This window comes from Nerophis ophidion, linkage group LG05 (assembly GCF_033978795.1).
Source record: "Nerophis ophidion isolate RoL-2023_Sa linkage group LG05, RoL_Noph_v1.0, whole genome shotgun sequence".
NCBI classification, from domain to species: Eukaryota; Metazoa; Chordata; class Actinopteri; order Syngnathiformes; family Syngnathidae; genus Nerophis; species Nerophis ophidion.
The window spans coordinates 49,813,214-49,885,302 of NC_084615.1; the positions used below are offsets into that span (position 1 = coordinate 49,813,214).

The 72,089-nt window shown below is 38.7% G+C and overlaps 3 protein-coding genes across 8 annotated transcripts in view; 1 reads left to right on the forward strand and 2 right to left on the reverse strand.

Moving 5' to 3' along the window:
- Positions 1-4,042: 4,042 nt before the first annotated feature.
- vrtn (vertebrae development associated) lies at positions 4,043-43,740 on the reverse strand. 4 transcript variants are annotated; one of them, XM_061901289.1, is made up of 10 exons: positions 43,601-43,740; positions 43,284-43,529; positions 33,352-33,645; positions 30,878-30,928; positions 30,704-30,805; positions 24,245-24,282; positions 24,096-24,178; positions 12,585-12,657; positions 10,444-10,767; positions 4,043-7,314 (listed from the first exon to the last, which is right to left on the reverse strand). In XM_061901289.1, exons 1-10 carry the CDS (start codon positions 43,650-43,652, stop codon positions 5,572-5,574), a joined length of 3,006 nt encoding a protein of 1,001 aa, XP_061757273.1. In that variant the 5' UTR covers positions 43,653-43,740; the 3' UTR covers positions 4,043-5,571. The 4 variants fall into 4 exon arrangements, with proteins under 4 accessions (XP_061757273.1, XP_061757272.1, XP_061757274.1 ...); XM_061901288.1 differs by having other exon boundaries at positions 30,662-30,805; XM_061901290.1 differs by lacking the exons at positions 30,704-30,805; positions 30,878-30,928.
- Positions 43,741-49,857: 6,117 nt separating this feature from the next.
- On the reverse strand, positions 49,858-67,383 carry LOC133553277 (mitochondrial basic amino acids transporter-like). 3 transcript variants are annotated; one of them, XM_061901301.1, is made up of 5 exons: positions 67,014-67,383; positions 66,016-66,081; positions 56,785-56,828; positions 56,468-56,551; positions 49,858-55,142 (listed from the first exon to the last, which is right to left on the reverse strand). In XM_061901301.1, exons 1-5 carry the CDS (start codon positions 67,039-67,041, stop codon positions 54,402-54,404), a joined length of 963 nt encoding a protein of 320 aa, XP_061757285.1. In that variant the 5' UTR covers positions 67,042-67,383; the 3' UTR covers positions 49,858-54,401. The 3 variants fall into 3 exon arrangements, with proteins under 3 accessions (XP_061757285.1, XP_061757286.1, XP_061757287.1); XM_061901302.1 differs by lacking the exon at positions 66,016-66,081 and having other exon boundaries at positions 67,014-67,380; XM_061901303.1 differs by lacking the exons at positions 66,016-66,081; positions 67,014-67,383 and adding an exon at positions 56,898-57,016.
- A 537-nt stretch (positions 67,384-67,920) lies between these two features.
- The window catches only part of slc25a47a (solute carrier family 25 member 47a), a 15,432-nt gene continuing 11,263 nt past the window's right edge, over positions 67,921-72,089 (forward strand). The window contains exon 1 of the mRNA XM_061901304.1: positions 67,921-68,120. Coding sequence (XP_061757288.1) covers positions 68,084-68,120 — 37 coding nt within the window. The 5' untranslated portion in view covers positions 67,921-68,083. The remainder of the gene's footprint in view (positions 68,121-72,089) is intronic.

Sequence of the window (72,089 nt, forward strand, 5' to 3'; positions counted from 1 at the left end):
TGTGTGTGTGTGTGTGTGTGTGTGTGTGTGTGTGTGTGTGTGTGTGTGTGTGTGTGTGTGTGTGTGAGTGTGTGTGTGCTTGTCATTGTATCCCATTGGGTTGAGTTATTTCTTGCCCTGATGTGGGATCTGAGCCAAGGAATTCTTTGTGGCTTATGTAGCCATTTGAGTCACATGTGATTAGGGCTATATAAATAAACTTTGATTGATTGATTGATTGATTGATTGATTGGAATCTAAAGAATCGGCAACAGCGTTGTAACATAAGCAAAAGTAACTAATTACATTACTTGTTAGTACTAAAAGTAAAGGTGTTTGTAACGCTTCCCTTTTAACAGATACTATTACCAAATCCATCCATCCATCCATTTTCTACCGCTTTTCCCGTTTAGGGTCGCGGGGGGTGCTGGAGCCCATCTCAGCTGCATTCAGGCGGAAGGCGGGCTATTACCAAATCATTACCTTAAAAACGGTCCGGTGCTTAAACGGTGACAGAACCCATACCTAAAAAATGGAAAAAGGCGCAAATTTTTGTAAACAAAAAAGTATGCAGTTATATTTTGATGGAATTTGGACAGACATTTAAATACATAAGTTGTATAAATTTCATGAGAAATAAACCATCAATCAATCAATCAATGTTTATTTATATAGCCCCAAATCACAAATGTCTCAAAGGACTGCACAAATCATTACGACTACAACATCCTCGGAAGAACCCACAAAAGGGCAAGGAAAACTCACACCCAGTGGGCAGGGAGAATTCACATTCAGTGGGACGCCAGCGACAATGCTGACTATGAGAAACCTTGGAGAGGACCTCAGATGTGGGCAACCCCCCCCCTCTAGGGGACCGAAAGCAATGGATGTCGAGCGGGTCCAACATGATACTGCGAAAGTTCAATCCACAGTGGCTCCAAGACAGCAGCGAGAGTCCCGTCCACAGGAAACCATCTCGAGCGGATCAGCAGCGTAGAGATGTCCCCAACCGATACAGGCGAGCGGTCCATCCTGGGTCCCGACGAGCGGTCCATCCTGGGTCTCGACTCTGGACAGCCAGTACTTCATCCATGGTCATCGGACCGGACCCCCTCCACAAGGGAGGGGGGGACATAGGAGAAAGAAAAGAAGCGGCAGATCAACTGGTCTAAAAAGGAGGTCTATTTAAAGGCTAGAGTATACAGATGAGTTTTAAGATGAGACTTAAATGCTTCTACTGAGGTAGCATCTCGAACTGTTACCGGGAGGGCATTCCAGAGTACTGGAGCCCGAACGGAAAACGCTCTATAGCCCGCAGACTTTTTTTGAGCTCTAGGAATCACTAATAAGCCGGAGTCTTTTGAACGCAGATTTCTTGCCGGGACATACGGTACAATACAATCGGCAAGATAGGCTGGAGCTAGACCGTGTAGTATTTTATACGTAAGTAGTAAAACCTTAAAGTCACATCTTAAGTGCACAGGAAGCCAGTGCAGGTGAGCCAGTACAGGCGTAATATGATCAAACTTTCTTGTTCTTGTCAAAAGTCTAGCAGCCGCATTTTGTACCAACTGTAATCTTTTAATGCTAGACATTGGGAGACCCGAAAATAATACGTTACAGTAATCGAGACGAGACGTAACAAACGCATGGATAATGATCTCGGCGTCTTTAGTGGACAAAATGGAGCGAATTTTAGCGATATTACGGAGATGAAAGAAGGCCGTTTTAGTAACGCTTTTAATGTGTGCCTCAAAGGAGAGAGTTGGGTCGAAGATAATACCCAGATTTTTTACAGAGTCACCTTGTTTTATTATTTGGTTGTCAAATGTTAAAGTTGTATTATTAAATAGAGGTCGGTGTCTAGCAGGACCGATAATCAGCATTTCCGTTTTTTTGGCATTAAGTTGCAAAAAGTTAGCGGACATCCATTGTTTAATTTCATTAAGACACGCTTCCAACTGACTACAGTCCGGCGTGTTGGTCAGCTTTAGGGGCATGTAAAGTTGGGTGTCATCAGCATAACAGTGAAAGCTAATACCGTATTTGCGTATGACGTCACCTAGCGGCAGCATGTAGATGCTGAAGAGTACAGGGCCAAGGACCGAACCCTGGGGAACTCCACATGTTACCTTAACATAGTCCGAGGTCACACTGTTATAGGAGACGCACTGCATCCTATCAGTAAGATAAGAGTTAAACCATGACAGGGCTGAGTCTGAAATACCAATTCGTATTTTGATACGCTCTAATAAAATATTATGATCGACGGTATCGAAAGCAGCGCTAAGATCGAGGAGCAGCAACATAGATGACGCATCAGAGTCCATCGTTAGCAATAGATCATTAGTCAGTTTTGCGAGGGCTGTCTCAGTCGAGTGATTTGCCCTGAAACCGGATTGAAAGGTTTCACATAGATTGTTAAACGCTAAGTGCTCATTTAGCTGCTCTGCAACAATTTTTTCGAGGATTTTCGAAATAAAGGGAAGGTGAGACACCGGTCGGTAGTTTACCATGAGGTCTGGATCGAGGTTAGGTCTTTTAAGGAGAGGATGAATAACCGCTTTTTTGAATGCAACGGGAACAGTGCCCGAGGAAAGTGATAAGTTTATAATATTTAGCACTGATGGACCTAATAATACAAAAAGCTCCTTGATAAGTTTCCCAGGAAGTGGGTCAAGTAAACATGTTGTTTGTTTTATTCCATTTACACGTTGTAACAATCCTTCTAATGTTATTTCATCAAAACGAGAGAAACTATTTTGGATATTTGCAGTATCCGCTGTATATACAATCGTATCTGTGTTACTATAACCCCGTTGTAGCTGGGACGCATTGTCTTTAATCTCCTTTCTAATAAAACCACATAAAACAATACATAAAAAACACAACCGTTGATAATTATTGCAGCAATATTGAACATGCAAAACAATTAACTGCTTGTGTTGTAATATTGATACTCATAATTACAAGTGTTCACGAATGCACCTCACTCACGTAACTGTCATTGGCGGATAATGAGGAAGTGTTGTGTTGTTGTGGCTACTGGCTAGGCTAGCGCTGTGTCTGAGGAGAGACGTATCTAGTTTGTGGCCATGACAATCCAGCACTGCCTAATTATGCACCAAAGACATTTTGGCAATTGATGTTTGATGTGAGTGTCTTATAGGTGTCAATATTACAACTCACACGTTCTCTGTGTTCCGTATTTCTGCAAAGATTATGACGATTTGTTGTAGATTGTCTTTTACTTATAATATTTAAATTACCAGTCCATTTTACTTTCATGATAAAACTCATCTATTAAATTTATAAAGCGCTTATCTAGAAACTTAAAGCTCTTTGCAGTGAGAACTTAAAAGCCATTATGTATTCACTCCAGTTACTCATTGTTATAAAATTCCATGAAAATAAAAAGGCATTGTTTTATTTTGGTTTTTTTACCAAAAAAAAGTCAAATTGTCTATCATTTAAGCACTAGCACTGTTTTAAAAGTATACCAATGTGGTATATGTATTGATTAGAAAGAAAATGATACCCATCCCCTCCGACTTTGGGACATTTGTTTTTTTATAGAACAATTGTTTTGATTGATTGATTAACAACTGATTTATTTTTATGATTTTTTTTGTTAGATAAAAAAACCTAAATAGAGAGGAACACAACATGCATACGAAAAAGTGTAGGTATTTAACATTTGCATAGTCAGCAGCAAGCAGTATCACTTGATCAAAGTCGTAGTTTCAAGTCTCGACCCCCACCCTGTCCCTGCTCTTCCAGCATCCCCCTGAATGAAAACTTGAGTGTCTTATCTCCAACACCTTGATCCCCTTGCATACAATTACCTCCAACCCCCTTCTCTCCTCTCCTGACCATTCTTAGCTTCATTAGCATGAGCACAATAAAGCTGCACAGAGAAAAAACCCAAAACCTAGCCTGCTATTGTTAAAAGTCACTCGTTTGCACGCCGAGCATTTTGCTTTCAAGCCTCTCATGTACCTTACTGTCGAAACTTGCATCAAAAAGATGTGGTGTAATTCAGCATAAAATAATGCGAGAAATGTGACGGTGGCAGTGCACGGTTTATTATTTTACCAACACAGCACAGTTTGCCTCACCCATACCCCTATACAAAGCAAGAAAATAAATACATCAGCTCTGAGGTAATTCGAAACACTGGAGTGTGAAAAATACTAGATTATCGTAATAGTAGGTAGTTTTGGTGTAAGTGGTCATAGAAAGAATTAAATATCTTCATTAAATCCGTCAAAAACAGACCAGAAGGTGCACTGAGGTCAAGACATTCAACAAGTGTGTTGTGGGAATCAAAAATGTACCTTAAAGGGGAACTGCACTTTTTGGGGATAATTTTGCCCATCGTTCACAATTTTAAGAATCATAAGACAAGAACACTCGTTTTTTTCTTTTTTTTTTGCTTTCTAAATATTAAATACATGCGATCACAAAAGTCTGCTTATAAGGGAGCCTAAGGCAGTCGCTCTATTCTGCTGATAAAGCCCTTGAAAAAACATCAAAACCTACATTAGGGTTTTATATACATGATGTAAGTATATATGTAATGTACTGTCAGGCTAATTTATAAAATATATTTACTTATAATTTACGTATTCTGCCTATTTTAAACATACAACACAATAATTTCAAAACCGCATCACAACATTCGCTTTTTTTCTTCAACAACATCACTGATTACTGCTCATTGCCGACTTTATGAGAGCCAACAATCATAATAAAATGTCATTAAGATGTCACTAAGATGCCGACTGCTAGAATTTTGTTATATTCCTGTTTGGATTAAGAATCATACTCGCAAAGAAAAGGGGGGGCAGAACCGAGTGTCTTTTTGTGTCTTTCTCGCCATTTCCGTGTCTAAATTGGATTCCTAAATGTACAAATTTGTCGGATTACATCCTCATCCTTCTACTATCAAGGTGAGAGACAATATTTATAATATAGAGTAAACTTCCAAGAGCTCCAACATGAGAAAGCAGCTCACCAGCCAATGATTGGCACACATGGTAGGGATCACTGCGCCGCTATAAATAGTGTGTCTGTGTTAGCGCTTATAATAACAATATCACTAATACTTGGTTAATATTCAAGTCATGAAATGTAAACGTATTTTGTTGGCGGTTTTTGGATGGTTATTTAATGGCTTTTCTGGGCGGAAAAATGGTGGACCTCCCATTGGCTTTGTTGTAAGCGCACTTTTATGTACGTTTATTTACCAGATAGAATGCAGTAAAAATTAAATATATCCTTCGTCATGTCTTTCATAATGATTGTGAAAGATAGGCAAAATTCCCCGAAAAAGTGCGGTACCCGTTTAATCATGCAGCTGTCGCATCAAAAGCCTCAAATGTCAGAATTATCTTCAAAAAACATGGAGTCATAACAACATGCGCATAGTTTACAATGAAAAGTAAAGGGCGCATGGTACGGTGCTTAGCAGGGAATCCACACTTTGAACTGCCTTTTGCCTACAGGCCTCCAACACGCCCGCAACATTTCCACACATGTGCAAATTACCAGGAGGTGGAGGAAGGGGTGTGAATAGGCATCACCAATGCTCTAGCCGTGAACCAGCGACACCCCATGATGCAGTGCCCGTTTCCACATGTAGTAGGTGGAGCGTGGGGTGAAGGGAAAATAGGAGCGGAACTCCTTGAAGCTGGGAAAGGATTTCTCCTCGAAGCGCTGCTGCAGGAACAGCTTGGCTTTGGCCTTGAAGTTGGCCAGCGTTACCACATCTAGCATGCGCTCGTCCGGCGGCGCCCCCACGTGGCTGCGCTGGGGTTGCGGGGCGTTGAAGGCAGCTATGTTGGGACGAGCTACGTACGTGGGAGGTACCATAAATGGGAACACCCTGTGGTTATCTGCCATCATTATTTCTGTGGCGACGGTCAAGGGCCTTTGCTCCACCTTAGGGGCTTCTGGCCTCTGATTGACTGCCTTCGACTTCCTCCTGCTGTTCTTCCAGAGCCAGAAGAAGCAAAGAGACAAGGTCGGAAACCTGAGCTTGAACTTGCTTAAGGATAATTTTGACTTCTGGACGAGTAGTTTAGCGCCGTCTCTCAGTTGTTTCTTACCCACGTAGGCCAGGTGGAAACTTCTATGCTTCGGCCTGAAGATTGTTGTTCTGGGCACAAAATCCCGAGCGATATTATGGGGGGTGGGTGAGAGACTTTTAGGACTGTGGCACTTATCGACATCTGAGCTGTCCTCGCTGCTGCAAGCGCTGGCTTTGTAACCTCTGCTGAACAACATGGCTTCCCTCCTCCAGTTGTAGTAGGTGGATCTGGAGATTCCCGGGAAGTTACGCTTGAAGATCCTGAAGGGTAAGGAGGTGTTCATGGCGATGCAGTTCTGCAAGCAGCGTTTGGCTTCCTGCATGTGGACCACATTTTGGACCCTGTCCAGATCCAGGACGGCCATGTTGAGGCCAAACATGCTGGCCACATTGTCGTGGTGGTCTGACTCGTCCTGCCTGGTTTCCGGCGAGGACCAGACTTCCTGCTCTGTGCTCTCCCCAGGACTGACCTCTCCTGTGGACGAGGATGTAGAGAAGTTTCCCCCAGACTTCAGCAGCTCGTGCTTCCAGTTGTAGTAAGACGAGCGGGAGATTTCAGGAAAGAATGCTTTGAACTGGTGCAGTGGGAGGAGTTTTCCTTCCATGTAGCATGCCTGCAGAAAGTACTTTGCCTCGTAACGGGCTGCCGATTTCTTGCAGTGCTCTTGAGACTGCCTCTTCCAGCGGTAAAAGGTCCTTTTAGTGATGTTGTACTTGTCCTTCAGACTGGGATAAGAAAACTGTGGCTGGTTGTTCGGAGGTTCATCACTTTTCATTGGCGAGAGCCTTGGTTCGCTGTCGGGACATTTCACTGTGAAGTCACTTGCTCTTACCAATGCCACAAAATGATTTGGTCTGAACAAGGACTCGGAATTCAGCTCCCCAGACCACATGATGTGCAGAGTTTGTGTCTTGGAGTCCTGTGGCCACTTCCTTGGCCGTATGAGTCTGTTGAAGTAGGGCCGTATCTTGAGGTTGAACATGGGGTAAATAGAGTAGATGCTGAACTGCAGCACAGACGACAGCGCGTACACATGCCACATGTTGGCATAGGAGCCCTGGAAGCACGAGGCCTTGATGTCGGCATCAAAGATGGCCTCCAGTACGGTCGCGGGCAGGTTTAGCATCTCCTCTGATTCCTCAGCACAGAGGCTGAAGCGCACTGCCTGCAGCATCATCTTTGAGTCGATCATGCCTGACAGGTAGTACCTCTTCCACAGGACCATTTCCACTACGGTCCTCACCTGTGGAGGATAAAAGGCACAACTTTAAAACGGAATTTAGCGTCAACAAGAAGAAATCCAACAAAGCTAACATATGGACGGCGTGGCGCAGTGGGAGAGTGGCCGTGCGCAACCCGAGGGTCCCTGGTTCAAATCCCACCTAGTACCAACCTCGTCACGTCCGTTGTGTCCTGAGCAAGACACTTCACCCTTGCTCCTGATGGGTGCTGGTTAGGGCCTGGCATGTCAGCTCCCTCCATCAGTGTGTGAATGTGTGTGTGAATGGGTAGATGTGGAAGTAGTGTCAAAGCGCTTTGAGTACCTTGAAGGTAGAAAAGCGCTATACAAGTACAACCCATTTAAAATATGTGACACACAAAATGGAGGATACCCGGCTTTACGTTGACTGTCAGCAACATACAAAATGGTTACTGTGAGTTATCATTAGTGAAATTTATGAAAATGACAATTTTCTGTTGACCAAATACTACAGTGCTGAGAAATTCGCTCCACTCCTTAGGTACTATACCACTGGAACCAGAACTCTGTGAGTGGGATACTAAAAACTGCATCATTTTTACAACAAGGGTTCCCAGCCAAGGTGGTGATTGTGCAATCGTAGAGGTGACATTTAGGGGGAGGTTTTGTACACGGTGTCAGAACTGATGGGAAACACCAAGACAAGACATTGACCTTCAAAGCCATAATAAGGAGAAATTACAAATGATAAAAGCCATTGTGTCACAACTGTAGGTGTGGTATAACGCCGCTTGACAGCACACTCCATACACGACTGGTTTGCCAGAGAATAAGACGTGTCAGAAATGATCAGTTATGCACTTTAACCAATTTGTCGCTATATGTAGCAAGAAGAGGTACATATTAAAAGTGAAAGAGAGGTGTATTTTTTGCTTTTGCATATTATATAAGCTCCACCACTACAAGCCCAGGGAGTGTGCATCATCACAGTGTGCAGAAAACCTCCAGAGGCGTGCAACCAAAACCTTTACCACCTCTGTATATCTTAGAGACACTCTTCTCTCATCTGGCAACACTTTGAACACCAATGCTGTACTTTTTTCAGGCAAAGTTTGGCATGACGGTCATTTGCTGAATGCAGCTCTTTGTAATGGCTCATTGTAGAAACAAAACAAACAAAAATGTAAAAAATAGAACACAAATGTGTAACTTAATGAGAAAAGGTTGAAATGTTGACTCTAATAAAGAATAAAGACTCAAAGATATGTCTTTAAATATGTTTTAGCCTTTTTATCGGCCTATACCATTACAAATAACATGACGATGTCAAACTACTACCATATCAAAAGAATATTAACAACAAATATTGTTTGTTTGACATACCGTATTTTCCGGACTATAAATGGCAGTTTTTTTTATAGTTTGACATATACTCCGGAGCGACTTATGAGTGAAATTATTAACACATTACCGTGCAATATAAATGATAAATGGGTTGTACTTGTATAGCGCTTTTCTACCTTCAAGGTACTCAAAGCGCTTTGACACTACTTCCACATTTACCCATTCACACACACATTCACACACTGATGGAGGGAGCTGCCATGCAAGGCGCCAACCAGCACCCATCAGGAGCAAGGGTGAAGTGTCTTGCTCAGGACACAACGGACGTGACGAGGTTGGTTCTAGGTGGGATTTGAACCAGTGACCCTCGGGTTGCGCACGGCCACTCTCCCACTGCGCCACGCCGTCCCTATATCAAATATTATTTATCTCATTGGTGGAAGAGACGAAGAAAATGTCAGTAATCGTCACATACACGTCAAGCAATAAGAATTCGGCGGGGGAGGGTCATGGCAGAAGTGCATTGTGGGTCATGGAATACTAACTGCTCTATGCTATATGCTACTGCCCTAGCTATTAAATTGGATCATTTCAGTATAAAAACTGAGAAGGGCTGAACAAAAATGGCACCGAAAAGGAAATCATGTACTGCAGATTATAAGATGGACGTAGTGAAATATGCAGCAGAAAACAACAAGAGGAAGCGGCGCATACCTTTGGAGTTGGCAGAGTTGTTTAGAAGCGACATCGAGGAAGAAGATTTCATCGGATTTATCGATTAGGAGTGACAGATTGTTTGGTAAACGTATAGCATGTTCTATATGTTATCGTTATTTGAATGACTCTTACCATAATATGTTACGTTAACATACCAGGCACCTTCTCAGTTGGTTATTTATGCGTCATATAACGTACACTTATTCAGCCTGTTGTTCACTATTCTTTATTTATTTTAAATTGCCTTTCAAATATCTATTCTTGGTGTTGGATTTTATCAAATAAATTTCCCCCAAAATGTGACTTATACTCCAGTGCGACGTATATAGATTTTTTTCTTTCTTTATTATGCATTTTCAGCCAGTGCGACAAATACTCCGGAGCGATTTATAATCCGAAAAATACGGTACTCGAAAGTTCTTTTTGAAATGTAAAATAGTTGACTATTGTTATTTATGATCATCTTTATAAGTTAAGTATTGTTTGTTTTGATATGCTGGGATGTTATAAAACACTGCTGTACTTTTTTGAATGTATAGTTACATTACCTCGGCAGTTGATACTGCAAAAAGATGTTAAAGCACTGTGATCTTAAACATACTTTAATGTAATCAATTAAATGTTTTTTTTTAATTTTATTTTAACACTGCATGGTATCGAATAAGTATCAAAATTGTGGAAATGAATAGGTATCTTCATCGACTGCTGAAATTCTGCCATTGAGACGATGAAAGGGACGCTTCCCTTTTATAACCTACTCAGTGGCCTAGTGGTTAGAGTGTCCGCCCTGAGATTGGTAGGTCGTGAGTTCAAATCCCAGCCGAGTCATACCAAAGACTATAAAAATGTGACCCATTGCCTTTCTGCTTGGCACTCAGCATTAAGGGTTGGAATTGGGGGTTAAATCACCACAAATAATTCCCTGGTGCGGCACCGCTGCTGCTCACTGCTCCCCTCACCTCCCAGGGTGTGATTAGGGGGATGGGTCGAATGCAGAGAATAATTGTGCCACATCTAGTGTGTGTGTGACAATCATTGGTACTTTAACTTTAATTAATTACCACTAATTCCAGCCAAATGAAAAAAATCCAAAGGGAACCAAAATGCTACCTGAAGCTCCAAGCCGAGTGCACTATTGCCCATGAGCAACATGCTGGCGGCGTCAAACAACAGGTTGCCTCTTCCTTTGCAGTGGAGAGGCAGAAGGTCCACAGGTGCGTCCCCTGGGTACAACCCTTGAGCGATGTTGTCCACTCTGACCCACTCTGGGAAGTCCTGGCAGGGCATGCGAGGCAGCTGGAAGGGAGCCAGGACCTGATCCACTTCCAAAGCTTTCCTGGTCAGAACCTCCAGGCCTGCGTTCTCTGTGGCCTCCTGGAGATCCTTCAAGACTGACAGGACCACCTCCTTTCTCTGGATCATGACTGCAAAGTTCTGATGGGATCACAGAAGCACGTCAGAAGAGATCTGGAGAGTCAGACTTTTTTTTAGGAAGCATGTATACTGATTCAATAAGGACACACCAATATTATTATTCTCTAGGGGGCAGAATTTCATAAAAATGATTTAAACAACTAGTTAGCTCGTTAACGCTAAGCTCGTTAACGCTATTTAAAGCATCAACAGGGGCTTTAATATCAATAGGTTAACTATAATACTTCAAAAGTTAAAATATATACTGTATATTGACAATAATACATTACTTTTGTTATATTTTACATAAAGTAAAGGACATTTTGAATTTTAAAAAAGCATTGTATATGTTGTATAATATTTGTTTCACATCTGACATATAACATTGAAATGTGGAGTAATGGGGCCCCTCAGTACATCACTGACTTGCTATGCCCCTACTCTTCAGGGCGCAGCTTCCGGTCTTCAGGCCAGAGTCTTCTAAAAATCCCAAAAACTCATTTTAAAACCTGTGGAGACCTGGCATTCCAGGCTATAGCTCCCAGACTCTGGAACAATTTGCACCAGTCCCTCCGTGATCTTGACTGTATTGAAACTTTTAAGAAACATTTGAAAACTTCTCATTTTAGTATAGCTTTTAGTTAATGCACTTTCTTAACCACCCTAAAAACTCAAATCTTCACACTAGCCTTTCCAAACTGAACCTGCCCTAAGTGTTTCTTTATTCTTTTTTTCTTTTCTTGCTTGCTTATCTTAGTTTTCTTTTCTAATAAAGTTGTTTTTATCCCCCATCCCCCTACCCCCCACCACCACACACACACATTTAAAGCGACTTTGGGTACTTAAAAAAGCGCTATATAAATCCCAGGTATTAAAAATCATTTTTAATCCACTTTGTATCTTTTTTATGATGTTGCTCCTGTTGTTTTAGTTGAATTGTTTTTATTTGACCTATGTTTTGCACAGCGCTTTGTGATTTTATCTGTGAAAAGCGCTTGATAAATAAAATGTACTTACTTTACTTACTTACTAATGCAAAGTAAATATTATTTTTACAGAATTGAGATGTATAGTAGAATTAAAGCACATATTTAACTAACTTGACATTTAATGAACTTGTACAGAATGATATTCTACAAATAATTGTATAAAGCACATGTGAAAATTTTACCAAACCATATTAAAAAGAGAAAATAATTACGACCCCGAGAAGGAAACGCTGTATAAAATGGATGGATGGAATTGTAACCAAATAGGAACAAAAGGTGATTATTTATTGAACAAAACAATATAAATCTTTCTGTATTTAAAAAAAAAAGTCACGATGATTAAAAGATATGACTTTAAATTAGCTCATGTTTTTGTTGTAATTTTAGAAATAGAAATATGATTTTAATAGTTTTCTATATTTGATTAGTTGCAAATGTATTTGTTTGAATTGATATACGTTTATACTTATTTTTGCTCCTTTTTATTAATAATTTATTGTAATGTTGCATCGATTATTTGTACTTATTGAGTAAAGAAAACATAAACTAAATTGTGGGAATCAAGTTCATTAATCCAACAAACTACAGTGGGGGAAAAAACACGTTTAAGTCAACAAGGAAGGAGCTAAAGTTTTTTTTATTTTATTTTTTTTTAACAAAAACAAGATTTAAACATTCAAACATATTAACGCATAACTATAGTAAGTGTAATAAAAGCAAAAATTTCACTTGGTTTGTTTGCATGATCAGTGAAGAATTTTACTTGCGAGATGTTACATCTTAATGCAGTTTAGTTGATCAAGAAGCGTCATTGTTAATGCTAAGAATCCAAAAAAAATGCAAAAATACCTGAGAGAATTCTCTGTCGAAAGAAAGAAGAACAAATGTTGTTTCTTCTCTTCTGGCTGCGTCCTTACTCCATCTTGCACAAACTCACAATGAATGAAACATGCAAAAAAACTCCCCAGGAAATTGACCATCTCTTCTTTTTTTTTGTGTGTCTGCAAGATAAGACCCCCCCCCCCCTTCTCCTCCTCCCCTTCTCCTCCTATTCTCCTCCTCCTCTCCTCAGGGTCAACTTCAATGTGAAGTGCGAACAAAAGGACAAGTTGATTTTCATCAACAGTTCAAGGTTGCTTTTTTTATTATTAAAAAAATAAACGTTAACACTGTATTCAACATTTCGACAGTGAAACAATATTCAACGTTTTAGTCTTTCTTTAGCTTGATTTTTTTGGGGATGAACTGAAAAAGTCAACTTTTCTAATAACAAACTCAATTAAATAAATAATCACGATTTTGCAACTCATTGTCAATTTATTCATGATTTGATTTGGATATTCGTGTGCATTTTGTATTCTATTTTCATTTATTGAATTTATGATGCAACAAATTACAAGTTACAATTATTTCAGCAGAAAAAAACATTAATAAGTAAAAAAAAAAAATTTAAGGGTAAATTGTAGGACAAACGTGTCCTATTTTGTATACCGGTATATGTTTTTATTTTTAATATAGTTCATTTAAACATTTACATTTAAAATAAGATGTAATCATATAATACTATACAAAATATTATTTCACAATAATAAGAATCAATATTGTTAATTTATTCATGATTTGATTTGGATATTTTTTGTGTATTTTGTTTTTAATTTCATTCATTTATTGTATTTATGATGCAACAAATTACAAGTTATAATTTCTGCAACAAGTAGAGAAATAAATTAGTAGTTTTTTTTTAATTAATTTTAAAGGTTAAATTATAAGACAAGAGTGTCATATTTTATAGTTTTTATTTTTAATATATTTATCTTAGGCATATTTCGATTCAAAATAAGACTAAATCATGTAATAATGTATCCAATATTTCTCATTAATAATAATCTATATTTTTATAGTGAATTTTAAACATAGAACAACTTTCACAAGCAATACTATTTCATACTTTATAAAACACTTAAAACATATTTGGCCTTTTTGTGATTTTTTTTCACATATTGTCCAGGGTGTACCCCGCCTTCCGCCCGATTGTAGCTGAGATAGGCGCCAGCGCCCCCCGCGACCCCGAAAGGGAATAAGCGGTAGAAAATGGATGGATGGATATTTAATTCACAGCGTGGGTGTTTGAAAGTTTATAACTCCAATTGTTGGGTGTCACCAAAAAAGCAACACATTCTATGCAGAGTTGATAATTTATTCCATTCCATTATTTCTATTCCATTCCATTTCATTCATTTATAATACATAATATTTATCGAATAACAAATCTACCATCACCATTCTTGCAACAGGTGAAGAAAGGAATAGGTGAAGTATATATATATATATATATATATATATATATATATATATATATATATATATATATATATATATATATACATACATATATATATATATATATATATATATATATATATATATATATATATATATATATATAATACATTTTTTATTTTTTAGTATTGTAACATGATTTATATTAAAACATTTAATGATTCATCATTTACTACGCTTCCAGGGTGTGCCCTGCCTTCCGCCCGAATGCAGCCAATTGATTGATTGATTGAAACTTTTATTAGTAGATTTCACAGTTCAGTACATATTCCGTACAATTGACCACTAAATGGTCAAACCCGGATAAGTTTTTCAACTTGTTTAAGTCGGGGTCCACGTTAATCAATTCATGGTAATAGACTCCAGCATCGCCCAGGACAAGCGGTAGGAAATGAATGGATGGATGGATTTATTATTTATCATTTCACAAAGTTCACGTTACAGTTCCTGCAACAGGTGAAGAAATGAACACTCAAAAGAAAATCAATGTTAAAAGCAAAAACATATTTCATATGTTGATTTATAATAAAATATGTAATCACTCTAATATATTTATATTTATATTTTTGTAAATACAAATCTTTTTTGATCGAACATATTACACTTACACCTGTGTGGCATTTTTGGGATTCATTTATAAATAATTCATACACAGTGTTTATTTTGGATTTATTCATCTGTATTGCAATATTTTGTGTTTGCTGCAAAAATGTGGCCAGTCATTAGTATTGCATTTTGTTCTTTACTTGAATTTGCAGGCTATATTGTATTTTTTATCTATTCTAATTCATATTCCATCAGTTCATTGTGAAAAATCTTGAAAAATGAAATGAAATGTGTTTGTTTCTAAAGTGCTATAAAACAGAAAACACAATTTCATTCGTATTTTAAGTACTTTTAGTGTCTTCATTTGTGTCTTTTGGCTTTAAAAGTGTTCAGATGGTTTCAGTCCTTTAAAGGTGGAGTCAAGTGGACTTTTGCCCAAGTTGTGGATTGGGGGTGAACTGTCCAGACTGGGCGTGACTCAACTTGTCCTCCACTGTATCGCTTTTAACACCTTCTCCCTCTCGGGCCTTTTGCAGGATTTCAGTCATTAAGGCTCCTTTTGTTCCACACAACAATCCACAGGATCCCTTCTCACTCACACACACACACGCACACACACACACACACACACGCACGCACACAAACACACACACACACACACCAGGGGACAGCAGCATTTGTCCCCAGATGTGTCCACAGGTAGACTAGCTGGTGCCTCACTTGGATGTTCCTCTCGGCTTTGACCTTATCAGCTGTTTGGACAGTGAGGTTGTGTGTGAGTCAGACAGCACAAACACAAAGAATCACACACAATGCATAGTTGTGTGTTAATGTGAAGGAAATTGTTGCAGGTTGTGTTGAAAGCACAGAAATTTGGAAAGTTTGATGGTGAAACTTGTTGCAAGACTACTTTTGTCCTGAAAGAGACAACAAAACTTTTTCAAATTCATGTTGCTGGTTTTCTCCGTCAAAGGCCACCACGAAACATGTTGTGTTGTTTCTTCAACAACTAATTATTATATTCTACAAAGCCCACATGAGAAGTCATTATATTGTTGTATTGCATTTAAACTAGAGCGGTCAAAAATTCCTAGTTTACTCATGTGATTAATCACAAAACATTATCCCATTAATCATGTATACACACACATTAATCAGACTGTGCTTGCTCATTTACATTAACGTGGATGCTCAGTGATCAGATCAGTGTATAGTCAGTGCCAAGATGAGTGAGGAGACTCAGACTGGCATGCTCACTGGCAAATTTCATGTCAAAATAAACCCTGACGGTACTCTATAGCTAAAACTGTTAGCAAGTTTTGAGCAAATGTAGTACATGCAAGCAAAACATTTCAAAAATGTTCCTGTATGAAACTGAACATAAAATTGCTTTTGTCTCTATAGTTGATTTAAATTGTGCAAGTGAGTAATAACCTGTGACTAATCAAGATTAATTCAAATTTGTAAGTGTAAATATAATTTATTAATTATGATTTTCTTTTTGACATAAAATATACTTAGCTTTTATACTTAATTGAAACTAGTTAAATTGTTTATGTTTTTTAATAAAAACTACTGGATGTAATACTCAATAACATTTTGTTTGAAAACTTGGAAATGTACATTTTGACAGAATACCAGAAAATAATTAGAAAAACTTTTTTTTTCATTAATTGTTATCATGATTTTATTTTACTTATACTATATTGACAACATGTTTGACTTTCATTGTTTAATTTTAATTCATTAATCGAAATATTACATTTTTAAATTTCAACACCAAATCTTTTTTTTTTTTTTGACTTTTAAGAAATGTATACTAGCTTTCATACAATTGTGTTAATTAAATACTTGGAAATTTACCATATTTGCCGGAAAATTATTTGTTGTATATTACAATAGTTTTTATGAATGGAATTTTGTTTCATTATAAAATAAGTTAGATTGACATGCTGTAATGTAACTCTTTCATTTAAATAACCTTAAAAAATGTTGTCAAAAATATTTAGTATATACGATTGTAGCTGAGATAGGCGCCAGCGCCCCCCGCGACCCCGAAAGGGAATAAGCGGTAGGAAATGGATGGATGGATGGAGAAAAAAATTAGTTAACATTTCCATATGAATACCTGAAAATTCTGCAACTATGTCAGAGAATACCAGAAAAAAATTGGTAGTACGTTACAATAGTACTTATTTTTACCTAAAATATTTTATAGTATCAATAATAACAAGTGCAGGACTAATAGACTCAAGAACTCCTTTGTCCCACACGCCATTAGACTGTACAACTCCTCTCTGAGACGGGGGGTATTAGGATGACAGGGGATGCAAAACATTAACAGTGCAATACGTTTTTTCATAACATGGTCACTACTGCCTACTTTGTCTTGTTATATTCTTATTTTACTGTTATATTGTTATTCCCATTGTTTTTATTCTTTTGTAATATTTCTCTATTTTGTTTCCTTTTAAACCCCCATTATTTACTTTTTACTTTTTTCTTTAAATTGATCTCAACTCTGTACACTGCTGCTGGAATTTAAATTTTCCTGAAGGAACTCTCCTGAAGGAATCAATAAAGTACTATCTATCTATCTAATAAATGTATTGTAAGAAAAACATCAGTATCTGAAAAAATATACATATATTTTCACAATCACGTGAAGATATATGTATGTTTTTTTCTACTTAACATAAAAAATAAAAATACAATTGTAAAAGATGTTCTTCAAGACTTTTTTTCTTATTTTTATCCTTTTTGCATTATTGTTGTAATAATAATAATTATGTTTACACATTTTATTTTCATAGTACAATAACATTTGTTATTCATTATTTCTAAAAAAGTAACTTTAAAAAAAATAGTCATACTAACTCAATATATTTGTATCAATATGTTAATATTTAACTTGTAACTATTTTCATTTCCTGTCTTTGCTTATTGGCTGAGAGAAGTCACATGCTTCCCCTGTCTTTATAATGTGAGCTATGTTGGTGTTCATTGCCTCTAAAATTAACAAAATTGTGTGCATTGCCCTGTAAAAGGTCACTTTTTATAGCAAGAATGCATTTAAAAATTTAAAATAACATGTTAAAGGGACAAGTGGTAGAAAAATGGATAGATGGATGTTAATAAAACATGAACCTTAATGAGGGTGTTTGCTCATGTAAGGATTGTTGGTAGAGGTCATTAGAAGCCAACTCGTCATTCCCATCAAAAACAATGTTACAGTAAAAGTCAGCATTTGTGATTTAACCTGTTTTTCGACACGCACACACACAAACACACGCGTCTCTTAGGTGTGTAGATGAGCTGCACTGTGAACACTGTAAGAGTGAAAGCATTTAAAATGCAAATGAAAGCAACACCAGGAGCGGCTCCGGCGGTCTTTCGCCTGCTGTGTAAAAGTACTGTACGTGTTAAAGTGTGTGTGGCATGCATACACACTGTGATACACACACTTAAAAATCAATGTAAGATTGAATTGTTGAACATAATCTAAAATAGTATTAATAAAAATAAGTATATTTTTTAATCTGTCTTGTTTAGTCACTCAGGCAAATGATATTATGTAGACGTAATGTAGACGCCCATATGAGATGCGAGTGTGTATTTGGGAATGTGTTTGCTAAAGCATGATTGTAAGAGTGTATTTATGTACATAAATGTGCATTAACATGTATTTATGAATGTGAGTGTGAATCAGTGACATGCAGTGAGGTTTATAGCTGGTGACGTAATCCGAATCAGATTTACAAAAATACAGTATGCGCGCTGCGTAAATTATTTGCCATTTGATTGGCGGCAGTTTACGGGTTATGTTTCATTTCTGCATTCTTTACACATACAAACTGTCACCCACAAAATGTGCATTTCATTAGAAACAAAACAAAAATAATGTTATCGCCGTCTTACCTTGTAAATCCATCCATCCATCCATTTTCTACCGCTTATTCCCTTTCGGGGTCGCGGGGGGCGCTGGCGCCTATCTCAGCTACAATCGGGCGGAAGGCAGGGTACACCCTGGACAAGTCGCCACCTCATCGCAGGGCCAACACAGATAGACAGACAACATTCACACTCACATTCACCCACTAGGGCCAATTTAGTGTTGCCAATCATCAGGGGTCTCAAACTCAATTTACCTGGGGGCCACTGGATGAAGAAACTGGGTGAGGCTTTGGCCGCTAGAAAGATTTCTTAAAAAATCAAACATGCACTTTTTAATGAATTCACCTTCTATGAATGGCTTTCCCGCCCTAGCAACAACCCTCACCATTTTTCCGGAAGACTCCTGAATTTCAGTGCACCTCCCAACAATCTACCGGTGCAACCATTCTCCTGAATTTTTCCCAATTTTCACCTGGCCGACATTATTAAGGGCTGCCGTGACTGCACTGCCTTTAACGTCCTCTACAACAGTGGTTCTCAACCTTTTTTCAGTGATGTACCCCCTGTGAACATTTTTTTTAATTCAAGTACCCCCTAATCAGAGCAAAGCATTTTTGGTTGAAAAAAGGAGATAAAGAAGTAAAATACAGCACTATGTCATCAGTTTCTGATTTATTAAATCGTATAACAGTGCAAAAAAAGATATAAAAATAACTAAAAAACTTGTTGAAAAATAAACAAGTGAAGAAATGATTCAATTATAAATAAAGATTTCTACACATAGAAGTAATCATCAACTTAAAGTGCCCTCTTTGGGGATTGTAATAGAGATCCATCTGGATTCATGAACTTCATTCTAAACATTTCTTCACAAAAAAAGAAATCTTTAACATCAATATTTATGGAACATGTCCATAAAAACTCTAGCTGTCAACACTGAATGTTGGATTGTTGTATTATTTTTTTCACATTTTATGAACTTACGTTCATATTTCATTGAGCTATTATTCAATGAACATAACCCAAACGGATTTATAAATTGCTGCTGCTTTTTAAAATGTTTTTAATAAATCTCACTTGTCCCTTTGATTTCCTTCAAGTACTTCCAGGGGTTAGCGCACCCCCTTATAGAGGACTACTTCTCCACTGCATGTAATCGCGCACGCTTTACATCTCACAACCAATGTACCGGCTCTGTAACATGTTGTATGAGACTTGTGCGGAACTACATCAGGGGCTGCAAAACGTACTTGGTCAACAGCCATACAGGTCACAATGAAGGTGGGCGTATAAACAACTTTAACACTGTTACAAATACGCGCCACACTGTGAACCGACACCAAACAAGAATGACAAACCTTTTTTGGGAGAATTTCCGCACCGTAACACAACTTAAACACAAGAGAACAAATACCCAGAACACCTTGCAGCCCTAACTCTCCCCTCTCCCGGGCTACAATATACAACACCTCAACCAACGCAAGTAGGGAGGGTGGGGGCGTGGGGGCGTGGGGGTGGGTGGGGGGGGGGGGGGGGGGGGGGGGCTAGCGTGGGTGTGTGTATTGTAGCCGGAGAGTCAGGGCTGCATGGAATTGTGGGTATTTGTTCTGTTGTGTTTATGTTGTATTACAGTGCTGATGTTCTCCTGAAATGAGTTTGTCATTCTTGTTTGGTTTGGGTTAACAGTCTGGCACATATTTGTAACAGTCTTAAAGTTTTTTTACGGCCACCCTCAGTGTGACTTGTGTAGCTGTTGAGCAAATTTGTCTTGCAACGTCACGCATGTGAACTGCTCAGCCAAAAGTGACAAACAATTTGGCCTGCATGCTGTCTGTACAGAATTCAGTGAGTGTTAAGAACAGTGCCCTTACAGCACTCAAAAATTGGCCTTAATTCTATGGGGACTACCGTGAAAAGCGAGAATGTTGGGTAGTATGATGCTGTCAAGTTCTGTTCATATTGAACTCGCGGGCTGCACACACATTAAATTGTCACATCTGAGCGCGGGCCGCAGAACAACGCATGTTTGAGACCCCTGTTATAAATGAAGTCCATGCGCCTTCTGGATAGAAATAGCCGTCACTTTCTGGTAAAAGACGTCCTTCATTTCCTTCGGTTTTAAAAGTTTTATAAGAGTTCAACATAGTTGCCGATATTAGCAGAGCTCCTACTCTCATTATTTCCACGAAATGCGAGCTGCTGTTTGGCGAGGAAGCAAGTCGCATTTAATACATCTTTTAAAATTTCTCAGTTCTCTTTTACCTTAGCATTGTGGACGCTGATGTTGAGTCTCTGCTGTTCATCCAAAGCCAAGTCTATCCTCGTCATCCCAAACGTTTTTAGCGCAATCTAGCTTTGAATATGAGCGGTCATGTTTGGTGAGGCTTCTTTGCAAATTCTTTAGGTCCTAAAATCCCATTTGAGTCCACACAGTTCCAGAGGTTGAAAAAATAAGGCAAGGAAAGCAGAAAAGGTGGTTTCTTGCAGAACATCCACAAAGCAAGTCTTTTCACGTATACCACTCCGTTTGGAAAGAGCAGGTAACTTTCCGTTCTGCTGATTGAAAAAAAACATTCAGCTCCGGCGTTGGTCTTCCTTTGGTAATTATCTCCTGCTTTGCTTGAATTTCCAGTTTAGAAAATTGTTTTAAGTGCGGAAATGTAGTAAATCTTTGTTGAAAGTCCGGGTGCACGAGACGGAAAAAATAAGTCGCAGCGGCTCTTACCCGCTGAGGCAGACATACAGTGGTATGTCTGGGATTATGAGTGCCCTGCCCTTATCGTGAGGCACGAGAACTGTTTGCCTCACCTCAGACTTTTTTCTCTGCCGTTTTGATGGATCAACCAACACACAAAACATGTTACTCGCTGCCAGAGGTGGGTAGTAACGCGCTACATATACTCCGTTACATCTACTTGAGTAACTTTTGGGATAAATTGTACTTCTAAGAGTAGTTTTCATGCAACATACTTTTACTTTTACTTGAGTATATTTATAGAGAAGAAACGCTACTTTTACTCTGCTCCATTTATCTACATTCAGCTCGCTACTCGCTACTGATTTTTATCGATCTGTTAATGTTTGTTTTGGTTTTTCAGACAGACCTTCAAAGTAGGATCTATGCATGCCTGCGTTTCACCAATCACATGTAGTTACTGGTGACGTTGGACCAATCAAACAGACCCAGGCAGTCAGATGACCGTCAAACGTGGAACCCGACTTAAACAAGTTGAAAAACTTATTGGGGTGTTACCATTTAGTGGTCAATTGTACGGAATATGTACTGTACCGTACAATTTACTAATAAAAGTTTTAATCAATCAATCAAAAGTGTAAAGGAAAAAAAGTATGTCCCGTCAAAAGCCTAAAGACCGATCACACAGTTCCTGTCTTCACAATAAAAGTGCCGCTCCATCGCGGCTGCGCTAACAAAATAAGAGTCCCCGAAAGCCAACGCAAACAAGCTAGCAAGCTACGGAGTTTGCCGCCAATGCATTTCTTGTAAAGTGTATAAAAACGAATATGGAAGCTGGACAAATAAGATGCCAAAAACCAACGACTTTCTTGTGGTATTAGACAGAAAGGAGGAACTTTTTTTCTCCTCCATTTGAAAACGGGGACGTTATCAGCACTACTGTCTGATTCCAATCAATGTAAGTCATCTGAATCAGGTAATACACCAACTTATATTCTTGCCTTCATGAAAGATAGGAATCTATATGTTAGACATGCACGTATATTCATTAAAACACATTCAACATGTGAACAAAAACGGCAAAATAAATGAATATAAATTATATACTGTATATATAAATGTATGTACCCAGTGGCCTAGTGGTTAGAGGTCGGTAGGTTGTGAGTTCAAATCCTGGCCGAGTCATACCAAAGACTATAAATATGGGACTCATTCCTTTCCTGTTTGGTACTCAGCATCAAGGGTTGAAATTGGCGGTTAAATCACCAAAAATGATTCCCGGGCACGGCACCGCTGCTGCCTACTGCTTCCCTCACCTCCTAGGGGGTGATCAAGGGTGATGGATCAAATGCAGAGAATAATTTCGCCACACGTAGTGTGTGTGTGACAATCATTGGTACTTAAACTTTACCTTTATGTGATATGTGTGTGTATGTATATGTATATTTGAGGTAGATCATCTCGATTTGGTCATTTATTAAGTAATTGATTACCGTTGAAAAACTTATTGGGGTGTTACCATTTAGTGGTCAATTGTACGGAATATGTACTGAACTGTGCAATCTACGAATGCAAGTTTCAATCAAACAATCAATCAATGAATGCCTACTGAGCCTATGGTGCTGTTAAGTTATTGTGGCTCAATTTGCCTTAATTTTTTTTTTTAATGTATTATTATTTGATATATATTATTGTTTTAGTTGCTCTGAATTTGCTCATTGCTATTTTTATGTTTTTGTGCATTATTTGTTGCCGTAATCATTAAACAAACAGGTTACTCATCAGTTACTCAGTACTTGAGTAGTTTTTTCACAACATACTTTTTACTTTTTACAAGTAAATATTTGGGTGACTACTCCTTACTTTTACTTAAGTAATAAATCGCTAAAGTAACAGCACTCTTACTTGAGTACAATTTCTGGCTACTCTACCCACCTCTGCCCGCTGCGGCACTTGACTCGCTCACGCCACCGTATGTCTCTGATCATGAGCGCCCCTATCGTGAGACACTGTTTGCCTCACCTCAGACTTTTTTCTCTGCCGTTTTGAACGCTCAGCAACACACCAGATAAGAACGCGCTCTGGCCACACCGCAGACAGAGAAGTTTACGAGGGATTGCGAAAATTCAGCGATTCTAAAGAAAAAATAATCCAAATTGGTGAAGCTACATGAAAATTAAAAACTAACAATTCCAATTATTTTATCATTATATATTTTATTTCTTTGCATGATCACAGGTGAGGCACTGCCTCCCCTTCCTCCCCTGACCGCACATCACTGGTGTGAATGTATTTAAGTATGTGCCTATGTATGTAGGTGTATATGTATGTGTTTACGTGCGTATGCATGTGTGTATGTGACTATTTAAGTATGTATATGCGTAAGTAATGTATGTATGTACAGTATATTTGTCACACAGTTTGTGCAAGAGCCAAAACACGACTTGAGCCACCCAGAAAGTCCCACCCAAAACAGCAGGTGTTGCGCCCAGATAGCAGGGGCATAATTGTGGTCTGCCTGGACCCCCAGAACATGTCCCACTGCACCGCCTGGCAGGCCAGGGGAAGACCACAGACAGAGAAACTTGGCCAAGGACAAGGCACGGGAGAAGCAGGAGACAACCAGCCCGCAAGCCAGCGAGAGACCACGCTCTATGCGGCCAGAAAGAAAAACAGGACGCAGAAGGGAAATGACAACTGTAAAAATATTGTATATGTGAAAAAAATACAGATGCTAACAATATATGATTAAACAGGAAGAGATTATTTTTCTCCAATGTCCCTAAAAAAACGAAGTTGAACTGAGGTGTTTGAGGTAGAAAATATGATGAATGCAATAACCCGTCAAAGTTGTGCAACATTACTGGTAACGAATGCAGGCATACTCGGTGGCGTCGTCCTCGCAGAAAGACACTCTCTCAGTGCAGGCAGGGAGGATAACATCGGCGTAGACGACATCGTCATCAACCTGAAAAATCTTTATTATCTTTAAACCTTTAATATGTGAAAATGAATGTGAGCAGGGGCAACTTACATTATTCGAGGGACAGGAGATGGACATCTCGGACACGTCTGAAACCAAACGTTATCAATATGAAACAATATTAAACAATGTCAATATGAAACTATATCAAACATTATCCATGTAAAACAATAGCAAACATTATTGATATTAAACAATATCAAATATTATCAACAGGAAATTACACAATGGATATTTCATTTGGAAAAACAACAACACACAAACGTAGACTAGCACCATGTTTCCTGTTTTACCAAACTAAAGTGCTATTTATGTAAAAATACATTTACTGGGAAAACATCAACAAGACAAAACTAAATGTTGCTATACATTATTACTGTAATAAAATAAATACAGTTGTCCCTCGTCACAGTATTCGTCTAATTTTTTAATATCATGTTTAGGCGATCAATATTCACCAAGAAGGACTTCCGTTTTCTGGGTTGTATAAAAAAAAAACCTTTGATTTTGTTGATTAATCATTTAAATGACGAAATCCAGTTCGTATGAAGTGCCCTCAATTTTAATACGCAGCACAAAAGCGAAGGAGTGTTGTTTCCGTGATCCATGTGGCAGAAAACAGCAAAGAACTATATATATTTATATTTTTATTAATGGATGTATGTTAAAAGTGCCATTTCAATGTTGAAGATTGCCATTATTTAGAGAAAAATTATGAAAGTTATGGAAGTGGGGTAAAATTGTTGTTTATTTCAAGTATTTTCCCTAAATTATGCTTTGAAGCTATAAAGTGTGTTTTATCCGATTACTCGGTTAATTAAAAACATTCATTGATACTTTACTCGATTACTAAAATAATAGATAGCTGAAACCCTACTGTAATCTACAGTAGAACACACTGAAGATGACTACATTGACTGATGGACGCGTGCTTGTTCGACGTGCCAACTAGCACGGGAATAATTCGGCGGCTACATCCAGCGGCCTGTGAAGCAGCGGAGTCTAGTAGCAGCGGGGGCCGTCTACGGAGCAGACGCCAGCGGTGTGATCGGAAACGCGGATGTCGAGCGGGGCTAAAAACAAAACAGAAGGCTAATCCCCACAGAACACCACTTCCCTCCATCCTGCAGCCGCATTTAAATGGAAGATGCGAGACTACTGGTCTGGGTAAGGAGTCAGTTAAATTAGAACAAGTTAAGGAGTCAGTTAAATTAGAACAAGTTTTTTCTGCTTTGAGTGTTTCAGAGTTGGACATGTGTTTTACTGAGGTGGCTAACTATGATGCGAGCAGTTTATCAAAGCAACAAATAAACACTCGGAAAATTCCCGTTACTGAGGAGGCTAACCATGATGCGTGCAGTTTATCAAAGCAACAAACAAACAACCGGAAAATTCCCGTCGTATCAATTCCTAGATATGGTCGTAACTATACTAAATGCACTGGGCATAATAGACACAACATTATTAATATTGCTACTACGGATAATTTGATCAAAAATTCCCTAAAACAGCCCACTACCTATAATATAGGTTTTTTAAACATAAGATCATTGTCTCCCAAAACGTTGTTAGTTAATGATATTATCAGAGACAACGATCTTAACGTCATCAGTCTCAGTGAAACCTGGCTTAAACCAAACGACTTTTTTGCGCTAAATGAGGCATGTCCTCCTAATTTTACACATGCGCATATTGCCCGTCCGCTTAAAAGGGGTGGTGGGGTCGCACTAATATACAACGAAAACTTTAACCTTAGTCCTAACATAAATGATAAATATAAATCGTTTGAGGTGCTTACTATGAAGTCTGTCACACCGCTCCCTCTACACCTGGCTGTTATCTACCGCCCCCCAGGGCCCTATTCGGACTTTATCAATGAATTCTCAGAGTTCGTTGCTGATCTAGTGACACACGCCGATAATATAATCATAATGGGGGACTTTAATATCCATATGAATACCCCATCGGACCCACCGTGCGTAGCGCTCCAGACTATAATTGATAGCTGTGGTCTCACACAAATAATAAATGAACCCACGCATCGCAACGGTAATACGATAGACCTAGTGCTTGTCAGGGGTATCACCGTTTCCAAAGTTACGATACTCCCGTATACTAAAGTATTGTCCGATCATTACCTTATAAAATTCGAGGTTCAGACGCATGTTCGTCAAACTAATAATAATAATAATAACTACTATAATAATAATACTATAATAATAATAATAACTACTATAGCAGCCGCAACATTAATACGGCCACAACGACAACTCTTGCTGACCTACTGCCCTCGGTAATGTCACCATTCCCAAAATATGTGGGCTCTATTGATAACCTCACTAACAACTTTAACGACGCCCTGCGCGAAACCATTGATAACATAGCACCGCTAAAGTTAAAAAAGGCTCCAAAAAAGCGTACCCCGTGGTTTACAGAAGAAACTAGAGCTCAGAAATTATTATGTAGAAAGCTGGAACGCAAATGGCGCACGACTAAACTTGAGGTGCACCATCAAGCATGGAGTGATGGTTTAATAACTTATAAACACATGCTTACCTTAGCTAAAGCTAAATATTACTCAAATCTCATCCACTGTAATAAAAACGATCCTAAATTTTTGTTTAGTACGGTAGCATCGCTAACCCAACAAGGGACCCCCTCCAGTAGCTCCACCCACTCAGCTGATGACTTTATGCAATTCTTTAGTAAGAAAATTGAAGTCATTAGAAAGGAGATTAAAGACAATGCGTCCCAGCTACAACGGGGTTCTATTAACACTGATACGATGGTATATACGACGGATACTGCCCTCCAAAATAGTTTCTCTCATTTTGAGGAAATAACATTAGAGGAATTGTTACAACGTGTAAATGGAATAAAACAAACAACATGTTTACTTGACCCTCTTCCTGGGAAACTGATCAAGGAGCTCTTTGTATTATTAGGTCCATCAGTGCTAAATATTATAAACTTATCACTTTCCTCGGGCACCGTTCCCCTAGCATTCAAAAAAGTGGTTATTCATCCTCTTCTTAAAAGACCTAACCTCGATCCTGACCTCATGGTAAACTACCGACCGGTGTCTCACCTTCCCTTTATTTCAAAAATCCTCGAAAAAATTGTTGCGGAGCAGTTAAATGAACACTTAGCGTCTAACAATCTATGTGAAACCTTTCAATCCGGTTTCAGGGCAAATCACTCCACGGAGACAGCCCTCGCAAAAATGACTAATGATCTATTGCTAACGATCGATTCTGATGCGTCATCTATGTTGCTGCTCCTCGATCTTAGCGCTGCTTTCGATACCGTCGATCAGAAGATTTTATTAGAACGTATCAAAACACGAATTGGTATGTCAGACTTAGCCCTGTCTTGGTTTAACTCTTATCTTACTGATAGGATGCAGTGTGTCTCCCATAACAATGTGACCTCGGACTACGTTAAGGTAACGTGTGGAGTTCCCCAGGGTTCGGTCTTTGGCCCTGCACTCTTCAGCATCTACATGCTGCCGCTAGGTGACATCATACGCAAATACGGTATTAGCTTTCACTGCTATGCTGATGACACCCAACTCTACATGCCCCTAAAGCTGACCAACACGCCGGATTGTAGTCAGCTGGAGGAGTGTCTTAATGAAATTAAACAATGGATGTCCGCTAACTTTTTGCAACTCAATGCCAAAAAAACGGAAATGCTGATTATCGGTCCTTCTAGACACCGAACTCTATTTAATAATACAACTCTAACATTTGACAACCAATTAATTAAACAAGGCGACACGGTAAAGAATCTGGGTATTATCTTCGACCCAACCCTCTCCTTTGAGGCACACATTAAAAGCGTTACTAAAACGGCCTTCTTTCATCTCCGTAATATCGCTAAAATTCGCTCCATTCTGTCCACTAAAGACGCCGAGATCATTATCCATGCGTTTGTTACGTCTCGCCTCGACTACTGTAACGTATTATTTTCGGGTCTCCCCATGTCTAGCATTAAAAGATTACAGTTGGTACAAAATGGGGCTGCTAGACTTTTGACAAGAACAAGAAAGTTTGATCACATTACGCCTGTACTGGCTCACCTGCACTGGCTTCCTGTGCACTTAAGATGTGACTTTAAGGTTTTACTACTTACGTATAAAATACTACACGGTCTAGCTCCATCCTATCTTGCCGATTGTATTGTACCATATGTCCCGGCAAGAAATCTGCGTTCAAAGGACTCCGGCTTATTAGTGATTCCCAAAGCCCAAAAAAAGTCTGCGGGCTATAGAGCGTTTTCCGTTCGGGCTCCAGTACTCTGGAATGTCCTCCCGGTAACAGTTCGAGATGCCACCTCAGTAGAAGCATTTAAGTCTCACCTTAAAACTCATTTGTATACTCTAGCCTTTAAATAGACTCCCTTTTTAGACCAGTTGATCTGCCGTTTCTTTTCTTTTTCTTCTATGTCCCACTCTCCCTTGTGGAGGGGGTCCGGTCCGATCCGGTGGCCATGTACTGCTCGCCTGTGTATCGGCTGGGGACATCTCTGCGCTGCTGATCCGCCTCCGCTTGGGATGGTTTCCTGATGGCTCCGCTGTGAACGGGACTCTCGCTGCTGTGTTGGATCCGCTTTGGACTGGACTCTCGCGACTGTGTTGGATCCATTGTGGATTGAACTTTCACAGTATCATGTTAGACCCGCTCGACATCCATTGCTTTCCTCCTCTCCAAGGTTCTCATAGTCATCATTGTCACCGACGTCCCACTGGGTCATTATTGTCACCGATGTCCCACTGGGTGTGAGTTTTCCTTGCCCTTATGTGGGCCTACCGAGGATGTCGTGGTGGTTTGTGCAGCCCTTTGAGACACTAGTGATTTAGGGCTATATAAGTAAACATTGATTGATTGATTGATACATTGGGTGAAAGGAGTCTAACTGTTATATGGGTGTTAGTTCATGTCAAAAGGGCTCTAAATATATTAAATATGCATACTAGGGATTTAAAGGTATTAAATATGAAGATACGATAGGATCACGGTATTAAGGCCACGGTAAAATCATGTAAAATGAAGTGGCAGGTGTTAGGATCCACGCGTGGATCAAACATTATTTCGTTTTTTTGAGTCCTTTTGTATTCTTGGTTTGTTTTGGACTCTTCCGATTATTAGTTTGTGCACTTCCTTGTTTAGTCTGTTTCCATGGTTACCCCATTTGTTCCACCTGCACTGGCCGTTACGCACACCTGTTTATGATTATCGTTTCTGTATTCATACCTGCCTCCTCCCTTTGTTCGGTCTGGGTTCTTCATTTGCTTTATGCAACACGCACGGTTTGATAATCTTGTCCTGTGCATCTTAGGGTGACTCAACATGCACATCACAATGCGTTCTGAACGTGACAGGCAGGAATGTTTAAGATAAACGCGCTTACTGTATTTTAACACAAACATAATGTTGAAATGTTTTAGTCTTATTTTTTACGACAAACATGTATTTCAAAGTGCAAATAATTGTGCAGGAACATCCGTTTTTTCAAGCAAATATTTAAACTTACAGTTGATCTCTTTAAATAAACATGGTAATTATCCAGTCAGTGTAAAAAGTCTAAGTCAATAATGTTGACTTCAGTGTCTTTTAACTTTCCCATTGTAGGAAGCAGTGTCCTCTTTTTTTTTTCTGTCATTTTTTACATCAGTCTGGAAAATGTTGTTTTTCAGAAAATTTAACCAACAATATAACTTTAATAATGTAAATACCTCACAAACTACTGTTTGGCTTCGCTGGCTTCAAACATCATTTTACTGTGGCGACTTGTTCAGTCCTGCACATTCAGGTTACCAATTTGCAGCAACATTGAGAGACAAGTGCTAGAAAATAAATGGATGGGTTGAGGATGTATCAAGTAGTTTTTTAGTTTACTCGTATTTCCCACATTGAACTTTTTTGGGGGTGATTTCCCTTCGTGCGGTGTAACGAGACCGGCTGGCTTTGTGTTGCCTTGAAAACGATCGAAACAGAAATGGCGCGCTTCGCTTTGCAGAGCACAGACTTTCTTACCTCTGCCAAAAAGGTTATGTTTCGGTTTGAGCTTGATTTTCTGCTTGTTAGCAAAATAACTCAACCAGTTATGGACAGATGTAATGTCCAAAAAACAATTCCTTTCATCAACGACGAGTACCAACACACTTCCTGCCTACAGCGTTCCACAGGATTTTGGCAGAAGTAGTTTATTTTATCGCTAAAATTCCAGAAAAAAATACACTCACCAAGTTTTCGTTTGCTACCGTCAAATGTCACTGTATTATTGAGAAGACTTTAAAACCAAAATACGTAGTGGTATTTAGAACACCGTTACATCCCTAATGCATACAAATATGACATTTGTTTATATTATTTCTACTATTAATGTGGTCAGACCTGGAACTAATTAGCAGCGATTAACGAGGGACCACAGTAAAAAACAACAAAGACTTTGATTGACATTTACCAATATGTTGAATGTTGTGCTTTTTTCCTGTTTGTGACTTACGGGCCATCCTTCTCCGCCTCACCACAAACACTGCGACCAAGGCAGTCAACGTCGCACAGGCCAGCACCCCCACGACCACGCTGGCATGGTAGTGGCGGGAATCTGAAAATGGCCGTCGCTTTAGAAGCTAGCATGTATTTAAAAAAAAATAAAAGATGGGACTTTAAAATGTACCCTGAGGTTCTCCTTCCACGTTGAAGCCTCCCCTTCCCTTCCCTCTGGTAGCTGCACAGCAAGCAAATGATTACGTAACAAACACGACAAGATGTCCACCGTCCACCCATACTTGCCAACCTTGAGACCTCCAAATTCGGGAGATGGGGGGTGGGGGCGTGGGGGGGGGGGGGGGGTGTTGGGGTATTCTCAAGTATATACAGGACTGTCTCAGAAAATTTGAATATTGTGATAAAGTCCTTTATTTTCTGTAATGCAACTAAAAACACGAACATTTCATACATTCTGGATGCATTACACATCAACTGAAATATTGTAAGCCTTGTATTATTTTAATTTTGCTGATTATGGCATACAGCTTAAGAAAACTCAAAAATCCTATCTCAAAAAATGTGAATATTTCCTCAGATCGAGAAAAAAAAAGATTCATAACAGCAAAACAAAATCAAACATTTAAAAATGTCAAGTATTGCACTCAGTACTTGGTTGGGAATCCTTTTGCACGGATTACTGCATCAATGCGGCGTGGCATGGAGGCAATCAGCCTGTGGCATTGCTGAGGTGTTATGGATGCCCAGGATGCTTCAATAGCGGCCTTTAGCTCATTTGCATTATTGGGCCTGGTGTCTTTCAGCTTCTTCTTCACAATAACCCACAAATTCTCTATGGGGTTTAGGTCAGGATAGTTGGCAGGTCAATCAAGGACAGTAATGCCATGGTCAGTACACCAGTTACTGCTGGTTTTGGCACTGTGAGCAGGTGCCAGATTATGCTGGAAAATTAAATCATCATCTCCATAGAGCTTTACAACAGATGGAAGCATGTACACAGCTGCATTGACTCTGGACTTGATGAAATACAGTGGACCAAAACCAGCAGCTGACATGGCTCCCCAAACAGTTGCTGACTGAGGGAAATTCAGTTGTCTAGAGTTCAGGAGTGGCTTGACCATGGGAATACGGCTATTGAAGCTGTATCTGTTGAAAAGCTCTATGGAGATGATACATTTCATTTTCCAGCATGATCTGGCACCTGTCCACAGTGCCAAAACCAGCAGTAACTGGTGTACTGACCATGCCATTACTGTCCTCCATTGGCCTGCCAACTTTCCTGACCTGAACCTCATAGAGAATTTGTGGGGTATTGTGAAGAAAAAGCTAAAAGACACCAGGCCCAATAATGCAAGCGAGCTAAAGGCCGCTATTGAAGCATCCTGGGCATCCATAACACCTCAGCAATGCCACAGGCCGATTGTCTCCATGCCGAGCCGTATTGATGCAGTAATCCGTGCAAAATTATTCCCAACCAAGTACTGAGTGTATTAATTGACATTTTCAAATGTTTGATTTTGTTTTGCTCTTGTAAATCTTTTTTTTTTTACTTGGTCTGAGGAAATATTCTAATTTTTTGAGATAGGATTTTTGAGTTTTCTTAAGTTGATGTGTAATGAACCCAGAATGTATGACATGTTCATGTCATTTAGTTGCCATACATAAAATAAAGGACTTTATCACAATATTCAAATTTTCTGAGACAATCCTGTATATATATATATATATATATATATATTATATATATATACATATATATATATATATATAAGTATCCATCCATCCATTTTCTACCGCTTATTCCCTTTGGGGTCGCGGGGGGCGCTGGTGTCTATCGCAGCTACAATCGGACGGAAGGCGGGGTACACCCTGGACAAGTCGCCACCTCTTTGCAGGGCCATATATATATATATATATATATATATATATATATATATACATATACATATACATATATATATATATATATATATATATATATATATGTATATATATATATATGTATATATATATATATATATATATATATATATATATATATATATATATATATATGTATAAATACATTCATGAATGAGTATATCCGTTTGGCCACTGTGTTCAATGGAGAAGTCTGATGTACAAAATTTGCAGGGAGCATACCCCTTCCCCTTCGAGCTGTCCTGGATGAACTGAAATTATTTTTTACAATCATTTTGGTACTTAGGAGCGTACTTCTTCTTCTTACTCGTCATCGCCATTTCTGTTGTTCATTCTTCTGCTTCGGCTCTGTTATGTTTTTGGACATTACTACTTGCCGTAGTTTTGAAGCAATGCATGATGGGAATCCGGATGTTGTGAGTCAGTGCCGGCTGGAATAAACACACGCTGAGAATTAGCTCCGTGCCTGCCTACTTTATGGGTTATAGATAAACCTATGGATAACGGAGACATATGTAATAGTCTCCTTTTCAGGTAAGAGAGGACACTAAAGACAATGCCTTAAAGGCGCGCTCCCAATATTGTTGTCCGGGTGGAAATCGGGAGATATTCGGGAGCATGGTTTCCCGGGGAGATTTTCGGGAGGGGCACTGAAATTCGGGAGTCTGCCGGGAAAATCGGAAAGGTTGGCAAGTATGCGTCCACCAGGTGATGCGATCAGACCTGTTAGTTGGACTCGCAGCTCCTCTGAAATCCAAAAACCGTCTCCCACTTTGACTCTGCAATTGAACGTCTCCCTGCCAGGACCTTGCAAGGTGACAGTCAACGTGACGTGACAGCTTGATTTATATCTTATGCCATGCCGAGAGTCGTCCTGGAGCTCCACGCCAGCCTGGTCCACCCACGCCAAGCGCACCTCCTTTTGACGCAGGTTGCAAAGCCCGTTCTTCAAGAAGGACAGCAGAACGCACTGGAAAGATGCCATTTTGCCTGGAACCAAGTTCACCGCTGGAGCATCTAAAAAGAAAAGACAACACTATTTCTTTGGGGCTGGCCAAACAACCGAGAAGTTGGTCAACTTTGACAGCCAACTTAAACCGCGAGATGACAAGAAAGACTAGAAAAAGACGCTGGTTTGCACCTTTTCTCTACCCTTTCAGTGGCCTTGTGGTTAGAGTGTCCGCCCTGAGATCGGTGGGTTGTGAGTTCAGTCATACCAAAGACTATACCTCCCTGCTTGGCACTCAGCATCAAGGGTTGGAAATGGGGGTTAAATCACCAAAATGATTCCCGGGCGCGGCCACTGCTGCTGCCCACTGCTGCTGCCCACTGCTCCCCTCACCTTCCAGTTGATGAACAAGGGGATTGGGTCAAATGCAGAGGACAAATTTCACCACACCTAGTGTGTGTGACAATAATTGGTACTTTAACTTTTATTAACCCTTCACAAGGATTATGTGTATTCTTCATCTAAACAGGAAGATTTGAACATCCCATCATTCGTCATTCCTAGTGAGAGCAGACATTCAATAATATGGCCTGATCTATCCATCCATCCATCCATTTTCTCCCGCTTTACATGTTCTGGCTCGCAGGGGTTGCTAGAGCCTATCTCAGCTGCACATGGGCGGAAGGTGTGGTACACCCTGGACAAGTCGCCACCTCATCGCAGGGCCAACACAGATAGACAAACAACATTCACACTCACATTCACACACTAGGGCCAATTTAGTGTTGCCAATCAACCTATCCCCAGGTGCATGTGTTTTGGAGGTTGGAGGAAGCCGGAGTACCCGGCGGGAACCCACGCAGTCACGGGGAGAACATGCAAACTCCACACAGAAAGACCCCGAGCCCGGGATTGAACTCAGGAATATTCAGGACCCTCGTATTGTGAGGCATTTGCACTAACCCCTCTACTACCACACTAAACAGCATGTGCACTCCCTAAAATAGCGCGTGCAGTCCAAAAACAGTGTGTACTATTAGTAGGCCTGTGAAATTGAAAAGTGGTGCAGACGGCTTTATTTAAATGAGGATTTTGCTTGTACTTTTGAGTGGGCATCACCATGGAGACAATCAATCAATTACTGCACATTCAGGTTACCATGTTCCTACAGGTAGCGTTTCACTATTTTCCAACTTACTTAGAAGTGGTCATGCAGTGTATCAAAATTAAAACCACTTTTTTTGCTTTTCTTTTTTCACCGTTGAAGGTGCATGGGAGGGAGACTGCACTACTGTGCTCAATAGTGCTGCACGATTATTCAGAATCAGAATCAGAATCAGAATCAGAATCAGAATCAGAAATACTTTATTAATCTCCAAGGGGAAATTAAGATTTTCAACACAATCCCATTCAAGATCAGACAAACATTACAGGGAGACAGAACAGGATCGCTGACAGGTCTGACAACTTCCGGCACCCCTTACAAAAATTGGTGAGAAACGGGTGAACGCTGGGGAGGTTGGGTGTGGGGGTTGAGAAGAAAAAAAATAATTTCAGTCTAGGCCTGGGCACCTGGAGAGGGGGTTCAGACTAAGGCCAATGAAAAAAACTCTTAGCCATAGCACACATAAGCATATGTGTAAGAGGGAAACATCAAACATCAAATTGAGGAACTCGCATGGCTGCCGTTGTGTGCAAGAACCCAGGAGAGCTGAGAGCAGGTAAGATGATTTTAATGATCATCAAACACAAAAACAAAAATGAAGCAGTCGTGCAAACTAAAAGTTCCATACATTGAATTATCTTTGAGCACTGAGGAGTGCTCGAGTGAAAACATAAATAGACATATGTTGATTGGCAGCAGGTGTGGGCCGGCTGCCAATCAATGGCAAGTGACAAAAAACAGTGCTCCGCAGAAACAAACAGGAAATATGACAAAATAAGAGCACTGACAGGAAGTAAATACAAAAACAAGGAAAACCAACAGAAATTAAGTGACGGATCATCACAAAAATAACACAAAGTACATTAGAGACATTAAAAGAGCAAAGCTGATGCAACCAGCCATTTCTACATACAGCTACAAAAGTAAAACAACAAAAAAAACAAAAATAAATAAATAAAAAACATATACACCCGTGGCCTCTGCGGTGTTCCACGCAGTCGCTTGCTGGGGTCGGGTGGGAGGGAGCATGGAGACAGGAGCAGACCCAACAAAGCAACCAGGCCGCCCACTAACTCTCGGCCCGTGTCCAGTCCGCATGGATGAGCGTGTATGCGTCCAGGGAGATCGAGGTGTTCGATACCTGCTCATAATCAAAATCGAGTCGACATCGAGGTTTTAATTAGTGCAGTAAATAATCGCAAAAGGCAGAAATGTTGAGTCACATGTTTGTTCTTCTATCGCTTCAAACAGAAATTAAGACATCTGACTTTGTGCATCGGTCTTATCACCTGAGTGCGTTTATTTAACAGAAGAATTAACTGAACCGAGTGACCCCTCTTTTCAGTCATTAACGGTCTTTGTCTTGGCGGGACTAGAACGGGGCGGCGCCACCAAGACACACACAGTACTAAGAGCCTTGCGACCCGCCAGTGTGATGTGCCGCAAAGTTGCACAAATTAGGAGGAAAAAAATAAGATTATAAAGCCAAATGTCCGGTTGTGGGACTATATCAGCTTCAAATCAGCTGGAGTAATATGAGCCCATCAACACAGACAATGGAGCAAAAATGCCGCCGTGATCACATGATAGTAATCCATAGTAAAGAAAGGTAACTTTCGACCTAATTTTTCCAACTGGGGACAAAAATTGTACTTCAGCACGTCCATTATCTGTTAAGGCAGGGGTGTCCAAACTTTATCCACTGAGGGCCGCACACTGAAAAATCAAAGCAAGTTGGGGCCATTTTAATATATTTTATTTTAAAAAACAATACAATATATGTATGAAAAATATACATTTCGGCTTCCACTCAGGCTTGATCTCAGGGACCACAAAGGGTTTTGGTCAAAAAAATATTGAAAATGTGTCATTATTCAGTATTATTTTTTTATTATTATTCAAGTTTTAAATCTCTAGATCATGGGTGTCAAACTCTGGCCCGAGGGCCAAATCTGGACCGCCGTGTAATTTAATTTGGCCCTTGAGGCAATATCAATTTAGCATTAGAGCTGGCCCGCCGGTGTTATACAGTGTCGGTGCCGCTGTAACACCGCATTCACCGCTAATACTCATACTTGCCAACCCTCCTAATTTTCCTGGTAGACTTCCGAAGTTCAGTGCCCCTCCCAAAAATCTCCCAGGGCAACCATTCTCCCGATTCTCTACTGATTTCCACCTGGACAACTATATTGGGGGCGTGCATTTCAGGCACTGCCTTTGGCGGTCTCTACAACCTGTCGTCAAGTCCGCTTTTCCTCCATACTAACAGCGTGTCACATAATATTTGTTGCTTTTACACACACACACATGCACAAGTGAATGCAATGCATACTTGGTCAACAGTCACACAGGTCACACTGAGGGTGGCCGTATAAACAACTTTAGCACTTTTACAAATATGCGCCACACTGTGAACCCACACCAAACAAGAATGACAAACACATTTCAGGTGAACATCCGCACCGTAACACAACAGAAAAAATACCCAGAACCCCTTGCAGCACTAATTCTTCCGGGAAACTTCCAGCAAACTGACCAATAATTAACGTTTTATTCATGCATTTTCTCTTGCTACTTCAAAGCTTGAATGTTTGGTTCATTCATTGTTATTTTATTTTCAAATTTATTATTAGCCTGTGGAAAAAAATTTGATATTTACCTCAGAAGATTGCAAATAGAAAAAAAGGCATAATATTTTTATTTAAATGTTATTTGATATGCCATTGATACTTTTTTAATTATTATTATTATTATTATTTGAAACTGGATTTTGCATGTCACTAAAGTTATATCAGCCTTGCTTGTTCAATATTTAATGCAAAACTTGTTTGGGTCGCTATTAAAAGGTTAATTTGTTCAACCTTGGCCCGCGGCTTTGTTCCGTTTAAAATTTTGGCCCACACTGTATTTGAGTTTGACACACCTGCTCTAGATCAACATTAGGTCTATCTTTCAATATAATCAATCAATCAATCAGTGTTTATTTATATAGCCCCAAATCACAAATGTCTCAAAGGACTGCACAAATCATTACGACTACAACATCCTCGGAAGAACCCACAAAAGGGCAAGGAAAACTCACACCCATACAATTTAAAGCTTTAAATTGTATGCTCTTTTTGTCACAAAAAAAAAGTTTTTTTATGGAAAAATCACAAAATATGAAGTATTTTCACCCGATAATTTTTTTAAGTGGAATATTTGAGATTACATAATAATTGGAGGATTAAAAAGGTCAATAACTGATAACACCATTGATTTTAATTAATTATTATTTTTTGGAGCAATGACATTAAAAAACAAATCACACTAAAATTATTGGGGATCCAAAGGGGTCCCACTCATTAAAGTGTTAGAAAATAAATTATACATTTTTTTTACTGTTTACTTTTAAGACAATAATTTTGAGATCAACTTCAGATCTATCCGTCAATTATAAGTTTTATTGTTGTTTATGTTTTTTGTTTGCTCATTTTAGGGCCTTCTTTAAAAAACAGCTCAGTTTTTTATATGGCAAACACAAAATATGCAACATTTTCGCCCAAAAATATCTCAAAGTGGAAAATTTAACATGACGTAATTGGAGCTGTCACGCCAAATTCTTCCCCCCTACGAAAACCTTTCCCCCCCATTTACTTCCGGGGTCATAATTAATAGAGACGTTTTGTTAACGCTATATTATAAAAATATAACGCTGTATTATAAAAATATAACGCTATATTATAAAAATACAGACATTTTGTTAACGCTATATTATAAAAAAAAAAAAAATAATAAAAAAATTATTTTTTTACAAACACAAGCTATGGGATGATGTAAGAAGAAACATGAGGAAACGTGACCCCGGAAGTAAATGCGTCCTCCCACAGCTTGTGTTTGTAAATTGTTTTTTTTTATAATTTTTTTATTTTTTATAATATAGCGTTAACAAAACGTCTGTATTTTTATAATATAGCGTTATATTTTTATAATATAGCGTTATATTTTTATAATATAGCGTTATATTTTTATAATATAGCGTTATATTTTTATAATATAGCGTTAACAAAACGTCTGTATTAATCATGACCCCGGAAGTAAATGGGGGGGGAGGTTTTTTTTAGGGGGGAAGAAATTTGGCGTGACAGAGCCTTGAATAGGTCAATAATACATAATGACGTTGATTTTGATTCATGAATATTTTTTAAAGAAAGAAACAGCCAACATGGCAGCTTTGTGTTATTGGAGTAAATATTGCAACATTTTCTTGTTACATTTCACCCGTTTGCTACTTTATATTACTTTGTACGTTTTAAAAAATGTTCAATCGTATTTTTAAAATGTGCCGTGGGGCCGTTAAAAAAATTACTTGCGGGTCGCACATGGCCCCCGGGCCGCACTTTGGACACCCCTTTGTTAAGGGGAATGTTTTTGTTTACTGAAATGAGTCCATTATATATTTTGTTGATTTATTTGGGATATCAAAGTTATTTACTTTCAAATTACAGTACAATAGTAAATAAGTTTACAGCATTATTATTATACATATTGATTGCATTACATTATAAACACTGTATAGTTTTGTTAATTTATTTGGGATAACAAAGTTATTTACTTTCCAATTACAGTACGATGGTAAACAAGTTTAGAGTATTATTATTATTATTATCATATATTATGACTGCATTACATTATGAACACTGTATAGTTTGTATCTAATGCTTCTTCCGTTAAAGAGCATGATGTGGACAAAATATCCAAGCCTGTCTGTATAAAGCCAAATATTTTTGAAAGTAAATTATTGCATAATGTTCTCATGTGTGGCACCTTGAGACAAGAATATGCTGATTGACAGTTTAAAGGTAACATGTCTTCCTTCACTTGTTATTTTTGCAGTTTTATGCATTTTGTGTATAAAATATAAAAATCGCAAATCGGATCGCAATCGCAATTTTGGAGAGAAAAATTACAATTAGGTTTTTTCTCTAAATCGTGCAGCCCGAGTGCTCAAGGTGCAAAAAATGTATACTTCAAGACATTTTTGTTATATAGGATATATTTTAATAATATACATAGTATGTGGAAAAACCACCCTCATTAAATAATACAATTTAAAAATATATTAAATGACACCAAAATGCGTGAATTTAATTAGTTTTAATCAGCCCCTTAAGTAAACCAGCAGCTATGAAATTATAAAAAGGATGTGGCTGAATAATGTAGTGCAGTGGTTCTCAAATGGGGGTATGCGTACCCCTGGGGGTACTTAAAGGTATGCCAAGGGGTACGTGAGATTTTTAAAAAATCCTTTATATATTTATTGAACAATACTTCGACAAAATTGTTAATAAAAAAAAAAAGTTCATAAACTACTAAGCCACCTACTCAGTGGCCTAATGGCTAGAGTATCCGCCTTGAGATCGGTAGGTTGTGAGTTCAAACCCCAGCCGAGTCATACCAAAGACTATAAAAAAATGGGACCCATTGCCTCCCTGCTTGGCACTCAGTATCAAGGGTTGGAATTGGTGGTTAAATCACCATAAATGGTTCTCGGGCGCGGCACTGCTGCTGCCCACTGCTCCCCTCACTTCCCAGGGGGTGATCAAGGGGATGGGTCAAATGCAGAGGACTAATTTCACCACATCTAGTGTGTGTGTGACAATGATTGGTACTTCAACAAATTTTAATTAAATTGTGAAAAGAAATACAACAATGCAATATTCAGTGTTGACAGCTAGATTTTTTGTGGACATGTTCCATAAATATTGATGTTAAAGATCATTTTTTTTGTGAAGAAATGTTTAGAATTAAGTTGATGAATCCAGATGGATCTCTATTACAATCCCCAAAGAGGGCACTTTAAGTTGATGATTACTTTATGTTTAGAAATCTTTATTTATAATTGAATCACTTGTTTATTTTTCAACGTTTTTAGTTATTTTTATCTTTTTTTCCAAATAGTTCAAGAAAGACCAGTACAAATGAGCAATATTTTGCACTGTTATACAATTTAATAAATCAGAAACTGATGACGTAGTGCTGTATTTTACTTCTTTATCTCTTTTTTTTGCAACCAAAAATGCTTTGCTCTGATTAGGAGGTACTTGAATTAAAAAACGTTCACAGGGGGGTACATCACTGAAAAAAGGTTGAGAACCACTGCTGTAGGCGATGTGTAACATTTTTTTGGTTTCTGACCGCCCAAATATGTTGAAACGTACATGTATAGGACAAAGGATTCTACGCCCATCGTCTGTCTTTGCAACGCAAAGCACTGATCCTGCAACCGTGTGCAGAACTGTCAGTTTGCATGCCCTTTTGACATATGCTAGATAAAACACTATATCGTGCTTGTAAAACGGCGATGAGTGTCAATAAATCACATTGTGCATGATAAAAAATTATATTTTCATCTTCTCCTAGTATTGTAGGCATTTTAAAGATCAGAACATATTATGAATATTAATGAAGACAGACGCAAAAACGGATTGCACGCCTTATTCTGCTCACTTAACGGACTGCAGTCTACAGAGTACACGTTTAGTAGATCAGCTTTGCGTGTGCTATCAAGTTTTCACATGTTTAAGTACACGTAAAACACAAGAAAATCAAGCCTTAAGTGTTTGTTTTATTATCTTTCTTGTGTCTCATGAAGTTTGCATGCAATGTTGTTGTTGAAGGAAGAAGCAAACGTCTATGAAATAAATGCGTCGATGTATGCTTAAAATGAGCAAAATACGTACATTTTACATGTTGTAATAGATGTGCCTGTTCTCGCACAATTATGACTTTGTCACGATATTTCTTCAATTTTTTTCTTATGACCTTCTCAGGATATTGCTGCTTAATATCTGAAAAAATACGAATTTATTTCCCAAAAATGGCAACGTTTTGATATTTTCATGCACAATTAAGACTTTCTTAGATGTCCCACAACGGGTAATTACTAGTTTTCTGTATCTAGAAAAAATATATTATAAATTAAAGACATTTCTCTTAATACCATATTTTTATTGATTCTAAATTATAACTTTTTTTTTTACAATTAGGATTTTCTCACAATATTCCTTTTTTTTTTAACATAAAATAACTTTTTCTAATAAAATTACAACTTTTTCAACACACTACAACTGAACCTCGATTTACGGACTTAACTGGTTCTTCAACAGGGTTTGCACTACAAAAATTTTGTAAAGTGAAGCGGATTTCCCTATAAGAATCAATGTTAACATGAATAATTGCTTCTGCCCTGGAGGCCGGCCTGCTGCTATGAGTCGAGAGTCCAGCTAATCAATACCATGTCTGATGTTTAGATTTGGAGGACAGCGCAAAGAAAAAGGCTTCAAAAAAAGTGTAGACAAGACAAGACAAAAAGAGCAAGCAAGGAGAAGACGGGAGGAGAAAAAAATGTGATCGCCCTCACCAGAGGCAAGACAGAAATACACTTTTGATTTATTAAATAAAACTAATCTTTTCATATCGTAACAAGAGACGTGTTTCTTGTCATATTCCAACTTTTTTGTATAATTATGACTTTCACATAGTATTGCTGCTGTCTTCTGCTCAAAGGTTCTCTTCACAACAAAACTGAAACATGATGAAATTTTTGGCCTGACTGTTTATCGCACAATTTCGGCTTTCTCGCGATGTAATCGCTGTGTTACTAAAAGTTAAACTTCCTGACCATTTCCAGCACAACTACGACTTACTTCTTAAGTTATACAGCATGAAATTACTATTTTTTTCCCACAAATAAAATAAAATGTTTTAAATCTGAAAACTTTTTCTCCCAACTTTTCTAAGTATTAAAAATTAAAAAAAACATTTTATCAGTTAGGACTTTCTGACAATATTAAGATTTTTTTTTTTTTAACATCCATCCATCCATCCATTTTCTACCGCTTATTCCCTTTCGGGGTCGCGGGGGGCGCTGGCGCCTATCTCAGCTACAATCGGGCGGAAGGCGGGGTACACCCTGGACAAGTCGCCACCTCATCGCAGGGCCAACACAGAGACAGACAACATTCACACTCACATTCACACACTAGGGCCAATTTAGTGTTGCAAATCAACCTATCCCCAGGTGCATGTCTTTTAACATAATGTTTTTAATTCACGATAAACTGCATTAAATACAACTCTTTTCCTCATACGGCCACTTGAGATTTTTGTAATATTCCAACTCATTGTAGTGTGTCTTTAACACAACATTCCAAATATATTCATATATTCTGGTCAATTGTTCTTATCAATACACAACTATCCTGCAGACACTGAAACTTTTTTCTGGTACAAAAGTTTCACATGGACTTTTTTTCCTTTTGTACCTTTTTAATTGATTGCTTTGTTGCAAAAAAAAAAAACAGTTTTCTCCCGCTGTCATGCTGTTATGCTTGTTAAAGGTTCATTCAGTAAAAAAGTTGCTTTTTATTTATAATTTTAAAAAACTACAATGCACTTTTGGCCAATATTACAACAGTACATTATAATTAAGCTTTTGGTCTCCCAATTTTGTAGAAAGTATCAAGTCTCCTTGATAGCAATAAGTAAAGGTTTACTCACCCTTTTGGGCGGTGAAGTCATCAACTGCTTGCTTGCAATAATGTTTGTCATCGTCTTCTCTTAGATGTTGGACATAAACCGTGCACTCTGTGTCCTCCTTGCTTTGTGTTGCCTCCTTGATCACTCCATTACTAATTATGACAATGGTTTCTCTGCTTTTTCTTATCCTAAAGCTCCATACGTTATAGCAGACCAAATCATAACAGGGGAAGGCGATGTCGAAACCTTGAGCATCAGCGTTGGGGCCTGCAAGCAAGGCAGGAAGACAAAAAGGTGAGGACAAAGCTTTGATATGATGAAAGTTGGAGTCATCTTACCTGTGATGATGAGCGGAAGCAGCAAGACATCCAATACGACAAGCTGCAGCATTTTTCATGTGCAAATGACTTGACTTTTGTCAACTGTCCTTATGCAGCTGTGTGGCAACACTGCACTTCTGAGCCAACATCCTCTTTGCTGCAATTGTTCTCACTGTGCAGTCATTAACGTCAAAACAGTCACTATGTCATGTGACTCAAGACATCAACCTCTCAATATCACTTTTAGGAATGATTCCATGAAAAGGAGACTTATAATCGATCCTACTTGTTTCCCTCGGGTCCAATTTGATTTCCTTGTCTCCCATTTTTTGATACTTTAGTCCTGAGTTACAATTCCATTCCCATAAATACTTGATACATTATATTCCTTCAAAATGCAAAGATACGTATTTTGGAAAATACTGCTTTTTTAAAAAAAAAATACCATTTAAATACATCCTTTGATGACAAAATGGGCATAACATCTTCAAAATGTTAAACTACTGTTAGGTCTGAAAATTATATTAGAATTGAAGATTAAATACATCACAATCTTTTCATGGACAGTTTTGGGAACAAAGGGTAAAACGTGTCACATCTTGAAGCGGTCAATCAGACTTTGTGCAACATTTTGAAGTAATCATATTTCCTAAAAATGTGGACAGAAAATTATCATTAAAATGTGAATGAAGTCAAAAGTATGGTAAGAAAAAATGTCTTGCTCTTCTATATTTGCACTGTCCCCTGGTGGCCATATATGATATTGCATGTTCACGTTACAAGGCAGTGAGGTTGCCTCCTGCTGGTCATTTTAGGGAATACAGGTGTCCAAAGTTTTTTCCATTGAGGGCCGCACAGTGAAAAATCAAAGCATGCGGGGGCCATTTTGATATTTATCATTTTCAAATCCTCTCTCTCAATATCCATCCACCCATCCATTTCCTACCGCGTGTCCCTTTCGGGGTCGCGGGGGGTGCTGGAGCCTATCTCAGTTGCATATATATGTATATATTTATTGATTTAACCTTTAAGCCTCCCTGCATGCCCTTTTTTTGTCAAAACCCTGTTTTTATGGCAAAACAGAAAAATGCAATATTTTTCAACAACTATTCAGTGGAATCTTTTTTTAAATAGTATTCTTAGAATGTGCTGTGGGACATTCAAAAATTAGCTGCGGGCTGCAAAGGGCCTCCAAGCCACACTTTGGACACCCCGGATTTAGACTGTCAATGAATAACTGACTATTTGGAAGTCTATAGTAGCTGAGATAGGCGCCAGCGCCCCCCGCGACCCCGAAAGGGAATAAGCGGTAGGAAATGGATGGATGGATGGATAGTTGCGTCCCCTTGTGGCTAGTAGAAGTAATGCGGATATCACAGGGGGTTTAAAGGCCTACTGAAACCCACTACTACCGACCACGCAGTCTGATAGTTTATATATCAATGATGAAATATTAACATTGCAACAAATGCCAATACGGCCTTTTTAGTTTACTAAATTGCAATTTTAAATTTCCCGCTAAGTGTCGTGTTGAAAACGTCGCGGTATGATGACTCGTATGATGACGTGTGCGTTTGACGTCTTGGGTTGTGGCCAGGGGCGTCACTAGACCTAATACTGTACTGGGGCACACCTGGGGCACAAATAATTCATGTGAGCGTGCAAAGCGTGCAAGCAAAAATATTTTTAGCACTTATTTATCATAAAAAAAACATAAATAGTGCTTTAAACTATGAAATCATATCAGATTATGTTGTATGGATCTTTGATTAACCACCTGAAATTAACTAATGCATTTGACCTACTTGTGCACTTTTTTACTCCAGACTTCTAAACTGCTACTGGTAAAAGCAAAAAGGAAGAGCAATGAATCTTTTTGATATATATATTGCAGTAAACATCTGCACATTTAACATCCTCAAAAGTAAAACAAAAAATAAAGCACCCCTACATCTCTGGGTTCTTTTATATTATTTTATTTCCATTTATGGCAATGTGGCTAATCCTATTTCAGATACACAAAACTATAAAATATACACAAAACAATGAAGCCACAGTAGTAGAATACATGAACAACTGTTTTGTGACGGCATGGCGCAGTGGAAGAGTGGCCGTGCGCAACCCGAGGGTCACTGGTTCAAATCCCACCTAGAACCAACCTCGTCACGCCCGTTGTGTCCTGAGCAAGACACTTCACCCTTGCTCCTGATGGGTGCTGGTTGGCGCCTTGCATGGCAGCTCCCTCCATCAGTGTGTGAGTACCTTGAAGGTAGAAAAAGCGCTATACAAGTACAACCCATATATCATTGTGTCTGTTCAGGGAATCATTTTCTGAGAAGTAAACTGTAATGTCTCGTTTTCATTTTTGCAAAGTGGTCAATCACTCTGGACAGACATGGAAATATTACAGCAACTGTTATACAGTTGACCAGTGGTTCCCAACTGCTGGGTCGTGACATAAAAGTGGATTGTGTGTCATTTTCAGTGAGTCGCAGTAAGATGTGTGCATGAAAAAAAAAAGTTTAGGGAGAAAAAAATCAAATTGTGGCAACAAAACCAGATATTTTTAGCCATTTTTCTAGTGACTATTAGTGAGTATTTTAGCAAAAGGCAAACCGACTAACAAGTTGGAGGACGACTCAGGACAGACATGAAAATATATATATTTTTAAATCTAAATGGGGCAACAAAACCCGATATTTTCAGCCATCTTTCTGAAAACAAATACAGAAATGTTACTATTTTTTCTGGAAACAAAACCAGATGCTTTAGCTGTAGCCATTTTTCTGGTGACAAAACAAGATTATTTTAGTCAAAGTCACATCGATTAACAAGACAAGTCTACTGTGCTATTTTTTTGTGAGATAAACTTGAACTATTTAAAAATTTGGCTCACGACTTGATAAGGAAAAATGTTTTTCTTCCTGAAGATAAACCATTTGAGAAGCACTCAACTCACACATGCTTACTCCAAATCATCATTGATGCAGAACCAGCAGACAATAACCAACATTATGTTTCATGTTCATTGGAAATTCCCCCGACAGCTCATACAGCAAATGAATATGTTTGTCTTGATACAAGGAGTAACGTTAGCTAACTTAGCATCAACTTAAGACAATGATGTTGCCTAGCTAGCTAGGTCTTCACTTACATCTCTCATTCCTCGCTGCTTCTTCCCTGCTGCGGGCGAATAACTGTCTGATATCCACCTAGGAGTTACAGTTTGAGTCAAATCAAAATAATATAATTAACAAGTTGTTGTTGGCTAATGTTACCTACCTCAGCAGTGATTCTCATCCTCTCTCTCTCTCTCTCAACTGAAGTCTCAATCCACACGTGAATAAATTACCATATTAATTAGCCATGTGCTCATTGTTACGTGGAGTGAATACAGTAGCAATCAATTACCATACTAAGTTGTATGTGCGCTGTTATCTATGTTATGTAGACTTAAAACTCTGAAGCGTTTTTTTTTTTATTGGTGAAATTTTTACTGGGGCATTGCAGATCAACACTGGGGTACGTGCCCCAGTGAAATCTGTCTGGCGACGCCACTGGTTGTAGCGGACATTATTTTCAAGCCCGATCCAAGCTATAAGTAGTCTGCTTTAATCGCATAATTAAACAGTATTCTGGACATCTGTGTTGCTGACTCTTTTGCAATTTGTTCAATTAGTAATGGAGAAGTCAAAGTAGAAAGATGTAGGTGGGAAGCTATTAACCTTTAGCCACACAAACACAGTCAGTGTTTCCTTGTTCAAAATTCCCGAAGGCGAAGCTTTACTATGGATCAGAGTGGTCAAGCGAACATGGATCCTGATCCACATGTCAACCAGCAGTTTTCGGTGAGAAAATTGTGGTAATAAGTTTGCTCTTACCGGCGACACGTGGCGACATCAGCGGAACTTCCAGCAGCGTGACTTACCTCAGAGATTCTGAGTCAACGCACGTACCTGTAGCCACACCCCTCCGACTTAAGGTACTATTTAATCTCACTAAAACACTAACACAATGGGAAGATAAGGGATTTTCCAGAATTATCATAGTACATGTGTGTAATAACATCTACAATCGCCTTCTTTTTTTTTTCTAGTCCTTTACTCTCAATATCATCATTAAACAAATCTTTCATCCTCGCTCAAATTAATGGGGAAATTGTCGTTTTCTCGTTCCGAATAGCTCTTGCTGCTGGAGGCTCCCATTAAAAACAATGTTAGGACTTGAGGAGCCCTCACCCTTCTGACGTTATCGTCTGCGACTTCCGGTAAAGGCAAGGCTTTTTTATCAGCACCAAAAGTTGCAAACTTTAACGTCGATGTTCTCTACTAAATCCTTTCAGCAAAAATATGGCAATATCGCGAAATGATCAAGTATGACACATAGAATGGACCTGCTATCCCCGTTTAAATAGGAAAATCTCATTTCAGAAGGCCTTCAAAAATTAACATTTTTGAACACTAATGGAGACAATTACAAACGTTGTTTCTTTTGTAATTTTAGAAGTGGGTGAAAATACAGAGAAACAGAAAAAAAATTGACAAATACTCTGGTTCAAAAACAGTAACTCAGTAAAAAGACATCAACATGATCATCACACATATTTATTTGCCCATTTGTGCAGCTATACAAATATATAACATCTATGCTTTTGAAGTTATGAAATCAAAAGTTCCATCTGTACACTGTGGACATTTGAAGTGGGTGAAAATACAGAGAAACAGAAGAAAATAGACAAATACTCTGGTTCAAAAACAGTAACTCAGTAAAAAGACATCAACATGATCATCATCACACATATTTATTTGCCCATTTGTGCAGCTAAACAAATATATAACATCAATGCTTTTGAAGTTATGAAATCAAATGTTCCATCTGTACACTGTGGACATTTCACCATTCAACAGTTTATTGACAGCTCTGCTTGTGACAGGAATCAGTTTGTCGTAAAATATTCATTGTAGATAAGTGTAAGATTTATCTTAGGGAAACTACGAGAGGTGTGTTTGTTGTTGCAAATTTAACAAAAGGTGCAAATGGGGAAAAGTTGTCATTTAACAAGATGTTATTAGTTATAAAATGAGTTTCATTTTTTATTAATAAAAATTTTAGGTCAATATTAAAGGAGACCAAATACTGTATTCTCATTTACGGTTCTACAGTATGCATTTCATATTTGGACTCCTGTAGAGCAGCTCCATAGCTTACAGTGGGGCAAAAAAGTATTTAGTCAGCCACCGATTGTGCAAGTTTTCCATCCATCCATTTTCTACCGCTTATTCCCTTTCGGGGTCGCGGGGGGCGCTGGCGCCTATCTCAGCTACAATCGGGCGGAAGGCGGGGTACCACCTCATCGCAGGGCCAACACAGATAGACAGACAACATTCACACTCACATTCACACACTAGGGCCAATTTAGTGTTGCCAATCAACCTATCCCCAAGTTCTCCCACTTAAAATGATGACAGAGGTCTGTAATTTTCATCATAGGTACACTTCAACTGTGAGAGACAGAATGTGAAAAAAAATCCAGGAATTCACATTGTAGGAATTTTAAATTATTTATTTGTAAATTATGGTGGAAAATAAGTATTTGGTCAACCATTCAAAGCTCTCACTGATGGAAGGAGGTTTTGGATCAAAATCTCATGATACATGGCCCCATTAATTATTTCCTTAACACGGATCAATCGTCTTATCCCCTTAGCAGAAAAGCAGCCCCAAAGCATGATGTTTCCAACCCCATGCTTCACAGTAGGTGTGGTGTTCTTGGGATGCGACTCAGTATTCTTCTTCCTCCTAACACGACGAGTTGAGTTTATACCAAAAAGTTCTATTTTGGTTTCATCTGACCACATGACATTCTCCCAATTCTCTGCTGTATCATCCATGTATCCATTTTCGTATAAACTCAACTCGTCGTGTTTGGAGGAAGAAGAATACTGAGTTGCATCCCAAGAACACCACACCTACTGTGAAGCATGGGGGTGGAAACATCATGCTTTGGGGCTGTTTTTCTGCTAAGGGGACAGGACGATTGATCCGTGTTAAGGAAATAATTAATGGGGCCATGTATCATGAGATTTTGAGCCAAAACCTCCTTCCATCAGTGAGAGCTTTGAATGGTTGACCAAATACTTATTTTCCACCATAATTTACAAATACATTCTTTAAAATTCCTGCAATGTGAATTCCTGGATTTTTTTTCACATTCTGTCTCTCACAGTTGAAGTGTACCTATGATGAAAATTACAGACCTTTGTCATCATTTTAAGTGGGAGAACTTGCACAATCGGTGGCTGACTAAATACTTTTTTGCCCCACTGTATAGAGGCACGCCCATATAAGAAAGTTAAAAAAAAAAAGTCATCCATCCATCCATCCATTTTCTACCGCTTATTCCCTTTTGGGGTCGCGGGGGGCGCTGTGTCAGACCCGTCCAAACTGCTTGCAAATGCCATCCATCCATTTTCTACCGCTTGTGCCGTTCGGGGTCGCTGGAGCCTATGCCATCCATCCATTTTCTACCGCTTGTGCCGTTCGGGGTCGCTGGAGCCTATCTCAGCTGCTTTCGGGCGGAAGGCGGGTACACCCCGGACAAGTCGCCACCTCATCCCAGGGCCAACACAGACAACGTTCACACTCACATTCACACACTAGGGCCAATTGAGTGTTGCCAATCAACCTATCCCCAGGTGCATGTCTTGCATGTCTTTGCATGGCTTGCAAATACATAAACCGTATTATTTGACACTTTGACATCGTTTAACACAAGTATTTGATATTATAACATTTATAGGTCAAAGAAAGAAAACTTCCCTTTTCATAGTCTCACAATGTTAAAACTTTTTTCTTTTATTACGACTTTTGCTCGTATTTCAACTTCCTGCAGATAAAATAACTTTTGTCTTGTCAGTCTTGCTTTCATTATAGTTAGCCTGAAAATTGCTCCAAATATGTTGACATACAGTTACAACTTCTTTCTTGTAACATTACACTTTAGTCCTATTTACTTACATCCATCATCCATCCATCTTCTACCGCTTATTCCCTTCAGGGTAGCGGGGGGCACTGGACCAATTTAGTGTTGCCAATCAACCTATCCCAGGTGCATGTCTTTGGAGGTGGGAGAAAGCCGGAGTACCTGGAACCCCCGCAGTCACGGGGAGAACATGCAAACTCCACACAGAAAGATCCCGAGCGCAGGATCGAACCCAGGACCTTCGTATTGTGAGGCAGATGCACTAACCCCTCTTACACTGTGTTGCCTTGTTTACTTACAATTTTAAATAAGTTTTGCTTCTAAAATTATGACTTTGGTATACTTAAAATTTTACTTAAGACATCACACTGATTACTTGTATAATTGGGACTTTTTCCGCATAAGGTTTTTGGCTGCATTCACTGTACAACGATCTAATATATATTTTATTCTCGTACATTTACACTTTGGTCTTACCAACTATGTTTTTTTACTTCTTAAAATTATGATTCTGACTTTTTCCTAAAAATATTACAACTTCAGTACTTACTTCTCGTAATGAATTACTTTTTTAAATTGTTGTACTTGTCATATGTAGTTTTTTGGGGAGAAAATATTCTGCCACTAGATTCCTAATACTCACATTGTATAAATTCAAGAGTCTCATAGTCACAAAGCAAAACAATCAAAATTACATATACAGCATATTGCATTCAGCATGTTTTGGTTTTTAGTGCATGTCAAACGAACCACTATCTCAACAAAATAAGTTTTAATGCGCACCATTTCATGACAGCCTCATTCCGAAGTTGAGGTTTGACTAAAGCTCAGCATAAATGAGACCATTTTTCAGCGTAATTTAGTAATTTTAAAAAAATTCAAATGATTTAAAAAGACTTCATCCAGATTAGGTTCATAAAGTCTTTAATTAAAGCATAAATACAATACATTCATCAGATGTGAACAATCTTAACCTATGGACACAAGCACAACAACAAAATACGTAGGCTACGATCACACTTGTGGTTTTGTACTTGTCATGTGACTGAAGACTGTTCAGTGAAGAACGTAAAGTAAAAACTTTAGAAGTCAACTTGTTTAGCTGCCGGATACACAATCACCTCTTCTGACAAGTGGCAAACCAAAGTGACCATCACTGTGCAAACATTTCAATTATGTTTATCTCAATAATTGTGATAATAGTTTACAACTAATAAAACAATCAAATTCAGTACAGTTTCTGATAAAATATAAAAAATTGTCAAAAAGTTTATTAGATTATCGCAAACTATTTAAATCCATTTATCTAGTTGACTCATGGTGAAAAAAAGAAAATACTTCCTGAGTCTTTCTTTAGTTGTTGTATTTGTCTTATTTGAACTTCTGACATCAAAACATTTCTGCAAAATATTCACATTTTTTGAGATGCGCCAGTACGAATGGCTTGCAAACGAACATATGTTATTGCGAATCGGCTATCCTCCGTCACTCAAAAAAAGCCATTTGTTGACATGAAAAATTACAACTTTAGAGCCAGCCCACTACGAATACGCTTGTGTGTTTGCCAATTTTTCAGTCTGTGCGAGTACGCAATCAAACATGACATCACATGCAACAATGCTATCGAAATATGTCACCATTTGTCGTTCACCTGCATCGGGTCCCAATAGTACCAACAGAATTAGGCCGGTACCCATAAAAGTACCAAATCTGTTACTTCGCCCTACTTATTACAACACATACCATATTTTCCGGACTATAGCCACTACCTTTTCCCAATGCTTTGAACCCTGTAGCCTAAAAAACGGTGTGGCTAATTTATGGAATTTTCTTTGCTAACGACCATAATGTTTTGTATTAAAAATTAGTTTTCATATTACAGACAGAGACACTGAAAAGGAGTGTCATTTGGGTGTGCTATTGTGCTTGTTTTGGACAAGTTTGCTCACTGCAGGTGCTGCAGGTTGACAATATTCTTCCTGTTTCATGCTGGTAGTATATTCATCCATAGCGTTTCTGCTCGAAAGGATTCTTCATTCCTCACTCTCGTTTGTACGTTTTACAGTATAACTAAAACAATTCAAACTTACAAAACTGTCTCATGTGTGATGTCTGTAGGAGTGTTTTCATGCAAATTTGTACATGCTATCCTAATGTAATCAAGCTAGCTTCGGGAGAATAAGCAAATGTGCTAACATGTTTGCAAGTGTCTGTATTAGTATTATTAACCTACAATGGCATTCTTTTTTTAATTATTTCAGTTTCACAAATTCCTCAATACATTCACCAAAATGTCACCATGGACTTATTGAGTCTGTTTAGCTGATTGGAGAGTGAACTTCTACAGCGTATGGGTCCATGACGATGACTCCTGTTTTGTTTGATCAGCCGTTTTACTGCCATGTGACAGGCTCCGTTTGGTACCTACCAATTCAGGTGTGTAAATCAGCATTTACAAAATCTTTCGCACCGGTATGTATATATGCAGCTTAAAATTCGGTGCAGATAATACATGTAAAAGTATTTTTTTCTTCTAAAATTTGGTGGGTGCAGTTTGGTGCGCTCTAAAGCCCGGAAAATAAAATTATTACATTCCAAACCAAAATGCAGTCTGCTGGATTAAATAATTATTTTCATTTTATAATATTTTTAGCTGAGTAGAATTCACCAAAAGCTTGTAAAATATACTTTAAAAAGAATGCATTGGTAACCGCAGAGGCACTCATGCACACTGAGGGAGTGACACAATATTTCCAACGCATTTTCACAATTATTAACACTTTAAAAATCTGTGTATACCAATTTTTAACACTTTAAAAATCTGTGTATCAGTCACATTTTATCTCAAGTGATCCGCACCATGCCAGAGTTTACTTACAAGCAGATCGAAAGCCATCTCTCAAAAAGTCCTGGTCTGCTAGGTTGAGGTTAGATAATAGCCTTCACACTTGGTCCAACAAATTGTACTTGCATAGCAAACGCACCACAGGTCCTTTCAATCAAACCAAACATGACACATGTGAATGCACTCATTGGAACTGATGGTTTGAATACAAATGCCAAACAAAGTTACCTACTGCACGTTCCACATCACTAATGCCTGAAATAATTGGTACTGAATACTGCTATAAATGACAGTGTTGACGCCTAACTAGAGAGCGAAGGTCTTTAGTTACGCTTCAGCTTTTTGAAAATCTAGGGTTACCTTACACTAGGTGACTCTCACCGTACCTGGTCGCACTTCTACCCAAGCTGAACCTCACCACAGTTCCTTTTAACCAAAACAAACATGACATATGCCTTAACCCCTCAGCAATACAGCAGTATTGTTCACACCTAATTTCACGCTAATTTACAGGATACAAAAAATAAGTTTGAGGCTAAAATTGTCAATCAAATACTTCATGATACAGTTAGTTTGATATGCATGATTCAAAAGTTTTGATATATTTGATAAGTATGTTCAATTCATACGTTTACTCGCCGCTCTTCAGCAAGGTGCTCTGTTCTTACACACTGCGTCAAATACGGTAAGGCAGGTAAAAAGTTGGTTCACACAAAAAAATATGTATGACAATTCTATATACTGTATGTACACGAAAATAAGTGCAGTATATTGTAGGACATATGCAACGTAGGTATGAGCTGCACTGGAAGCTTCCAGGAAGTGAATGTCTTGCTGCACCTGACAGGTAAATTATTGCTTTGAAATATAAACGTCTTGGTTCAAAAGCAGCCATTGTTGCTTTATAATAAAGTGTTTTGACTTCCTACCTCGCTGCGATAAAGTGCCGTGTAGTGGAAGGCGCGGCAGGCGACATTACCCCCCCCTGTCCGTTACAGACTGGAGCGCTGGGTCTGAGGCGCCTCGCAGTCCTCGGGCGCCGACTGAGGGCCGCGCGCGTACATGAGGACGAGTGTGACAGTGGCGAAAGTGGCGGCATTGACGGGAAAGGCCCGCAGCAGCGTGGAGGTAAGCCCCCGCGTAAACACCATGTAGCCCTCCATGCGCACGCTCTGTCGCACGCAGTCCGCAATGCTACTGTACCGGTTGACACCGCCCACGCCGTCCGCCTGGAGACGCGACTTGATAACGTCCACAGGATAGGTGGAGAGCCATGAAGCGATGCCCGCCATGCCGCCGGCAAACAGCAACTTGGGGATCATGTAGCGGTCCTCGGGTTCACATCCCAGGTAGCGCGTCAACACGTCGTATGCCAGGAAGTAGAAGCCAAAGGCGGGCGTCTCGCGGATGAACGTAGTCACCATGCCCCTGTTGATTCCCCACAAGCCCTCTCGCTTGTAGATGCGAGCCAAGCAGTCCAGAGAGTTCTTGTATGTCTTTTTGGATGACTTCATCTCGCCCGTGCCTTGCATCTGCATGCGCGTCTTAGCCAACTCCATGGGGCAGCAGATGATGCACTGGATGGCGCCTGCAGCTGCACCCGCCATAAATTGGTTGGCGGGTGTGTCCTGGCCCAATAGACGCATGACATTCCCCTGGACGCCGAACACGATGGCGTTGATGAAGGTGAGACCCATCATTGGTGAGCCGATGCCTTTGTATAAACCAAACATCTGCAAAGAGTCGCATCACGCACATGGAATATCAAAACGAATAAATAGTGGCAAACCTCAATTTGCACAATTCCAACTAAAACTAAGAGAAAAATACAACTTTAAAAGTTGTACAGAGCTTGAATGTTCAAATTTCCACACATGAATGTCCAAATGATTTATTGCTTTATGACGTTTTTGTTGCTTTTCACCCATTGCTCATCAGAAGATTTTTTTAAACATATTTTTTAGACATATTCAAGTATTTACGGCATAAACTTTGCATTATTAAAGGCCTACTGAAACCCACTACTACCGACCACGCAGTCTGATAGTTTATATATCAATGAAGAAATATTAACACTGCAACACATGCCAATACGGCCTTTTTAGTTTACTAAATTGCAATTTTAAATTTCCCGCGAAGTTTCGTGTTGAAAACGACGCGGTTTGATGACGCGTATGATGACGTGTGCGTTTGACGTCTCGGGTTGTAGCGGACATTATTTTCCAGCCCGATCCAAGCTATAAGTAGTCTACTTTAATCGCATAATTACACAGTATTCTGGACATCTGTGTTGCTGAATCTTTTGCAATTTGTTCAATTAATAATGGAGAAATCAAAGTACAAAGATGGAGGTGGGAAGCCTTTAGCCACACAAAAGCATTTCAATTATGTTTATCTCAAAAATTGTGATAATAGTTTACAACTGATAAAACGGAGCCTGCGTCCTGCTGCAGCTGCGTGACTTCCCTGATCACCTGTGGGATGTTCCAAATAAGTGTTTGATGAGCAGTTCTCAACTTCTGTTGTTTTTGCCACTTGTGCCAGCTTTTTTGAAACATGTTGCTGGCATCAAATTCCAAATGAGCTAATATTTGCACATAATTACAAAGTTTACCAGTTCGAACGTTAAGTATATTTTCTTTGCAGTGTATTTCAATTAAAATATAAGTTAGAAAGGATTTGCAAATTGTTGCTCCCACTCTCTGGAACTCTCTCCCCAAACCCATCTGTGACTGCTCAGACCTTCTTACCTTCAAAAGCCTTCTCAAAACACACCTCTTCAGATCTGCTTTTAGCCTGTGATTAGTGTTCTGTGACTTTTAATGTCCCCTCTTGTAATGTCCAGTGTTATTATGTGTTTTACTATGTACTGCTTTTATATTTCCTGTATTATGTATTATTACTTTGAACTGTTTCATATCTTAACTTTTTATCCTGTACACTGAAAAGCGCTCTACCAAATAAAATGTATTATTATTATTATTTTTATCATTGTATTCTGTTATTTACGATTTACACATACCGTGCCAACTTCACTGGTTTTGAGTTTTGTACATACCGACTCCTGGTGTATGATAGACTGGAAGCAGTGAAAGGTTCCGCGGTAGAGAGGCTTGTTGACATTCTGGACTTGCAGTCTGACCTGAAAGGACACGCACATACATACTTGTTTTATATTTATAACATTCCAATTAAACTATGCTACTTTATTTATATTCCATTTAAATGATTATGAACATACTATCTTTTTCGTTGAGCTAAATATGGGACCTTGGGTGCTAAATTTGGTGCCATCTCATGTGTCTGATGTGAGCGTATGTGTGGTATAACAAAAAACTTCTTTGAATCCCATACACACACTTCAAATCTTCCTACCTTTACAGTGTCAAAAGGGTGACCAACTAAGACTCCAGCAGCACCTGAAAGCAAGGGCAAAAGATTGTTAAAGAAGAACATAGCCAATTCTAGATCGTATTTTGTAAACATACAAAGTGCCTGTCAAGAAAGCAAGGTATGAAGCTGACATTTTTGAGTTGTTGACAGCATTGTTATCAACACGAGGGCTGCTATTAGCATCTCCACAATAGCACCTTGACACTGGTTAGAAATATGGCAAGGAGTGGTGGGGGTGGGGCACGACGTGCTCATATTTATAAATACTATAAGGAGGCACTGAAGGACAAAGTCAGGACAAAAGTCACATGAGGGCTACTAAATAAGAGCTATGCCACAAAAGGCAACTTTAATAAAAAAAATAACAATGCCCAATTTTGAATTAGTATGGCTCTTCTAGCATTAAATAATGAAATCAAATAAGAATGTTTTACAGGTTGTACACAACCACCATATATCGTGTTAGGTAACCTTGGTTGTTTTTGCACTATCAAAGGTCGGCTCAAAAAAGTTAAAATTCCACCTGTAAAAATTTCAAAAATTGGTCTCCTCATTTCCCAAATGTTTACTGAGTGTTGTTAAAAGGAAAAGCGATGTAACACAGAGGTAAAAATGCCCCTGTGCCAACATTTTTGCAATGTGTTGCTGCAATTAAATTCTAAGTTAATGAATATTTGCAAAAAAAAAAATTGTTTCTCAGTTCTAACATTAAATATCTTGTCTTTGCAGTGTATTCAATTGAAAATAAGTTGAAAATGATTTGCAAATATTCATGTGCATGTATTCTGTTTTTATTAACATTTTAGACATGCCGACTTTACCGGTTTTACATACATTTAAGGCATATTACAAGGTTAAAAGTATCAATAATAGGCATTTTTTTGTACTTGACGGCGTGGGAGAGTGGCCGTGCGCAACCCAAGGGTCCCTGGTTCAAATCCCACCTAGTACCAACCTCGTCACGTCCGTTGTGTACTGAGCAAAACACTTCACCCTTGCTCCTGATGGGTGCTGGTTGGCGCCTTGCATGGCAGCTCCCTCCATCAGTGTGTGAATGTGTGTGTGAATGGGTAAATGTGGAAGTAGTGTCAAAGCGCTTTGAGTACCTTGAAGGTAGAAAAGCGCTATACAAGTACAACCCATTTATTTAATTTATTTACTTTATTTGCATGTTTCTTGGCAATAGCAGAGCTCTATTGTACAAAAACGACTCAAATGACAGTTTTGATCATCAGAATACACAAAATGTGATGCACCCCTAAATGTGTGTCTTACAACATCTACATAAAAATATTTTGAAATAAATTTAAGCTATAAAAAAACAAATTTCCCTTTTTAAAACATTTTTATCATAAATTATTAAATAATTATTTAATCGTTTAATCTTATTAGCTTTTTTTAATTTATTAGCAGTATGGGTGTAACAATTTGTTTTAACAACGATTCCATACGATATTTGAGGTTACTGATACGTTTCACCGACGATATTTTTTAGAACGATGCGAATCGAAACGATACAGTGAGTTAAAATCAATTCAGTAACTGTTTAGCAAAAAAAATCAAGCAGTGTTACTGTGAAAACAAATAGTGGACACTGCAGCTGAAGTTTCCAATATTTGTGTTATTTCTTGTAAGGGAACCATGTATGAATTAGTTGTGGACACAAACAAGTAAGTAAACAACAGTTAATGGACAATGCATTGACATCTTATTTGAATAAAGTGCAACCAACATTTAAGGTTGAAATAAGAAGAGGAAACATTTTCTACTCACATTTTCAACATTCGAGCAATACTCAATAAAAGTACAGTAATCAACATTTTAACAGTAGTTTTACCTGCTAAATAAATTTCCCGAAGCCCGCCATACTGTATCTGTTCTCCGCCCTCGTGTTGCCAATGAAAGACAGCATCACAGGTGTGCGAAAACATGTATGCTTCCTCATCCTGTTGATGTTGTTGGTCCCTCACTTCTTAACTTCCTTCTTGAGCCATCTCTTCTATAATATTTGTTTCTCATAAAAAGGAATTCTTCTTGTGTTCCAAGAGTCAGTGCGTCGCGGAGCTTGCACCTCTTTCACTTCAATTGTGTAGGCTGCGTCTTCTGTGGTTTAAAGTTGTGTTGCGGCTCTATTATTGTGTTGTGTCATTTGTATTTATTGTGGCTTTTGCAATCGCGCTGTAGCTGAAAGTTATGATATTGCAATGCCTGGCAGTGGAGAGGGAGAGACAGCCGTACGTACACTCTGTCTCACGCACTTTGTAACAAGCGGTAACAAACTCAGGGAGTTAAAACACATATATACGCAAGAGCTGCTGATCGCCAGAACATTAAACGCTGAATACACAGACCCAAACTCTCGAGAGACTCAAGTTTTTTCAGTACTCTGCCACACACATCACACACAAAAGCACCATCTCTTAAAGGCATACAGAAAACACATGCCACAGAGAATACATTATTGTCTTGGGACATTTGCATCTGTTATGACCTTTCTCAACCATCGTAGTTATCTGCCATTTTTGTATTGAAGGCGTCACAGATAGGAAAATAGACTTAACGATTAAAATATTTGTTTTCCCAAAAGTGCTAAACTTAATATAGAGTCTGCAGTTCTTAAACCCAATATTTTCCTTTTACTAGTATTGATAAATTACATCGATTCCTTTTTATATTATCTACGGTGGATACCTATCTCTTAAAAGGCAAACTTGCTGAGCACAGATCGATATACTTGACATTTAGGAATACAAATAATAATGTTGAAGTATTGATCAATCGTTACACACCTAATTGGCAAGCAAATCACATTTATTTATCTATAGATCAAAGGAGAGATTTTACCCACAGATTTTTGTTTATATCGTATACTTTTTAAATAAGATAAACAATTTGATATCAAATTATTTGACATAAAATCTAAATACAAATACATGTAAATAGATTCATTCAAACATCAATCCATCCATTTTTTTACCGCTTGTCCCAGCATAAATAAAAATAAATTAGACTGGGTCCATAGTAAAGCTGGGTGATACATTGAATATACTCGATATATCGCGGGTTTGTCCCTGTGCGATATAGAAAATGACTGTATCGTGATATTCGAGTATAGCTTCTCATGCAGTTGCTTTTAGCTGCGGGCATTAAGACTACAGGCTCCTCTCACTCTTTAGTGTTTCTCCTTCGCACAGAGGAATAAAACAAGCGCACCTTCTTACATACGTCACATACTTGTCACAATTGCAACGTCATACGCCCTCATGGAGCAGAGAAGTAGCGGAATGGGTCACATTAGCTGTGATGCTAGCGGAGTGGTGCGAGTGATAATACAAGAAAGACGGTGCAAATTTGGTAACAAATGGAGGAAGAAAAACAGCACGGGGTCCATCGTCTGTCGGTGGTTTGGTTTCAAGCGGGAATATGTTGAACAACCGTAATATGTAAAGTATGTGGCAAAAGCGTTGCTACAAAAAGTAGCATTTCTGCTAATTTGTAGCATCATTTGAAAAGTCACCCACTAGAGCAGTGGTTCTCAAATGGGGGTACGCGTAACCCTGGGGGTACTTGAAGGTATGCCAAGGGTTACGTGAGATTTTTTTAAATATTCTAAAAATAGCAAAAAACCTTTATAAATATATTTATTGAACAAAACTTAAACAAAATATGAATGTAAGTTCATAAATTGTGAAAAGAAATGCAACAATGCAATATTCAGTGTTGACAGCTAGATATTTTTTGGACCTGTTCCATAAATATTGATGTTAAAGATTTTTTTTTTGTAAAGAAATGTTTAGAATTAGGGGCAGCACGGTGGAGGAAGGGTTAGTGTGTCTGCCTCACAGTACGAAGGTCCTGAATAGTCCTGGGTTCAATCCCGGGCTCGCGGGTGAAGTTAGCATGTTCTCCCCGTGACTGCGTGGGTTCCCTCTGGGTACTCCGGCTTCCTCCCACCTCCAAAGACATGCACGTGGGGATAGGTTGATTGGCAACACTAAATTGGCCCTAGTGTGTGAATGTGAGTGTGAATGTTGTCTATCTGTGTTGGCCCTGCGATGAGGTGGAGACTTGTCCAGGGTGTACCTCGCCTTCTGCCCGATTGTAGCTGAGATAGGCACCAGCACACCCCGCGACCCAAAAAGGGAATAAGCGGTAGAAAATGGATGGATGGATGGATGGATGGATGTTTAGAATTTTGTTGATGAATACAGATGGATCTTTATTACAATCCCCAAAGAGGACACTTTAAGTTGATTACTTCTACATGTAGAAATCTTTATTTATAATTAAATCACTTGTTTATTTTTCAACAAGTTTTTAGTTATTTTTACATATTTTCTTCCAAATAGTTCAAGAAGGACCACTAAAAATTAGTAATATTTTGTACTGTTATACAATTTAATAAATCAGAAACTGATGACATAGTGCTTTTACTTCGTTATCTCTTTTTTTCAACCAAAAATGCTTTGCTCTGAGTAGGGGGTACTTAAATTAAAAAAAAAATGTTCACAGGGGGTACATCACTGAAAAAGGTTGAGAACCACTGCGCTAGATAATGAGGAGTGCTTGAAACTCCGCATGTCAACATCTCCGGCCGGTGACACACCTAACAAAATGCCGAAGCAACCTGCACATAAACACCATTTCCAAATCAACACTGTATGAAAAAATAGACAAAAAAGAAGGAGATAACGTCCGCAGTAACCTACCACATAGTGAAGGACATACACTATTTGATTTCCTATTATGCAGCTATTTTTTATTTGACAGTTATTGAAATATCTTGTGTGACATCATGCACAAAAGTGCACTTTATTTGTTTTAAACAATTGGAGTGGAGTTCAGTATAAAAAGTGTACTCTAATTTAGTGGGGGTTTTTTATATGTCATCTTCGTGACATCATGCACAAAAGTGCACTAATAGCTTATTTTAAAATGTCTGACAATCTTGCACTTTCTGTTTTGGAAATGACATTGATATTTGTGCCACTGCTTAATAACTGTTTAATAAATACAGTTTTGGTAAATTGACTTAGTTGTGATTTCCCTCTCTGCATTAAAGTTTAAAATTAGCACAGTATGAACAAGAATGTTTTAATGTAGACACATAGAATCTTCATTTTGGTGTGATTATAATCATCAAGTGTTAATTCAAGGCTACGGCAAAAATATCGAGATATATATCGTGTATCGTGACATGGCCTAAAAATATCGAAATATTAATAAAAGGCCATATCACCCAGCCCTAGTCCACAGTGCCTCTGTTGGCTGCAATCAAGTAGTGCAGTGGTTCTCAAATGGGGGTACGCGTACCCCTGGGGGTACTTGAAGGTATGCCAAAGGGTACGTGAGATTAAAAAAAAAAAAAAATTCAAAAATCCTTTATATATTTATTGAATAATACTTCAACAAAATATGAATGTAAGTTCATAAACTGTGAAAAGAAATGCAACAATGCAATATTCAGTGTTGACAGCTAGATTTTTTGTGGACATGTTCCATAAATATTGATGTTAAAGATTTTTTTTTTTGTGAAGAAATGTTTGGAATTAAGTTAATGAATCCAGATGGATCTCTATTACAATCCCCAAAGAGGAAACTTTAAGTTGATGATTACTTTTTTCTGTAGGAATCTTTATTTATAATTGAATCACTTGTTTATTTTTCAACAAGTTTTTAGTTAATTTTATATATTTTTTTCCAAATAGTTCAAGAAAGACCACTACAAATGAGCAATATTTTGCACTGTTATACTATTTAATAAATCAGCAACTGATGACAAAGTGCTGTATTTTACTTCTTTATCTCTTTTTTTCAACCAAAAATGCTTTGCTCTGATTAGGGGGTACTTGAATTTAAAAAATGTTCACGGGGGGTACATCACTGAAAAAAGGTTGAGAATCACTGAAGTAGTGCACACATAATGTTTTGAGCACAAAACAAAGAAAAATAGTAATAAAAGTACTATTCTGGCATTTCCTGAGTGATATAATAAAAAAGGATCTGATTTGCTAAATTATTGGTAAACTTCTTAAAAATACAAACCTAATGAAACAAATAGTCAAAGATGGTATGATAAATAGAAGTTTAGTGTGACAAAAAGCAGACAAGGTTGTTCTTAGGGTTTTAAGGGTTGTAAACAAACTACAGAAAGCTAATCCGACATAAGAACCTGCTTTCGTCATCACGTGACCCGTTTGTAAAGAGAAGCTATCAGCTGAGAGCGCCAGGAAAAGAGCAAAAGCATGTGTGTATTTGACACAATGACGGCAGCCATTGACCTCAACCCCACAGTGCGTCATGGACACGCACGCACGCACGCACACACATACACGCACAAACACACATACAGTGAAAAACAAGCAAATGAAGGACACAGCAGGTGAAACAAGCACATGACCATAACTGCAGTAATGCCTGGGGTGTTTACATGTGTGTATGCACAAGTTGTAAAGGGGGAGTAATTGATGATATAAAGGAACTACGTTCGACAAATTTCAAAATGTGGTGGCTATGTAAAAAAAAGTCAGAATATTAACAGTGAAAAGTTAACATTTTGCAGAAAGAGTCAAAACTTTTGAGCAAAAGTAGTAATTTACAATTCCTCATTTTAGTTTATCGTAAGATTATGACTTCATCATTATGAAATTCCGACATCATTACCAAATTACGTCAATGGCTTCAATCTTATAGCGGTGAACCCGTAATGTCGTCCTACATCGTCAGAACACAAGGACAATAATACCACATACGTTTTGTCTGCACCGTTGAACGTACGTCCAAACATTAGTCAACTAGTCACATTAGGTACAGAAATATCCAGAAACAAATACCGTCCATCATACAGGTAATACTTCCAAGAACATGAATGCTCTCTTTACTTGAACTAAACTCTTGAAATAAAAAAAATATTTGCAAGATATTCAAATTCATTGATATGCACTTGGGTACGGCTTTTGTATCGTATCTCATTTTGTTTACTCGCTTGATGCAGACTCAATGGAATTTTCCCTTCGGTGATACAGGACTACAGAAGGCCCTTCAGGCCCTGTCGGTTTCAACATAACAAGAGAAACATTAGTATACCGCAGGGATTATGGCTGCAATGATTAATTGATTAAATTACATGATACTTTTCTGTTGATTCAATTAATCGCTTTAATGTAATTTGTAACAATTGATAAAAACCCAGGGCAGCACAATGGAAGAGAGGTTAGCGCTCCTTCCTCACAGCAAGAAGGTCCTGGTTTCGATTCCCAGGTTCGATGTCTTTGCATGTGGAGTTTGCATGTTCTCCCCGTGACCATTCGGGCTCCATCTGGTGATTCCGGTTACTTCCCACCTCCAAAGACGTGCACCTGGGATTAGGCTGACTGGCAACAATAAATGGTCCCTGGTGTGTGAATGTGAGTGTGAAATTTGTCCGTCTATCTGTGTTGACCCTGCGATGAGATGGCGACTTATCCAGGGTGTACCCCACCTTCCGCCTGACGGCACCTGGGATAGGCTCCAGGCCCCCGCGACCACAAGAGTGAAAAGCGGTACAGAGTGGATGGATGGATAAAAACTCAGACTGCATGCAGTACTCGGAACTTTAAATACACGAGCATTGTTTTTCAGCCTGACCGCTGCATGTGATGGTGTGCGTGTGTAGTGGCAAACAGTGGCAATTTCTTATTTTTATTTATATTTGTACACATGCGCACTTGTTAAAAGTGCAATTTCAATGCAGTGCATTTATAGGGGGGAAAAAAAGGTTATGACATTTTTACTTTCCTTTATCCCACCCATCCATTTTCTACTGCTTGTCCCTTTCGGGTCGCGGAGGGTGCTGGAGACTTTTTTCAGCTACATTCGGGCGGAAGGCGGTGTACACCTTGGACAAGTCACAGGGCCAACACAAATAGACAACACTCACACTAACGTTCACACACTAGGGCAGTGGTTCTTAACCTTGTTGTAGGTACTGAACCCCACCAGTTTCATATGCGCATTCACCGAACCCTTCTTTAGTGAAAAATAAAATGTTTTTCTTTCAAATTCAAGACAAAGTTATATGTTTTTGGTAACACTTTAGTATGGGGAACATATTCTAAGTAACAAAGACTTAATTTAGAGTTATTTGGTTAGGGTTAGAGGGTTAGGGTTATAATAAGGTCATGCCGAATAAGGAATTAATAAGTACTTAAGAATGACTAGTTAAGAGCAAATATGTTACAAATTTGCATGTTAATAAGCAACTAATAAATGGTGAAAATGTTCCCCATACGTTACGTGTTACGATGTTTTTTTACTGGTGCACAAAATGAACCGTGCATGAACATCACCTTGTTCAAAGAACAAAAAACCAACACAGTGTATCACAACAAATGACACACCTGCAAATCAGTGTGACTTCTGCTGTTGCCGTATCCGCAATACGCCGATAGGGAGAACTTTTTATTTACTCGATGAGTCAGGTGTGTCTTGACCTCCACCGAACCCCTGAGCCCGACTCACCGAACCCCTAGGGTTCGATCGAACCCAGGTTAAGAACCACTGCACTAGGGCCAATTTAGTGTTGCCAATCAACCTATCTCCAGGTGCATGTCATTCTTTTTTTTTTTAATATGCATTAAGGCAGTGTGTTTTATCCGTTTTTTGTGTTTATTTATTTTTGTTTCTCTATGATAATGATAACCGTGATCATTTTGGTCACAATGACTGTTATAAATGTTTAAAGGCCTACTGAAATGAGATTTTTTTATTCAAACGGGGATAGCAGGTCCATTCTATGTGTCATACTTGATCATTTCGCGATATTGCCATATTTTTGCTGAAAGGATTTAGTAGAGAACATCCACGATAAAGTTTGCAACTTTCGGTAATAAGAGAAATGCCCTGCCTCTACCAGAAGTCGCAGACGATGACGTCAGACGTGTGGAGGCTCCTCACATATTCACATTATTTTTAATGGGAGCCTCCAACAAAAAGTGCTATTCGGACCGAGAAAACGACAACTTCCCCATTAATTTGAGCAAGGATGAAAGATTTGTGTTTGAGGATATTGATAGTGACGGACTAGAAAAAAAAAAAGATTAAAAAAAGTGTTACAAAAAAAAGCGATTGCATTGGGACGGATGTCGATGTTTTTAGAGACATTTACTAGGATAATTCTGGGAAATCCCTCATCGTTCTATTGTGTTGCTAGTGTTTTAGTGAGTTAAATAGTACCTGATAGTCGGAAGGGTGTCTCCACGGGTGTCTTGACGCGCAGTGTCTCAGGGTAGCCGACGGCAGCTATGGACGGCACAAGCTCAGCTTTTCTCCGGTAAGAACTGACTTTTTAATCACAATTTTCTCACTGAAACCTGCTGGTTGACATTTGGTAGGGATCCATGTTGGCTTGACCCCGCTCTGATCCATAGGAAAGTTTCACCTCCAGGAATTTTATAACAAGGAATCACCGTGTGTTTGTGTGGCTAAAGGCTAAAGCTTCCCAACTCCATCTTTCTACTGAGACTTCTCCAATATTAATTGAACAAATTGCAAAAGATTCAGCAACACAGATCTCCAAAATACTGTGTAATTATGCCGTTAAAGCAGACGACTTTTAGCTGTGTGTGTGTGCAGCGCTCATATTTCCTTAAAACCCGTGACGTCTTGAGTACACGTCATCATTACACAACGTTTTCAAGACGAAACTCCCGGGAAATTTCAAATTGTAATTTATTAAACTAAAAAGGCCGTTTTGACATGTTTTGCAATGTTAATATTTCATCATTGATATATAAACTATTAGACGGCGTGGTGGGTAGTAGTGGGTTTCAGTAGGCCTTTAATAGTTGGATCCCGAAATAAATTCTACGCATTCATCCTCATCAATAAAAATGCAATTGCATTTCTCAGTTTTGCTGCCAGTATTAAAATGTATGTGTTTGGATAAGATGCTACAGAACGACTCAGCAAAGATGCAGTCAGTGCGACAACTCTAAAATGACACCTTTCAGCGGTATTTTGAAAATACACTCGTAATCTGGAGGCAGCGTTGCATCACTTTAGTAAGAAACGGGCGGTCGGGTCGGTTGCAATAAAAGCCGGCCTTCTCTCTCTGCTTATCCAGGGTGACAACTATGCAGGTAAAGACAGTAGCATCCCACCTGCTAGCGTAGCCTCTAAAGGTGAGCTAGCAAGTGTAGTCATGCGGGGTGTGGGCAAAGGCAAATATTTACCTCCAATGCAGCCAGCAACGAAGTCCATCACTGAATCACCTGCTTGGAATAATTCAAGACAACGGAACACTTTCGTTTTCGCCTGCGTTTCTTCTCCACACTTTGACTTCCTTGTAACCTACCTAATCAACTAATTGACACGACGTTGGCAGGCGCGCACTAGCTAGCGTCTTTCTTCCCTCTGTACAAAACAAAAACACTTCCCCTTGCTAGCACTCGTGCTTTCACTTTTGTCTTGTTGTTGTGTATTTATTTATTGTAGCAAACACACCGCCGCTGTTGACCTCGATGTCCTCGCAGGAGTGTGTGCACTTCAAAGCGGTTGTCCAGAGTCAGTGACAGCCTGGCGTGACGTCAGGGGAAAGAACCGCCAGGGGGGCGGGGTGTAGTGGGATTTCTGACCAATCAGACGCAATGTAGATGCCAAACACCTCCCGTATCCACTCTTCTGGCCTGTGGTTGGCTACAGTTGGAAAAGGGCTCCAAGTGTTTGAACCGGCGTCAGGTAAGTTTGATGTTTTGCTTTGAATTGTGTTAAGCCCAAAATAATAATACTTATGATATTCACAACTGAGTGTCACGGGGTGTATTCACAAACCAAAACCCCTTTCTAAAGGAGTTATGTAACGCCTATATAGCTCTTCGGCAATCCTCGTTCGCAATCGGAAAAGTTCGACACGGGCAGCACTGCCTCTCTGCAGTGATCCGAATTATTTGACTAAACTCCAAAACACTCCTTTTGATACTACACCCAACATTTTAATTTGACACTCATAATCCAAAAGAAGTATGGGCTGATTTAGAAATGATATATTGATTCATATATCGAATTATTTATTCGCTGTAACCATAGCACACGGCGCTGAGTCTGCTCACTCTTGTTTATGTCAGCTCGTTCGCAAACGACCCTTCAGCACGTGGTGACAGCAAGACCACACCTCCTCGGCTGTGTCATGTAAGCATGCGGTCAAGGTGACGCTAAAGCGGAGCAGCAGGAGGACGCAGCATGGCCGCAACAAGTCCAGCAGCATCAGCAACAACAACATGCCGGCAGCTGACATTGTGACAGGATGCACATCGCAGATTTTGTGTCCGGCTCGTTGGCAGGTAAAAACGGCATTGCTGTTAGCCAGCTAGCATACAAGACGTATGGAATCAAACTCCGGCGACCTATTTGTTTGTTGCAATCCCTAAACAATTACAACAGATATGTCGCATTTACGTTAAAATAATTTGCTATGTGTGTTTTTTTAGTCAAGGTGAGTCTGAAAAACCGGTTTAACGACCTATTCGAACATATGCTTCATACTTTAAAAGTATTCGGAGGCACATTTATTTTATTTGAAAACTATGGACTCTGACATATCCGCACACTTTTATCTCCCCATATTGTATATATAGCATAAATATTATTGATATACTGTATAATAAAACATTCGAAATAAACTTCAACCAGCCATCACTCGTCAAAGATCTTAGATACGCCTGGAAAGCTATGCCTGTTTTGACGCCCTTCGAGTCGAAGATCCTCTGTACGACAGGAGCAAAGTTGAGTTTATAGGCCCTACTGTAAAATCATTAGGCAGAAATCCTCTATTCTACAGGAATTCTCTTTAAAGTCAGATATTCTCAATATGCCATGTGGACCTCGACTTAAAAATGTTGAAAAACGTATTCGGGTGTTGGCATTTAGTGGTTAATGGTACGGAGTATGTACTGTACTGTTTCATCTAATGTATTCCCTTCCTTTGCAATATACTAATAAAAGTTTCAATAAATCCAAAAAAATAAGCACATTTCTTGTCAACAGTCCTCTATGGTATCCTCTATAGCAGGGGTCACCAATGCGGTGCCCGCGGGCCGCAGGTAGCCCGCAAGGACCAGATGGGACGGCGTGGCGCAGTGGGAGAGTGGCCGTGTGCAACCCGAGGGTCACTGGTTCAAATCCCACCTAGAACCAACCTCGTCACGTCCGTTGTGTCCTGAGCAAGACACTTCACCCTTGCTCCTGATGGGTGCTGGTTGGCGCCTTGCATGGCAGCTCCCTCCATCAGTGTGTGAATGTGTGTGTGAATGGGTAAATGTGGAAGTAGTGTCAAAGCGCTTTGAGTACCTTGAAGGTAGAAAAGCGCTATACAAGTACAACCCATTTATCATTTATGAGTAGCCCGCTGGCCTGTTCTAAAAATAGCTCAAATAGAAGCACTTACCAGTGAGCTGCCTTTATTTTTTAAATGTTATTTATTTACTAGCAAGCTGGTCTCGCTTTGCTCGACATTTTTATTTCTAAGAGAGACAAAACTCAAATAGAATTTGAAAATACAAGAAAATATTTTAAAGACCTAGTCTTCACTTGTTTAAATAAATGCATTAATTTTTTTACTTTGCTTATTATAACTTTCAGAAAGACAATTTTAGAGAAAAAAATACAACCTTAAAAATTATTTTAGGATTTTTAAAAACATACATTTTTACCTTTTAAATTCCTTCCTCTTTTTCCCTGACAATTTAAATCAATGTTCAAGTATTTTTTATTTTTTATTTTGAAGAATATTAAATACATTTTAATGTAATTCTTCATTTTAGTTTCTGTTTTTTCAAAGAAGAATATTTGTGAAATATTTCTTCAAACTTATGTTTAAAATTCAAAAAAAATATTCTGACAAATCTAGAAAATCTGTAGAATCAAATTTAAATCTTATTTTAAAGTCTTTTGAATTTCTTTTAAAATTTTGGTTCTGGAAAATATAGAAGAAATATTTAATTTTTCTTTGTTAAAAATTTCGCTTGGTCTAATTTGTTATATATTCTAATTAAGTACAGATTGAATTTTAACCTATTTAAAACATGTCATCGAAATTCTAAAATTAATCTTAATGAGGAAAAATTACTAATGCTGTTCCATAAATTATTTTTTAAAAATTTTCAAAAAGATTCGAATTAGCTACTTTTTTTCGGTTGAATTTTGAATTTTAAAGAGTCGAAATTTTAGCTAAACTATGTTTCAAAGTTAAATTTTCATTTTTTTCCCCGTTTTCTCCTCTTTTAAACCGTTCAATTAAGTGTTTTTTTCATCATTTATTCTCTACAAAAAACCTTCCGTAAAAGGAAAAAAAATGCACGACGGAATGACAGACAGAAATACCCATTTATATATATATATATATATATATATATATATATATATATATATATATATATATATATATATATATATATATATATATATGTGTCTTGATTGGATTATCCAGAGAATAGTGCTCGATACCGTGGTAGAGCGCAATATGTAGGTGTGGGAAAAAAAATCACAAGACTACTTCATCTCTACAGATCTGTTTCATGAGGGGTTCCCTCAATCATCAGGAGATTTTAATGGAAGCATTCACATACAATGGTTTATATAGAGCACAGAGTGGGTGGGTACAAGCAGGCGTAGGGTGTGGTGATTGGCTCATGTGTTACCTAGGAGGTGTTTCCTTCTGTGGCGGCATGTTGAAATGATTTCACTGCGCTTGTTGAGGGATGATAAATCGGGATGATATATAATAAACAGTTTCTCTTTTAAGCATAGGTTGCATCTTTTATTACCACTGTTGTAAGGTGTGCTGGATGCAAGAATTTGCCATGTTATTGAATATTCAACATTATTGTCTTTGAGGTTCCAAATGTGTTTGCTGAGTTCTGTAGAATTCTGCAAAGTCTGGTTTCTAAAGGAGGCGTTGTGATTATTCCATCTTGTTTTGAACGCTCCTTCGGTTAATCCTACGTACGTGTCGGATGTGTTAATGTCCTTGCGTATTACCTTTGCTTGGTAAACGACTGATGTCTGTAAGCACCTTCCGTTGAGAGGGCAATCAGGTTTCTTGCGACAGTTACATTCATTATTGGTTTCAGAGTCGTTTAGTCTGGGGGTAGGCAGTCCTTTTGCAATTGCTTTGTTGTGGTTCCTCACTCTGATCGACAAACACTTCCCCAAAGGCAACACCCTAAGAAAAATATTCAACAAGAACAACATTAAATTGAGCTACAGCTGTATGAACAACATGCAACAAATCATTTCAAACCACAACAAAGCAATTGCAAAAGGACTGCCTACCCCCAGACTAAACGACTCTGAAACCAATAATGAATGTAACTGTCGCAAGAAACCTGATTGCCCTCTCAACGGAAGGTGCTTACAGACATCAGTCGTTTACCAAGCAAAGGTAATACGCAAGGACATTAACACATCCGACACGTACGTAGGATTAACCGAAGGAGCGTTCAAAACAAGATGGAATAATCACAACGCCTCCTTTAGAAACCAGACTTTGCAGAATTCTACAGAACTCAGCAAACACATTTGGAACCTCAAAGACAATAATGTTGAATATTTAATAACATGGCAAATTCTTGCATCCAGCACACCTTACAACAGTGGTAATAAAAGATGCAACCTATGCTTAAAAGAGAAACTGTTTATTATATATCATCCCGATTTATCATCCCTCAACAAGCGCAGTGAAATCATTTCAACATGCCGCCACAGAAGGAAACACCTCCTAGGTAACACATGAGCCAATCACCACACCCTACGCCTGCTTGTACCCACCCACTCCGTGCTCTATATAAACCATTGTATGTGAATGCTTCCATTAAAATCTCCTGATGATTGAGGGAACCCCTCATGAAACAGATCTGTAGAGATGAAGTAGTCTTGTGATTTTTTTTCCCACACCTACATATATATATATATATATATATATATATATATATATATATATATATATATATATATATATATATATATTTAAGGTAAATTGCGGCTTCCTCCCACTTCCAAAGACATGCACCTGGGGATAGGTTGATTGGCAACACTAAATTGGCCCTAGTGTGTGAATGTGAGTGTGAATGTTGTCTGTCTATCTGTGTTGGCCCTGCGATGAGGTGGCGACTTGTCCAGGGTGTACCCCGCCTTCCGCCCGATTGTAGCTGAGATAGGCGCCAGCGCCCCCCGCGACCCCGAAAGGGAATAAGCGGTAGAAAATGGATGGATGGATGGATGAGCAAATTGGCTATTTCTGGCAATTTATTTAA

Coding starts and splice junctions, on each gene's coding strand:
- vrtn (XM_061901288.1), bottom strand. CDS start 43,652: ATGCTGCAGCTTGTCGTATTGGATGTCTTGCTGCTTCCGCTCATCATC. Junction 43,530..43,600: donor GCTTCCGCTCATCATCACAG/GTAAGATGACTC, acceptor CCTTGCTTGCAG/GCCCCAACGCTGATGCTCAA. Junction 7,315..10,443: donor CACTCGGCTTGGAGCTTCAG/GTAGCATTTTGG, acceptor TATCCTCCACAG/GTGAGGACCGTAGTGGAAAT.
- LOC133553277 (XM_061901301.1), bottom strand. CDS start 67,041: ATGGACTTCGTTGCTGGCTGCATTGGAG. Junction 56,829..66,015: donor GACACCCTTCCGACTATCAG/GTACTATTTAAC, acceptor CCTTGCTTTCAG/GTGCTGCTGGAGTCTTAGTT. Junction 56,552..56,784: donor ACCCTTTTGACACTGTAAAG/GTAGGAAGATTT, acceptor GTGTCCTTTCAG/GTCAGACTGCAAGTCCAGAA.